The sequence below is a fragment of the Saimiri boliviensis genome, chromosome 7 (genome assembly GCF_048565385.1).
Source record: "Saimiri boliviensis isolate mSaiBol1 chromosome 7, mSaiBol1.pri, whole genome shotgun sequence".
Lineage (NCBI taxonomy): Eukaryota > Metazoa > Chordata > Mammalia > Primates > Cebidae > Saimiri > Saimiri boliviensis.
In genome coordinates, this window is record NC_133455.1 from 100,851,791 (window position 1) to 100,920,594 (window position 68,804).

A 68,804-nucleotide genomic window follows, 5' to 3' on the forward strand; every position below is an offset into this window, starting at 1 on the left:
ACTCAGATGCATGTTAAAACTTTTGTATATGAATCCTCCGTATCTCTTAACTTTTGTTTTATATTCTTTATCCTTATTCCCCTTGTGCTGTATTTTTGGAGAATTACATATTTAGGTCTCTCAGGTCAAGAATCTTTTCCTGAGTCGTCCATTCTGTTCTTCACCTACTATCTTGAGGGTTTCTCTTTTCATAGGGCAAATTTTTGTTTTTATAATCTATGGCTTTAAAAATTAATAAAATGTCATAAGATCTCTCTTTGAATATGTTACTTATTTTCTATATCTCGCCTTTTTTTTTTTTTAAGTTTCCTTGAGTGTAAAGTACTTCATTTATTGTATTTATTGTCTTGTTTTCATGGTCTTGCAAACCAAAAATTAAGATTTCTTCCCAGGGCAATCAAGGAAGAAGACTCTCACTCAATTATCAGCCCCCAAAGCTGAACTTCTATTTAATCCATTCCCTGCATTTTCTACATGAGAAAACAAATTATTCTCATGTGCCATGTCACTACCAAAAATAAGTATTAAAATGCAGTTCCACCATGTACGTTGTGCATTAGTGCTCTTCAATGTTTAATAATACACCAGCACTACACATACTTAATCGTATGAATGCGTGTCTGTGCAACTGTGCATAGAACATACCCCGCGCATGCTCAGTGCAAGGGCCTGGGCCAATTCCCAAAGCACCTCTTCAGGTGGTCAGTTTCCATCCTGGGGCCAAGTTCCAGGTTGTTTGTTTTTTTTAAAATAGCGTCTCACTCTGTCACCCGGGCTGTAGTGCAGTGGCGCGATTTTGTTTTGTTTTGTTTGTTTGTGTCTTTGTTTTTTGAGATGGAGACTCGCCGTGCAGCCCAGGCTGGAGTGCGGTGGCTCCATCTCCGCTCCGCCTCCCGCGTCCAAGCGAGTCTCCTGCCTCAGCCTCCGGAGCAGCTGGGATCACACGCGTGAGCCCCGGCGCGCGGCCCCCCACGTTCCAGTCTTGATGCTGCCAGTTGAGATGTGTGACCTTAAGCAAATCACTCAGTCTCTCGGAAGCTCGGTTTCCTCAGCCATGGGCACGCCCCTTCCTGGGCAGCGCGCGCTTTCGTTGCCTGGCAACGGGACGCGGTGCCGGGCGGAGCGTAGGTGCGTGCGTGCGTGCGTGCGTGCGTCAGTGCGTCCGTAGGTGCGTGCGTGCGTGCGTTGGATGGACGTGCACGGCCGAGGCAGTGTTAGCCATTGGGCCTTGTGAGTTCTTTCGGACTCTCGTGGGTCTCCAGGCGGTGCTGGGCTCCTCCTCCGCCTCGTCCTCCTCCTGGGTGGAGAGCCCGACGGCACCTGCGGGCCTGGGGGGAGACCCTTCCACAAGCCCGGGCAGGAAAACCAAGGCGGAGCGTCGCCAGATACAATGCAGCTCTGAATTTCGGATCAGCGCGCTCCCTCGCAGCACAGATGCAGCACCATGCAAAGCTACTCGTCGGTTATCTGAGATTCAGGGTTACCTGGGCGTGCCGTGTTTCTTTGCTGACTCTGGCACCCCGGCCCGGGCCGCCTCCCCGTCCACTCTGGCTAAGGGACCTCCTCCTTCCTCCTGTGGGAACGTTTTCAGGCTGGAGGCAGCTGTTTCGGTGCAAAGGGGCTTTCTTATGTTGAGCCGAGATGCCTATTGGTGTATATGGAAAGCCATACTTAAAACAGGAAAGATGCGTTATTCTCGTGGTTTATGGAAACAGGTGCTGAGTGAGATGACAAGCCTTGCCCGCGTCCTGTCGATACGTCCACAGTTCCCAGACAGAACCTCGACTTGGTCCAACCCTTAGGCCGAAGTTTTCCCGTTAGAAATAATGGTCCCGGCCGGGCGCGGTGGCTCAAGCCTGTAATCCCAGCACTTTGGGAGGTTGAGGCGGGTGGATCACGAGGTCAAGAGATCGAGACCATCCTGGTCAACATGGTGAAACCCCGTCTCTACTAAAAATACAAAAAACTAGCTGGGCATGGTGGCGCGTGCCTGTAATCCCAGCTACTTAGGAGGCTGAGGCAGGAGAATTGCCTGAACCCAGGAGGCGGAGGTTGCGGTGAGCCGAGATCGCGCCATTGCACTCCAGCCTGGGTAACAAGAGCGAAACTCCGTCTCAAAAAAAAAAAAAGAAAAAGAAAAAAAGAAATAATGATCCCGGCCGGGCGCGGTGGCTCAAGCCTGTAATCCCAGCACTTTGGGAGGCCGAGACGGGTGGATCACGAGGTCAAGAGATCGAGACCATCCTGGTCAACTGGTGAAACCCCGTCTGTACTAAAAATACAAAAACTAGCTGGGCATGGTGGCGCGTGCCTGTAATCCCAGCTACTCAGGAGGCTGAGGCAGGAGAATTGCCTGAACCCAGGAGGCGGAGGTTGCGGTGCGCCGAGATCGCGCCATTGCACTCCAGCCTGGGTAACAAGAGCGAAACTCCATCTCAAAAAAAAAAAAAAAAAAAAAAGAAAGGAAAAAAAAAGAAATAATGGTCCCTTCTCATGTTCATCTTTCTGGAGCAACAGCAGGAGTCTGTTCCCATCTTTTAGGTGATTTCAAGTGACGTTGAGATGTCTGGGCAGTATTTTTGTCTTTAGAGTATATCATAGTGAAGAAATGTAAGTGAAGATCCTGTGTTCCAAAGTCAGTTGAAATAATGCCTTCCTCTGTGTGGTTAAGACAGCAATGCCAACTCCATAGGGATTTAGGTTTATTTCTGCCATGACTGTATTTTCATATACGTGCATACACATTCCTTTCCCCACTCCTTTGTATTCTTTTCTCCAGTACAAAAGATGGCATACCGTGTGCAATTTCTGCACCTTGCTTTCTTCCCTTCGCCCTGTGTCCTAGAGTTCACACTTTACTTTAGAGAACTTCCTCATTCACTGGTATATCTATATAATAATCCATTGTGTTTCTCTGCTTCATCAGTCCTGAATTTGATGAACATTTAGATGGTGCTCCAGTCTGGCTATTTTAACTAATGGTGCAAATAACCATATGCATATACCGTTTCATATTTTTGCAAGCATATCTCTGTTTTTGTTTGACACAGAGTCTTGCTCTGTTGCCCAGGCTGGAGTGCAGTGGCATTTTGTGTCGTATCTTGAAAGTATTTTCTGACTTTTTTGTGTCTGGAAGTCTTCTCTAGTAAGATTAAATATTTTTTTCTGAATTGTTCCCTTAAATATGATTTCCAGGTTGCTCATCTTCTTTCCCAGGAATGCCTATAAGTCATAGGTTTGGTCACTTTACATAATCCCATATTGAACGTTTTTTAAAAATTATTATTTATTTTTATTTGACTGGGTTAATTTGAAAGAGCAGTCTTCAAGCTCTGAAATTCTTTCTTCTGCTTTACCTAATCTACATTGAGATACCATCTCACGCCAGTTCAAATGGCGATCATTAAAAAATCTAGAGACAACAGATACTGGAGAGGATGTGGAGAAATAGGAACGCTTTTACACTGTTGATGGGAGTGTAAATTAGTTCAACCATTGTGGAAGACAGTGTGGCGATTCCTTAAGGACCTAGAAATAGAAATCCCATTCGACCCAGCAATCCCGTTACTGGGCATATATCCAAAGGATTATAAATCGTTCTACTATAAGGACACATGCACACAAATGTTCATTGCAGCACTGCTTACAATAGCAAAGACCTGGAACCAACCCAAAGGCCCATTGATGATAGACTGGACAGGGAAAATGTGGTACATATACACCATGGAATATTATGCAGCCATCAAAAACGATGAGTTCGTGTCCTTTGTAGGGACATGGATGAACCTGGAAACCATCATTCTCAGCAAACTGACACAGAGCAGAAAATCAAACACCGCATGTTCTCACTCATAGGCGGGTGTTGAACAATGAGAACACGTGGAAACAGGGAGGGGAGCACTACACACTGGGGTCTGTTGGGGGGAAATAGGGGAGGAACAGTGTGGGGTGGGGAGGTGGGAAGAGATAGCATGGGGAGAAATACCAGATACAGGTGATGGGGAGGAAGGCAGCAAATCACACTGCCATGTGTGTACCCATGCAACTTATCTTGCATGTTCTTCAAATGTACCCCAAAACCTAAAATGCAATTAAAAAAAAGAAATAAAATAAAAATGAAAAAAGCTTTCAAACATGTTTTGAAAATCTTTTAAGTGAATTTTTCATTTTTAGAACTTCTGTTGTTTAGGTATCTATCTCTTCCTTCATCTCCTGAATTGCTTTCAAGGTTTCTTTGTGTTGGTTTTCAACTTTCCCTTGGATCTTATTGAGCTTCCTTGCAATCCTTACCTTGTATTCTTTATCTGTCATTTCTGAGTTTTCATCTTGGTTAAGGTCTATCGATCCCTAGGTAGTGTCACAACATTTGCATTTTTTATGTGCAAGAATTCTTACTCTGGTTTCTTCTCATTTGGAGAAGCTGACACGTGTTTTTGCATTTATTTTCATTTCAGTTTTTTTTTTTTAAGAAAACTATTGTTCCCCTTTCCCTGGGGGTGTGACTGTGGAGTATGTAGGGTGGGGTCTTTCGGCTTCGCTTCTGTAGATAGCCAGGTGCCCTTTTCTCTGCAGGTTTTCTATTGGACGGTGCAGTTTCACCTGCAGGCCAGTAGATGGTGCACATGGGTAGTAGCCAGCTGGGGCACACGCAGACGGTGTGTACTCGGCGTTTGTTCACTGTGAGGTGCTGTCTGTTGCCTATAGTGTTGGGCTGGAAAATGCAATGCCTGGTTCCCTGCGCTTCCTGTTTAGCAGGGATTGGGGAGACACAGCTGGACTCCCTGACTTGCCCATGAATACCCCAGTGATGAGCGGGCACCAGCCCTGAGAGGAGTGGCGAGAGGAGCTCCTTGTGAAGTGTGCTGAGGTCTCTGCAGGTGTTGGGTGAGAGAGCGAGCTGCACCAGCTCCATATCCTAGTTAGACAACAGTGTGCTCTGTTACCCTATCATGCCACAGTCCCAGGGCACATGACTCGCAGCTCGGATGTGCTTCGTTGTCCATCCGAAGGTCTCCGTGTAGCTGAGAGGCACAGAAAACACCTGTCCCATGGCTCTCCACAGGAGTGGTTTCAGGACAGAACCTCTCCACTCAGCCCAGTACAGACGCTTTATGGTCCAGCTATTCTCTGATGTGGTAATGCTGCTGCTTCATGTAGAGACGAGGAAGGGCTTTATCTTTTGGCACATGTGAAATAGATGTCAGTTGTGGTGGTGTTGGCAGCTTGAGTTGGCCTAAGCTCAGGTCCTGGTGGTAGTGGTCAGGTTCCGGGGGTGTTGGATAATTCCCCAATTCCCAGGCTTCTAGGTGGCCCACTAGATAACTTATATGAGTTCTGTTCTCAATGTCCCAGGGTTCAGGTGCTAGTTGTGATTGGGAGGGATATTCTAGGTCCCAGAGTCACTGGAATAACTTTCAGATGGGGCCAGGCAGAACATTCAGGCAATGAGAGCCTGAGTGCAAATCACAGTCCTATGGGAACTGGGCTCTCAGAAGTGCTGTGGCCTGCAGCTGAAATGGTCAGGCAGGAGCAGGGCAGCTTTGCTGTGAGCGTTTTGCTTTAGAAGGCAGGCCTCTCAGCTGGGGCAATGGAGACTGACGGTTGTGAGGCGTGTGGCCCACTCTCACCTTCCTCCCTTAGGAGTGGCACTAGATATAGCTGTTGGAAGTGAGTAAAGGTACCCAGCCACCCCCCCGACACCCAACTCCTTGGTCCTGGGGCAGCTGGGGAGCAGGGAGCAGTGGCTGTGACTGTTGTGGGAGCTGAAGGGCTTATCGGTGGCCTTCAGTGACTGTAGTCAGAGGAATGTCAAGTCACAGCTGTACTGCTCAGGTCAGAGTGGGACGGCTACACTGAGGAGATGGAGGAGCCCATTTGGTGGGGAGTGGCAGAGGCACGGAGTGTTGTGTGTAGTCTGTCTTCTCCTCTGTATCTGTCTTTGGGGTATGCAAAAATGCCTGGCCTTCCTCCTTGGTAGGGCAGCAGCAGCTGGCCTCGGGGTGCTCAGAAATCAAAAGCCTGTGAGATTGATTCTCCGTGGGCTCAAGTGGTGTCTCTGCACAGTTTCCAGGTGGCTCCCTGTGTTAGTCTGGAGGCCCAGGTGGTTGAGGGGGCTCTCCTGCGACCAGGATTGTAAAGGTCCACGGCAGAACTGTAGAAACCCGGGATTCTCTCACTCGCTTACCCCTTCCCCACATTAGGAAGCCTTCCCTGACTCTGTGCTGGTCCCAGCTCTGATGGCTGTCCAGCCTAGCTCTCAGCTGCTTTCCACGGTTACTGGTGAATGGCAATGTGCTCCCTTAAATGGTCTACTTGAAGTCTTAGTCTTTACTTGCTATTTTGATTCTATGCTGTGAGGCCCACTAGCTGCTTCTAGTCAGGAATCTTGAAGCATAACCTCCCCTTGGCAGTTTCTTACGAAGTTAAACATAAATTGACCACACAACCTAGAGATCCGGCTCTTACATATTGACCCAAGTGAAATGTTTACACAAAAACCTGTACATGATTTTTTATAACGGTTTCATATGTAACTACCCAATCTGCAAACAACTCAAATGCCTCTTCACTGGATAATGGAAACAAATTGCAGTACAGGTATTGATCGACTTACGACCCATGCAACTTACGACCATTTGACTTGACGACCACAATCGCTAGCCACGACTGCTCCACGTCTGGCAGCGCAAACGTTGCCCAGCTGGGCATACGACAGTGCGGACCAGCTTCCAGCAGCACTACCATCTCCGCGTGCACCATTTCAACTGTTATCCCAGACTCGGTACAGCAATTTGTGTTTTGTGTCTTGGATATTTTTCATCAAACCCCTCCCAAGATGTCTACCAAGAGGAAATTGTCTTTGTCTACACCCCAGCCTGCCAAGAAGCTTAATTATCTGACTTAAAGATTTTTATAACATCATTTCACAGTACTGTACATATAGCCTACTCAACTTACGACCAAATGTTATGACTAGTCTGTCAGAACCAATCGCGGTCGTAAGTCAAGCACTAGCTGTACATCGTAACATAAAATTTTACTCGGTAATAAAAAGGAACTATTACCTATTCATGCTATAGCATGGATGAGTCTCAAATGCATTATGCTAAGTGAACAAAGCAAAACACAAAAGTTTATGTATTGTGTGAATCTACTTACGTGGCATTCTGGAAAAGACAAAACTATCAGAACAGAAAGCAGAGGACCTGGCAGAGGAGGGTTTGATTACAGAGTGGGGAAAGGAGAATGTTTTGTTGTGAATTAACTTCGATATATTGATTATGGTGCAGGTTACATAACTGTATGTCGTTGTCAACAGTTGTAGAACTATACACTAAAAAGGGTGACTTTTATTGTATTATACTTTTATGCAAAGTACAAAAAAAAACCAATAAAATTTTCAGAAGAAAACATAGAACATCTTCATGATATTGGAGAAGTAGTTTTCTTGAATAGTACCTGAAAACTACAAGAAATAAGCACAAATTCTGATAATATTAAGAATTTATGAAAAAAAAAGAATTTCTGTTCATTAAAAAGCACAATTTACAAAGTTGGAAAGGTATCTCTCATAATGGGAGAGGATTTTGCAATTCAGATGTCTGCAAAGGGCTTATATCCAGAATAGATAAAGGATTCCTACAGGTAAACAGGAAAAAGATAACTTTTAAAAAATGGGCAAGGGATTTGAACAGGCATGCCACAAAAGGCGATTTTTCAGAGGGCCAGTGAGTATTTGAAAATTGCTCTGTTTCATTAACCATCAAATAAATGCAAATTAAACCCATAATATGATACAATCACATCCCCACCATATGGCTAGAATAAAAAATACCTGAAAATTCCAAGTGTTGGTGAGAACGTGGAGCAGATAGATCTCTCTGGCTTGTGGGAGTAGATAACTAAAATATCAAAGGACACGTACAAAATAGTCATAACAGCTGTATTCATAATAGCTCCAAACTGGAAAACACCACAAGTAAAGTGAGTGCATAACATGTGGTCTATTCACACAGTGGATACAGTAACAAGAATGAAAAAATACAACCACAGCCAACAATATTATACATGGATCTCACAAACAATATATAAAATAAAAAATCCAACAGAGAAGGTTATATCCTTTATAATTCTATTTATATGCATTTCTGTTAAAGCACATTGGAAACTTTGTTGTGAGATGTTTACCTACTGGTTATGTGATGGAGGATGGTAACTGAAAGAATGTACAAATGGAATTGGGGGTGTCAGTATGTTTTTTTCTTGACCTGGATGGCAGTTACATTAGTGAGTTCAATCTATGAAAGGTATAGGTCAGAACAGTGTGACTTACGTACTTTTTTCTGTGTATTTAGACTTCAAAGATATGTTCAGAGTCTACTAAAAATTATACCGAAGAAACTAGAAAAGTGATTTCAAAGAACCTAAAAAGTTAGGTGGATATGTCAGGAAGATTTCAGTATCTGAAGGAAACCTTCCTCCCCTCCAATTTTCATTGCAATGCATTTTCCCCTCTGAAGTTGAACAGCAGCTAAAATCACTAGTTCAGCAGGTCCTTGGCAGAACATGTAAGGCTTCAGGCTCTGTGTTGTCACAGAGATAGCTGATGCAAGCCTGTCAATTCTCTGTTCTCAGTGAGTTATTTTCAGAGAGCTCTGAGGCAAGGATGAAACAGTGAATTGTAGAGTAACTGAGGCTAGAGGGAGAACCCTTCTCGCTTGTCCCCCAGGTATCCACGTCTGAAGAGGAGTTTTGCAGTTTGTGTTTGTCAGAAGCAAATGCTGAAATACAGTGAGGGATTCAAAATATGTATTAGAAGTAATAGCTGTGAAAGGAAACACAGTGGGGCTGGTGAGCGTGCAGAATAGGATTGAGGAAGAATCTGAACTGCAGCTCAGGCACAACAGAGCCCCAGCCATCTTGGTAGGGAGAGCTAGAACAGGGGTTGACTGCTACAATGGGTTAATAATAAATTGTTGTGATTATGTGTTTTTGGTTCATAGAAAGGAAAATGAATCCCAGGAGCCACAGAAGTCATGATAGACGTATGGGGAAACAAAGTACTGTTCATACCATCAGATGTATGATTCAAGGCGTTGACTGTCTCATTCATTTTCTGCACTCAAAACTGTGTTTGATGCTCAGACTATCTCTGAACCAATGAAAACTTCAAATGAGCAGCAGGATGAAAAGCAAATGAGAAATTTAATCTGTTCTTCCAGTAGAATGCAATCATTATTATATATTGATTCATCCATCCTGAGTGGTCAGTCAGAAACAGGTTTTGAAATTGGCGAAAGGCTTTGGAAATGTTGGCCTTAGGATTACCCCAAAATGATACCAATGAGTCCACTAACCGGTCTCAAACAAGTACTTCTCACAGAGAAGTGGTGAAGACACCCCTTTGAGTACTCGCATCCAGGTACTCATGGGGGTTCTGTGACAGTTGGAGCTGTAACTTGGCTTAAGTGGGTTGCTCGGCACAGGTTGCTACATAATTTAAATAAAGAAGGAAATGACACTGAGAATGTGTGATGAGAGAAAACAGGATAGATAACTATTTAGAGGACCGAGTAAGCCATGGGAAGAAATTGGAGAATAAAATCAGGTAAAAAAAGACAGACCGATAAGAGAAAAATAGAAAAAGGGGTTAGTAAATGAGAGAATAAGAAATATTAAGAAATAGGCATGTTTCTCTTTGACACTCTCCTAAAATGTCTTTGGTGTGGCTCCTCTCACCTAAGATAATTGAGTACCCTCACGGAGAGAATTTACCATGACAGCAGCAGAGACCGTATGTATATACACGCTGAAAGGCAGTCATTATTTCCACCTGATGCTACTTTGCTTTTGTCTTCCTAGGTTCCAAGATGGCTAAGAGATGGGAAGATTTGGGTGTGGCATCTGTCAAAGATGAGCAGAGATCCCACCAACTTCTACATACGTAGAGCGAGCACCGTGGTTCAGCTTTGCGCTTCTTTATGCTTCGGTTGTGCGTGTAGGGCAGATCCCCTGGCTTGATATCAAGGAAGAATTCCAGTGCCATGGGAATCTCTCTGAGGTCTGTCTGGCAGAGTGCTATGAGAACCACTTCACGTGGCCTGTTCTAGGAGTGTGGTGCGTGCTTGGCTTTCTCTTTTCCGCCGTCTTTTTTGTGATGGAGTTTGCTCTCTCTCAGAATATGCATAAACAAACCGTAAGAAGCAATCTGTAGATGATGAAGGGTCTAATGACACTGGTAGTTATACAGCCATGCAAAGGTGGAAGAAGACTTGACTTTTGACTTACTCCAGCAGAAGTCCCTGTTGAAAAAGTACCTTGTCTACTTTCTGGGACACATGTCTGTACAGGTGATCTTCTTGGCCATCCTTCCTCACTATCACCGGCCACTGATCACAAATCCCATTTGGTGCAGTACTCATTTGTGTCCTGGGCTTTATTCATGTGTGTTCATGGGACACAGGAAAAGATAATGTTCATTATACTTCTGATTACAGTATCAGTGCTTATCATGACTCTCTGTTTTATATGCTTCATGTACACCCTGAGCACACTCATGGGAGGCATTCTGTCAGAGATAAAGGGACTTCATGAAATTCTGACAGTAGTCCTGATGCTCATCATTGACAAAATATGAAACAGATGCGGAGGAGGTCCATGGTGATCTTACACTGAAGCAATACATACTTTATTCTTATTACCTGTTCCTAGATGGTCTTATCTTAAAAATATAAAACTAGGAAGTGTAACAAGCCTACTTTCTGCTTATGTGAGTAATCAATTTATTTCCCGAAGAAAATAATTGGAATAAGGTTCAGAAATGAGGAATCAGAAGATATTCACCACTCCTTCTTTTAATATCCCACCACAGTGAAAATTTAAGGCCCATTATTTTCTATTTAATTGATTAGCATTTTAATGTTAAGTTTAAAAGAATTTTTATGCAGGATAAATACTTGAGGGAGGAGCAGAGTGGAAATGATAGGTAATTGAGCTTCTTTGGCATATGAGGTAGTACTTACAGTGCTCTTAACATAATATATTTCAGAGTTTTCTACTTAGGTAAATCTTAATGCAGATGTTTCTCAAAGAATGTCAATAACAAGTGTCTTGTATATGTTGATGAGGTAAATGAATAAGAAAAGGGAAATAGTATGTTCTCAGAGCTTCAAAAGACTGAGTTTTAGATAGGCATAAAAGAGGGAAAAAAAACAGAAAAAGTAAATACATTTCTCTACTCAAATACGTCTCTTTCACTGCGATACTTTATTTCTTTGTTACTGACTTCTAAATTTCAGCAAAATGAACTATGTAGAATTGATTTGAATTTGAGAAGCCAATTCTTGTGGAACAATTGAAGCTTCTTCATCGGCAAACATTTGATTGTAAATGCAGCCACAGCTGTACTTGGGAACAAGGGCAATGTCATACTTATCTTCAAAGGGCAAGAGTGGTGGTTTCCTATGACCCAGGACTACTAGTCACAAATAGTGGTTTAGAACATGAGATTGTATGATGGTGGTATGGGTAGATATATCTGTGGAGTCAGGCACTGACATACAGCACTCGAATGACAGCCTGAGATGCAGCGTATCTTGCTCTGAACTCCATCGAAGGTCAATAAGGTAAACTGACGAGACCAGCCTCTGGCAACCGGTGTGTCCCTTCACTCCAGCTCCTCCTGCCACACTGACTGGATCATGCTTTAGATGATCCCAGATCTTGGTAATTTGTGGCACTGCAGTATAAGACACAAGCAAAATTATCTCTGTGGTCTATTTTGGAAATATGTAGAACGTATCTTTTCAGTAGAAAAATACCTACTGTGCTATGAATTTGCCACTTGTGGGTAAATTCTTCTCGAGTCTTACGTCCGTCTGTCCAGTTTTCTCTATCACTCCTTCCCGCCACACGATCATACCTCATCTGGCTTTCAACAATAGGTGCCTAATGTCCACGTCCTCGTTCTCCACTATTGCCACTATTGCCTCCATAACCCCCTTATTTTAAGCAGTTCTTTCTACCGACCTCAAGTCATTAGACAAACCTTAACTCTTTGAACCAATTCCCAGTCAGAAAATCTTTTACCCTCTATGACCGTAAGCACCCCTACTTCAAGATATCCTGTCTCTTTAGCCTGAACCAAGGTACATCTTCTATGTATCAATTTTTTTATTTTTATTTTTTTTTTAATTTTTCTTTTCGCTCAGAAACACGGGCATGATCATGTATCAATTTATTATGTTTTTTTTTTTTTTTTTTTGAGATGGAGTTTCGCTCTTGTTACCCAGGCTGGAGTGCAATGGCGCGATCTCGGCTCACCGCAACCTCCGCCTCCCGGGTTCAGGCAATTCTCCTGCCTCAGCCTCCTGAGTAGCTGGGATTACAAGCATGTGCCACCATGCCCAGCTAATTTTTTGTATTTTTAGTAGAGACGGGGTTTCACCATGTTGACCAGGATGGTCTCGATCTCTCGACCTCGTGATCCACCCGCCTCGGCCTCCCAAAGTGCTGGGATTACAGGCTTGAGCCACCGCACCCGGCCCAATTTATTATGTTAACTACAATTCCTGTTTCCCTAAAATGTGTAAAACCAAACTGTTACCTGACTGCCTTGGGCCCACTTTCTCAGAACCTCTTGAGACCGTTTTCCAGACCATGGTCACTCATATTGGCACAGAATCAATCTCTTTAAATTTTACAGAGTCTGTTTTTTTAAATCAACATACCTGATCCTTACGTTTGATTCCATCTAGTTTCTAACTCTCCTCGCTTTTGTGCTCATTGTCTCACTGCCACCACTGCTTCATGCCTTGTATTTCAGATTCAGCTCCATTTCCTTAGCAATACCTGTGCTTTCTCTAGATTCTTGGTTCTCCTGCTTTGAGTTCTCTGCCTTACCCACCCTGTCTCTGGATTCTTTGAGTAGATATCCCTTTTAACTTGGTTTGACCCTTGGACTCACCACCATAAACAATATTTGCATCAGAATCTGATTTCAGGCACTGATCTTAGGTTTTACAACAGTGATGTTGTTCCCAGGAGCAACTTGGGGAGGCGCCCAGTCTCAAACAGACATTTCTTAATGTAGATCCACTACCTACGGTATCATGCTCTAACCACGTAACTGTTTTTTTGTTTTGTTTTGTTTTGTTTTTGAGACGGAGTTTCACTCTTGTTACCCAGGCTGGAGTGCAATGGCGCGATCTCGGCTCACCGCAACCTCCGCCTCCTGGGTTCAGGCAATTCTCCTGCCTCAGCCTCCCGAGTAGCTGGGATTACAGGCACGCGCCACCATGCCCAGCTGATTTTTTGTATTTTTAGTAGAGATGGGGTTTCACCATGTTGACCAGGATGGTCTTGATCTCTCAACCTCGTGATCCACCTGCCTCGGCCTCCCAAAGTGCTGGGATTACAGGCTTGAGCCACCGCGCCTGGCCATAACTGTTTTTAATCTTACAAATTCCATGAATTTTGTCTATGGTCTCTAATCAAATATCATGTTAAATTTAGATATAATTGGCCTTACAGTTTTCATGTTCATAGTGGATTAGATATACAGGTCCAAAGATGTTGAAGGGATAAAACCATAAAAACCAAGAAGTGACATCAACGAAAAGAAAGCCGATAATAGTGAGAAATCAAAATATACATCTATCTCAGTCTGGAATTAAATAGTCAAGGAAAAAACAATCATATAGATGTCAGTATCCATTGGACTTTATTTCTAAATTGTGTACAGAAAATATCTTTTATAACAATGCCAAGTGATTAAGAAATGTTCACTTATTTCCCGTATATTCAGATTAAGAAAGAATGAAAATGAGTATCACTGTTAGGAAGATGTTTGCCAAATATATTAAAAGTACCAACACAAACCAAAATTTTAAAACACCTTATAATGTTATTTAGAAAACTCACCTTAAGAAAAAAACATCAGTTTCTGAAAATGCGTACACGAGAAAGAGAAAAGCATCCCTTGACATCTAGGAGCTACCCTGACACTCAGAGGACCTGTTCATGGCTTTGTCCTGTGCAGCAGAAAAATTTCACAGAACATCAACTTCAGACAAGGAGCAAGATAAAAAAAAAAAAAAAAAGACTACTTCATCATCATGAACACACAATAGAAGCAGAAACGCATAAACATTTGTCAAACCACCGGAAAGACCACGTATCTTCCTATTCTGTCTACTATGGGTTACTGCTATTTCTTTACCAAATAAAGTTGCAGATTTCTTATAGTTTTTCTTCCCTCTGGAAAAGATTTGTTAAGATACTCAGTGTTAGAATTAGTCTTGTTTCCTGACAGCATCTGTATTAGTCAAGGCTCTCCAGAGAGAGTCAATAGAATACAGAGAGAGTCAATAGAATACAGAGAGATACAGAAAAGGAAACATTACGAGAATTGACTTACATAATTATGGAGGCTGAAAAGTCCCATCAGCTGCCATCAGCAAGCTGAAGAACGAGGAAAGCCAAGGGAGTGATTCTGCCTGAGTTTGAAGGCCTAAAAGCAAGGGGAGCTTACGCTGTATTCTCAGTCCGTGGCTAAAGGCCTGAGAACCCCAGGGCTGGGATCGGGGAGGACGCTGATATAAGTCCCCAAGTCCGAAGGCCCAAGAAACCACAGCTCCATGTCCAAGGGCAAGAGAAGCTGGATGCCCCAGCTCAAGGAGAAAGAGAAAGACTAAATTCCACCTTTTTCCACCTTTTTGTTCTACCTGGGCCCTCAGCAGGTTGCATGATGCTCACCCACGTTGGTGAGGGTAATCTTCTCTACTCAGTCTACTGATCAAAATGGTACTCTCCTCCACAAATACCCACACAGATACACCAGAAATAATGTTTACCAGCTATCTGGGCATGTAAGTCAGTCAAGTTGACACATAATATTAACCATCGCAGCATCCAATCCAGATCAAAACTCTGCTTGTTTAAACTCTCCAAAACTACCTGACACAGCCCAAGTCCTATGATGAATTATTTATAACACCCTCTGAATGAAGCACTGCAAGGTACTCTGTGGCATGCATTTCTCTCACTGCAAAAAGAAATAAACACAGCTTGTTTAACTACAGGTGTGTTCCTGGTGGTCTTTGAGGGAAGACATCGACAGAAAGCATAGCGCACTGGTTAAAGACTTTTTATTTGCATCCTGGCTTTGCCGATCAACAGCTGCATAAACTAAACTCTCAACCTCAGTTCCCTTATTTGTAAAACAAGGATAACAAAAATACATTTTTATAATGCTGGGTTGAGGATTAAATGAAATAACAAAAGATTATCTTTTAACTAAGTTTAGCTGTAGGAAACAGAATACCTAACCAAATTGGCTTTAAAACTAAATATTAAAAGGTGGTTAATATTTATCTCACATTACATCAGTTTTAGATGGCCTAAGAGTTTTGATGAGTGGCTCGTTGATGTCAAATGAATGCAAGTGCTTCACATCTTTCCACTGTAACATTGCCCTGTGTCCTGAGCACTGCTACACTCATAAGGTTACAGGATGCTGTGGTCTCTTTTAAGTGTCACGCCTGCAACACTTCTGTCTTAAAAAAACCAGAAAGTAAGGAGGAGAGCAGCCTTCTCTTACATCTCTCTGCTTTGGGCAGAGAGAAAACCCCTTTCCAGAATTCCTACCAACAGATTTTCCTTTTTTGTCTTTTTCCTGAGAGTCAACATTGTGCTAGCTCCAAGCTGGGATTCTAGAGCTACATTGTCTGAAATAGAATCCCAGCTCTACCACTGACTGACTATGTGATCAGGGCAAGTTACTTAAGCCTCACTATATGTTAATTTTCCACCTATAAAATGGGAATAATAGTGTCTACATTAAGAGTTGGTATGAAGATTGATTACATATATATGTGAGAGACAGAGCACTTAGAACAGTGCAAGACACATGTTAAGTGTATGTGAGTACTAATTCTTATGATGTGCTGTATCACATGGTCATTCATACTTACAAGGGAGGCTGTGAATGGAAGTATGTGGCCTTTTTAGGCTCTTTCTTTCTTTCCTTTCTTCTTTCTTTCTTTCCTTTTTCTTCCCTCCTTTCTCCTTCCTTCCTTCTTCCTTCCTCTTTTTCTTTCTCTTTCCTTCTTCCCTTCCTTTCTTCCTTCCTTTCCTCCCTCCTTCCCTCCCTCCCTCCCTCCCTTCCTCCTTCCTTCCTTCCTTCCATCCTTCCTTCTTTCCTTCCTCTCTTCCTTCCTTCTTTCATTCTTTCTTTCTTCTTTCTTGACAGAATCTTGCTCTGTCACCCAGGCTGGAGGGCAATAGCATGGTCTCAGCTCACTGCAACCTCTGCCTCTTGGGTTCAAGCGATTCTCTTGACTCTGTCTCCTGGGTAGCTGGGATTACAGGTGCCTGCCACCACAGCCAGCTAATTTTTGTACATATATATTTTTTAATAGAGATGGAAGTTCACTGACTTGGCCAGGGTGGTCTCAAACTCTTGATCTCATGATCCACCCACCTCGACCTCCCAAAGTGCTGGGATTAGAGGCGTGAGCCACTGTGCCCAGCCTAGCCTCTTTCTTAGAAGGGTAGGCTGTGCTAAGAAAGAAGAAACAGAAATGAAAAGGTTCTTGCAAAGGCCAACTGGGTATGTCACTACCTGAAGAGTGCTTAGCACAGAGTAAGTTCTAATAAATAACTTTCATTATTTGTAATAATAGTCTTTCCCCATCAAGTGGCACAACACTCTGAAACAAGTGAGCATTTAACAAATAGATCTCCAAATCCAGCAACATTTATGTACTCCTTCTTTGTGTGGCCAGCCATATTCCTGCACTGCCCTGCAGATTCTATGGACTCAAGAGGCTATGACTCAATGGCAGGAGATGATGACACACATGAACGTGTTTCTGCAGGGACTTAGTGCCATTTGTGGAGACGTGCTGTAAGCCTTACTACTCGGCGCAGGGCGAGGCATGGGCCATACTTATTCTGCCTCTATGGTGGCTGCCACATTGCTGTAGCAAAATATCCAAAAATACCCACTGAGGAAAGAAACAGGGCAGCTTTCTCTGTCAGTCATCAGTTGATCTGTTTCCTCAGTTTAATTTCTGATTTTATTTATCTTACTATTTAGTTTGCTTGTTTGACAAATTCCTGATCTATGATTCAGACTCTAGTACCTCAGACCATTGTCTTGAGCTTCAGGCTCTGATTAGTTCATTTCATAGAACTATTTTGTTGGTTAAAAAAAAATGGCACACTGAGGTGGAAACCACACTTGACCATCTAGAGTTATGGATTCTAGCTATATCTGGACCACAAATGAAATGTGTGATTAGGTTAAATCGGTTATTCTTTTTTTTGTTTTTTTTTTTTGTTTTTTGTTTTTTGTTTTTTTGTTTTGAGATGGGGTTTCACCCTTGTTGCCCAAGTTGGAGTGCAATGGCACAATCTTGGCTTACTGCAAACTCCGCCTCCCAGCTTCAAGCATTTCTCCTGCCTCAACTCCTAAATAGCTGGGATTGCAGGCTCCCGCCACCATGCCTGGCTAATTTTTGTATTTTTAGTAGAGATGGAGTTTCACCAGGTTGGCCAGGATGGTCTTAAACTCCTGACCTCAGGTGGCCCACCCACCTCGGCTTCCCAAACTGCTGAGATTAGAGCTGTGAGCCCCCATACCCAGTCAAATCAGTTATTCTTTATTTGTTAGATAAGTTCAAATCTGATGAACAAAAGTTTTCTTATTTGTCTGTAATTGTAATCTTTGGAGTATATTGCACTCAGTTTTCTAAGGGTCTAAAAAGTCCAGAAACTCAACAAAACTGTAAGTGTCTTGATTATTTATCAGGTAATTTATATTAAAACATCTTGTCCTATACTTTTTAAGTAGTGAAAAACATAAATTAGGAGTATCTGGGCAATATTAACAATTAAAACCAAATCCTTGGATTTCTGAGCAATTATAAGTAATGCAAAATCTACTTAACTTCATGTTTATTGAACAAAACATTTTGGAAGGTTCCCTCAGCATTAGGGTCATTAGGCTCATCTTCAGTAATCAATGACAACTTAAATATAGGACATTCAAATTCTTGCATTTCTGGGATAGACACCCACAGAATCAAAAATTTCTGCATTGAGTTGCCTCAACCCACCTGTCAGAGTAAATTTCACCCTACCATAAGTCCACTTCTCTTGGTCGTAAGGACTTCTCTAAAATATAATAGCTGAAGATATAAAAGGAAGTCTGTTAATTTCTAACAAAATCATATCTCATATGAGGTCATGGAGGTAAAGTTAGGTTGGTAGGAAGGTCAGATGTTACATAGCAACAAGAAACATATCTCTTAAGGTGAGCTAACTGCGGTGTTCCACCAGAGGCGGCGCTAGAGGGTGCCTGGCCAACAATGGACACAGTATGATCGAGGGTCTTGGTTGAAGCATCAGAGGTGGACCAGGAGAACAGTGACAGGGAGCAGATGCTACTCTAACAAACTTTAGCAACTTTCTGATTGTGCTGAGCAACAGGTCTCCTAACATCCCATTGAGACCAGATGCCGAAGTTGGCATCTCCTAAAGGCATTATTGTTTTTATTACTATGATAAAAAGTTTGAGTTCATTCATTAACATTGTTAGTACTTTTCTCTCCTTTCACTCTCAAACAGAAATTACAGGCCTTGAGAAGTTAATGGCCTCTGGCTGTGCACCTGCCTCCAATTAGTACAGAGGCAATAGGTGAAAAATATGTTTGGAAGCATTCAAACCTCCAGGGGCTGGTTAATGCCCTCATTAAACCTGAGACTTTAGAAAAGTTCTGAGCCACAGAGTTGTATCTTTTTGGATTGTCAACAAGACCAACACTTCTGGCAGTTCAGATTATTGCCTGGCCCAAGAGGCTGAGTAAATTAGAAAAGTTAAAAAGAAGTAAGAAAGTAACTCTGACAAGTTCCTGCAAACAAAGTAGCCTTTCAGGCTCACTGATGTAACAAACCAAGTTCTATGAAGAGCAGCAAAATTAAAAAATCAAATTGCAGATTTTCTAGGATATTTTAAACGTCTTCACAATAAGCTTTTTAAAAAAGATAACTTTAGAGTCATAAAAGAGTTGCAAAAATAGCACAGACTTCCCTTATGCCCGTATACAGTTTTTCCTTATGCTAATATTGCACATAAAAATGAAATAACCAAACTAAGGAATTATTCTTTGTGCAATACTACAAAGTAAATATCTAACTTTTTTTGAATGTCACCAGTTTTCCCATTGTTTCTCAGCTTCAGGATCCAATCCAGGATTGCACTTTGGATTTAGATGTCCTATCTCCTTTGTCTCTTCCATCCTATGACAGTTCTTTAGTTGTTTCTTGCCTTTGTGACGCTGGCTCTTTTGAAAGGTGTTCATCAGTTGTTTTACAGAATGCCCTTCAATAGGCGTTTGTCTGAGGTTTTCTCATCAATAGATTGAGCTCAAGGGCTATTGGGAAGGATGCCACAGAAATTGTGTGCTCTTCTCACTGTACCCTATCAGATGTTCTTGACGTGGATATATATGTACTTTATTTTAATCTTGATCCCTTTACTAAGGTCATGAAAAACTGAAGAATGAGAGGATTAATGAGAAAAACAAATCGTTGGCACAGTGTGGATGCAGAAAGTCTGACTCCGAAATTCATGAACCTTCCAAAATTTACCATGTTGTCCCTCTTCATCTGGAACTCTAGTGACACACAAAGATGTACTGCTTTTTCCATTTGTACTTCCTCTGCTAAGATCTCTAAGTGAAGGCAAGGGAGTAAACTGTTGCCTATTATTTGTTTCTAGGTTCTCTCAAAGCTCTAGAAAATATGTGAGCATAATTCAAGTATAAATGTTGGGAACTTAAAATTTGTGGTCTGCTGGTGTGTTAAATATTAAATATCAATGTCATGTGCTTTCTTCTGAGACAGACGTAAGTTTTCTGAAGATCTTGGACAAATATAATTTTGAGTATTGGGCAACAACAAAAAAAATGCTGTGAATGTGGGTGTTAATATCTCAGTATCGAGATATCTGGACATTGACAGACTGAGAAACAGAATTTTCTAGAAGAAATTTTCAACAAATATTTCAACAGAAAGTTCAAAAATTTCCGAAGAAAGTCACTCATAATCTTGAGATAATAACTCTGTTAGGCTCTAATATTGAAAAAATGAGAATAAATTTTCCTTGTTCTATCTCACTCCCCTTTCTCTCCACATCAATTCTCTACTTGAGATAACGATGTCCTTAGAAATGTGTCACATCTAATAGAAAAACATTCTAGTCATTGTGTAAAAATATTATTTAAAAAAATCTAAATATCTGGTATTTGGGGGTGGGAGGGTTGAACTATTTTATATTATTATTATTAAAGAATCCACTTCTCTGCTTGTCATGATGCCCAGGCTGGGTTGACAGGAATGAGTTCTGGAGATTCCTGCATCCACTCTAAATTTTCTGGTTACAATCCCTATCTTCTCTCTCTCTACCTCAGCTGAAAGCTCAGGCTCATGAGGCCTCATTCCCTGCCCTCCTATTCCTAGAAAATGGCAAAACTACGTAGGAGGCTTTCTTAGAGGAGAAAATGACTTTGACTTGCAGAAGACGAACCCACCACTTTGCATCATGAGGCAGATAACCACCCCAAAACACAGAGATCTTGAGGACTGTGCAGGCCTCAGTGAAAAGCTAACTGTTTCATATGATAAACGTCAAATTGCTTTCAATTAATTAGTATCTGTTTTTATATTTACCCATACCTAGAATCGATTTCTTGTATTTGAATAAGCTAATATAGGAATCTATTTCACACTAAGCTCCAAATTGCTCTCAGCTTTTTCTTTCATTTGGACGGAGCTATTAACAAGTCATGTAGTTACACTATTCTTTATGGAGGAAAAGAGTGAATAATCCCTTTTCAAAATATCCTGATAGAGAGAACTTGAAACTACAGCAATATCAGAGAGGATATTTCCAGTTCATTCTTTTAAGCTACAAATATTTTATTATAGTATCAGGATAATCGTGAGCACTGAAGCCTGACTTCCTGTATTCAGATCCTGGCTTCCCCAAATACTATTTGCGTGACCCTAACTAAATTATTTATTTTGTCTATGCTGCAGTTTCCTTATCTGTCAAATGGGAATAACAGCAGTAACTACCCGGAGTGTTGTAACGAATATTAAATGAGGAAATACACGTAAAACACCTAGAATGGTTACACACTGAGTGGCCACGCATCCCAATTTGCTTGAAACAGTCTTGATTATTTCTATCATTCTGGCATAACTATTAATAGAGACTTCTTTTCACTCTCAAAAGTGTCCCAGTTAGAAATATAAATTACGCCGGGCGCGGTGGCTCAAGCCTGTAATCCCAGCACTTTGGGAGGCTGAGGCGGGTGGATCACGAGGTCAAGAGATCGAGATCATCCTGGTCAACATGGTGAAACCCCGTCTCTACTAAAAATACAAAAAATTAGCTGGGCATGGTGGCGCGTGCCTGTAATCCCAGCTACTCAGGAGGCTGAGGCAGGAGAATTGCCTGAACCCAGGAGGCGGAGGTTGCGGTGAGCCGAGATTGCGCCATTGCACTCCAGTCTGGGTAACAAGAGCGAGACTCTGTCTCCAAAAAAAAAAAAATATATATATATATATATAAATTGCATAGTCATCCTAGTTACAAAGCACATAGTAAACGCTCTGCAACCACTAGTTATTATGGTAACTTTGTTCTAGGCACTGGAAATAGAGCAGAGTAAGCAACAAGAACAAAACAATACTCCTGCCTTCATGGGGTTTCCATTTTAGTTGGAACAGGCAATCAATAATCAAAATCAGTTGGTATAAGATGTGCTAGATGGTGATAAATACTGCAGAGTGCAATAGCAACTAAATTCCTGGAAACTGCCTTAAAGCCTGTTGTCTTGAATGTGTCAGTAGAATCATTAAACTTGTCTGAATAGAGAGATATAATATGGCTCACAATTAAACAAAAGTGCCATTCTCAGGACCTGACTGCTAGATTGGGTGAGAGGAAGAGCCAAGAAAGTTGTGAACAGAACCAGTGTGAAGTCATTGCAGTAAATATTCCTTCCAGATGACAGACCTCCCACAATGTGTAATCTGACCCGCACCCCCCACAATGACTCCAGTTCTGTGGTAGACTGTTGGTTGTATTCCAAAATCCATTTTTCCTTCTTCCTAACAGTTGGCCACCCAGATAGAGACCCTATTTATGATTGATTGCTTTACAATACCTTAGCAAAGAAACAAATATAACCTTTTCCTAAAAGCAAAGTGCTTGTCCTTTTTTCTTCTGTCTAACCCTCCTGTGGGCTGGACGTGGCAATGACTGTGCTTTGACCAGTAAGACAAGATCAACACATTAAGATGGCCTTTCTCAGCATGGCTCCCAGATAATTCCCTTAAGAAAATTATGTGAGTGACTATTTTCTCAATTCTCCCAAGGACAGTACATAGTTACTACTTCTTTATCTGCATGGAAAATAAGTTAATATATTACATCACATAAAATGGATGCATTGGACACTAACCAGGGCTTGATTCTGTCCCAGAATAGATTCAGAAGAGACGGCAAAACTACAAAATGGAGGGAACCTGAATCCTTGAATTACCTTGTGGAGTAAAGCTACCCAGCCAGTCTAGACCTCCAGACATATCATTAGTCTTAAGGAAAAATAAAATTTTTATCTTAATTAGTCCTCTGTATTGACGTATATTTTTGTTATAACAGTATTTATTTTCCCTTCTATATATCCCTTTTTATTTCTTTTAAGGAGAATACACCTTATCGCACTGAAGTATATTGGGCTAGGGTAGATTGATCATTAGCTCATAAGTGGTTTGAATATTTAGGTATTTTTACTCTGAATGATTGATTTTGAATGATGACTGAGTATGGACTCTGAATCTAACTTGTTCTCTAATAAATCACAGCAAGATGAAGAAAGTAAATGATTTGTTTATCTTACCCATCTTCTTTAGCAACACCTCCACATTTGTCCCCAGTAATAGGTCTTGGTAGCATAACTGGCTGTGATGTAATAGAAAATGACCGCATGCATGAAGAAGGATAATAAAGATGGAGAAAATCTACAGAGTGCATAAAAGGGTAAGATGGAAGGTATAAGGAAGTGGTGATTATCAGAACAGAAAAGAGAGAAATAGTAACAAGGGAGAAAGGGGAGGAAAGCAGACCCAATCTCAGGAAACACTGTGAAAAAAGTAGTGAGAAATGAGAAACTTCCAGCATAGTAACTGTATTCAACGGGTGCGTCTGTGCTGTGGCAACACATAACTTCAAAGTCTCAGTGGCTTAAAACCATAGAAAATGTATTTCTTGCTCACACTACATATCCAACATAGATTCCGGGTAGGAGGTGGTATAAAGCTCTGCTGCATAAAGTCATCCAAGGACTTGGGTTAATGGATGTTCTATTATCCATCGATGCCAACATCTCAACAGGAGGCTTCAGATTTTGCTGCAGTCAGGTAAGTAAGTACTAGAGGGCATCGTGCCAAAAATGAAATTATCTTTTTGGGGGGTAAATACCTAGGAATAAAAAGAATAGGTCATATATATATATGATTTTAGGTGTATATTTAACTTTTTAAGAGACCACCAAATGGTTTTGCAAAGCGGTTGTACCATTTTACATTCCCAGCAACAGCATGTGAGAGTTCAGTTGCTCTACATCCTTTCCAACACTTGGAATGGCCAAACTTTTAAATTATGCATTCTAACAGATATATGGTGAGATCTCACTCACTTATTTCCATTTGCATTTCCCTGGCAAAGAATGATGTAGAACTTCTTTTCATGTGCTTATTTGTCATCGGTAATCTTTCTTGAAGTGTCTAGTTCTTTTTCTCATTTAAAAATGTCATTGTTTATGTTCTTCTTATTGAGTTCTAAGAGTTCTATATATTCTAGGTACAAGTTCTTTATCGTACATATAATTTGCAAATATTTTCTTCCTACGCGAGGCTTATCTTTTTATTTTCTTTTCTCGATAGTGCCATTGGAAGAGCAAATACTAACAGAAATACTTCCTTTGAGGCTGCTGAAATGTTAAAAATGTGAGCAATTTTGGAGTCCTTATATAATTATGCTAAGCTTTTTCATAACTCTATGCTCCACCCTCCCCACCCAGGTGATGACTGATGCTGTGATAAAAGTGCTTTTACTGCTTGGACACCTTATTTGATTTATTGCTGGAAAGACCCCGTGATGTGGGGGAAGCTTTCAGGCATCTCCTTGCTCAGCTCCTGAGAATGAGCTTAGTGATAGGGAGCTTTAAATTATTAAGAAGAAAGGGAAAAATAAAAGTAAACAGAGTGGAAAAATCAGGGGACAGTTATATTGAGGGAAGTGTTTAGATGGTTGATTTAAAATGATATAAAATTTTAGCACTGAGATCTTTGTTTCTTATACTAGTTTCCAAAAAGGTACCAGAGATCTTTGACAAAATGGATGATTCTAGAACTGGAACAAGGCATATATGAGAAGAGCCTGGAGCATCTTATAGTGCCAGAAAGTTAGAGAATGGTCAAACGCAATGATGGGCATATGTCAAAGGGACACAGAAGCCAGTTGAAAGAGCTCCTTGGATTACAACCCAATCGCAAAACAAATATCCATGAGTATTTACCGATGTCAGTAAATGAGTGAAAATCCTCAGTAAAGTACTGTCCAATGAATCCAGCAGCATATCAAAAATCTTATTCACCATGATCAAGTCAGCTTCATCCCTTGGATACAAGGCTGATTCAACATACGCATTTCAATAAATGTAATCCATCATATAAACAGAACCTATGATAAAAACCACATGACTATCTCAATGGATGCAGAAAGACCTTCAATAAAATTCAATACCCCTTTATGCTAAAAACTCTCAGTAAGCTAGGTATTGATGGAACATATATCAAAATAATAAGAGCTATTTATGACAAACCCACAACCAATATCAGAGAGGAATGGCAAAAGCTGGAAGCCTTCTCTTTGAAAACTGGCACAAGACAAGGATGCCCTCTCTCTCCACTCCTATTCAACATAGTATTGGAAAATCTGACCAGGACGATCAGGAAAAAGAAAGAAATAAAAGGTATTCAGATAGGAAGAGAGGAAGTCAAATTGTCTCTGCTTGCAGATGACATGATTGTCTATTTAGAAGACCCCATTGTCTCAGCCCCAAATCTCTGTAAGCTGATAAGCAACCTCAGCAGTCTCAGGATACAAAGTCAATGTGCACAAATCACAAGTATTCCTGTATGCTAATAATAGACAAATAGAGAGCCAAATCATGAGTAAACTCCCATTCACAATTGCTACAAAGAGAATAAAATACCTAGAAATACAACTTATAAGGGGGAGGTGAAGGACCTCTTCAAGAAGAACTACAAACCACTGCTCAAGGCAATCAGAGAGGACACAAACAAATGGAAAAGCATTCCATGTTCATGGATAGGAATAATCAATATTGTAAAAATGGCCATACTGCCCAAAGTAATTTATAGATTTAATGCTATCCCTATCAAGCTACCACTGACTTTCTTCAGAGAATTAGAAAACACCACTTTCAATTTCATATTAAATAAAAAAAGAGCCCGCATACCCAAGACAATCCTAAGCAAAAAGAACAAAGCTGGAGGCATCACGCTACCTGACTTCAAAGTATACTACAAGGCCACAGTAACCATAGCGACATGGTACTGGTACCAAAACAGATATATAGAGCAATGGAATAGAACAGAGACCTCAGGAATAATGCCACACATCTACAGCCATCTGATCTTTGACAAATCTGACAAAAACAAGCAACGGAGAAAGCATTCTCTATTTAATAAATGTTGTTGGGAAAACTGGCTAGTTATGTACAGAAAACTGAAACTGGACCCCTTCCTTACACTTTATACAAAAATTAACCCAAGATGGATTAAAGACTTTATTTTATTTATTTATTTTTTTTGAGACGGAGTTTCACTCTTGTTACCCAGGCTGGAGTGCAATGGCGTGATCTCGGCTCACCGCAACCTCCGCCTCCTGGGTTCAAGCAATTCTCCTGCCTCAGCCTCCTGAATAGCTGGGATTACAGGCACGTGCCACCATGCCCAGCTAATTTTTTTTTTTTTTTTTTTTTTTGTATTTTTAGTAGAGACGGGGTTTCACCATGTTGACCAGGATGGTCTCGATCTCTTGACCTCGTGATCCACCCGCCTCGGCCTCCCAAAGTGCTGGGATTACAGGCTTGAGCCACCGCGCCCGGCCGATAAAAGACTTTAATATAAGACCTAAAACCGTTAAAACCCTGGAAGAAAACCTAGGCAATACCATTCAGGACATAAGCATGAACAAAGACTTCATGACTAAAACACCAAAAGCATTGGCAGCATAAGCCGAGTTGACAAATGAGATCTAATTAAACTTGAGAGCTTCTGCACAGCCAAAGAAACTATCATCAGAGTAAAAAGGCAACCTACAAAATGGGAGACAATTTTTGCAATCTATCCACCTGACAAAGGGCTAATATCCAGAATCTAAAAAAAGGTAAATAAATTTACAAGAACAAAACAACTACCAAAAAGTGGGCAAAGGATATGAAAAGACACTTCTCCAAAGAAGACATTTATGTGGCCAACAAACATTAAAAAAAAAAAAAAAAAAAAAAAAAAGCTCATCATCACTGGTCATTAGAAAAATGCAAATCAAAAGCACAGTGAGATACCATCTCATGCCAGTTAGAATGGCGATCATTATAAAGTCAGGAGACAACAGATGCTGATGAGGCAGTGGAGAAATAGGAACGCTTCTACACTGTTGGTGGGAGTGTAAATTAGTTCAACCATTGTGGAAGACAGTGTGGTGATTCCTCAAGAATCTAGGACCAGAAGTACCATTTGACCCAGCAATCCCACTACTGGGTATATACCCAAAGGATTATAAATCATTTTCCTATAAAGACATGTACATGTATGTTTATTGCACCACTGTTCACAATAGCAAAAACTTGGAACCAACCCAAATGCCCATCAATGATAGACTAGAAAAAGGAAATGTGACATATATATACCATGGAATACTATTCAGACATAAAAAAGGATGCGTTTGTATCCTTTGCAGGGACATGGATGAAGCTGGAAATGGTAATTTTCAGCAAACTAACACAGGAACAGAAAACCAAACCCTGCATGTTCTCATTCATAAGTGGGTGTTGAACAACAAGAACACATGGACACAGGGAGGGGGACATCACACACGGGAGCCTGTTGGGAGTTGGGGGTTAGGGGAGGGATAGCATTAGGAGAAATACCTAATATATATTGGATGCAGCAAACCACCGGGGCACATGTATACCTATGTAACAAACATGCACGTTCTGCACATGTATCCCAGAACTTAGCATAATTTTAAAAAAGTTATTTCTGATATTTTTCAAATGGCATGAAAGGGAGGAGATAGACGGGGGAAGTTCTAAAGTGTTAATGGATCACTGTGAGAGATTAGGTCTTGTTCAGTTTGTCCTAACCTGAATTTTCAAATCTGAAGATCACACACACACACACACACACACACACACACTATCTCTTTAGAATCAGTGCTGATTAAAACAGTATAAAGTAAAGGAGAGGATTATGAGGAAGGTGAGTGACATGTGGTCCAATGTCTCTTGGCATAATTCCCAGCAGAAGACACAAGGCCATATGCATTAGTATGAGTAAAATGGTGAGGGATGATGAAGAAATATTATTGGGATTGCTGGACATTGGTGTTTAATCTACTGTCACACTTAAACCTGCCAATGAAAAGTAAAAGGGAAATATACTTAAATACAGAAAATTTGCAGGTGAAAGTGTGGCTGGAAGTAGATAAAATCATCCCTTGGTATCAGCAGGTGATTGGTTCCAGGACCCTGCTTTGAATACCAAAACATGTGGATTCTCAAGTCCCTCATATTAAATGAATTCTCAAGTTCCTCATATTAGTACAGTATTTATGAGTGAAAGTAATGTATGATTTTGTCTCAGTCCAACCAGAATATATTTTTTAAATGAGCATGATATCTGAATGGAGGACTCTTTCCTTACCCGATCCATTGGAAAAGGCTGTGCCAATCTTCTCTACATCCTGTTTTAATTGTTAAATTAAATGCTAAATGGGAACCCTTAGAATTGCTTAAGCATATTCAAATGGTTATTTTAAAACAATATAGGATTGGGGGGTTCAGTTTTAATTAAGAATGGGGGAATAATTTCACCTTTAATTAAGAATATGTTGGGGGAAGAATTTCAGCTTTAATTAAGAATCAGATACAGTCATGATAATGCCCACAGATTCCTTGTTTAATAATCTAGTATGGCCTAGAAGAAAACCTGATGGATCCTCGAGCTTAATTGTATATTATAGAGGACTGAATAAAGTGATCCTACCAGTAGCATCAGCTGTGCCCAAAAGAGTATCACAATTCAAGCTCTGCAAGAATCTAAAAGAGAGTAATATTCTGTTATCTATTTGCCCCAAACCTTATTTTCTATGTCAGGGAGAAAAGCAAAGCTAATATACATTCATGTGGGATGAATTCTAGTATATATTTACTATGTTCCCGTAGGGTTATTAAAATTTTTCTTTTTATCATGATGCTTGGGAAGAAGATACTTAGATTTGTTCAACTGGAAACTAACATTATTAATTTGAAGACCTAGCAGAGACTGAGTTACTGTATAATGCTTGTTAATCATATGAGGCTGATTAACCCAACTGAAGAACAGGGTCCAGAGCAAATGGTAAAATTCTTAGACATCACCTGAACAGCGGAGTTTAGAGGCATCCTTCAGATAACCAAAAATAAGTCATTGTCTCTGCCAGCCCCAAAGTGAAAGCAAGAGATGCAAAGATAGTTGGCTTGTCAAGATGGTGGAGAAATGACATACCCCTGTTAATAAAGTTATCGAGAAAAATGCTGAATTTGACTGAATTTTTGAGGAAGATAATACATTTGTGGTTTTTGTTTGTTTTTGTTTTATGTTTTTGGAAATTAAGAAGCCCCTGTAAAGCCCTTTGGGGCCTCAAGAGTCCCAAACGCAAGCGATTTGGGAAGTTTCTGCAACACACAAGCAAGCCATGCTGACTGGAGCCGCTGGCAAAAGCCTGTTACTGCCACTTCGTTGCTGCCTGTGGGATTTTCGTAATAAAAAGCTACCTGGCTGTAGCACCATTTAAAAGGAAATTGCTAGCTTGTTACCGGGTTTTAGTTGAAATTGCTTCTCTTACTGAAGGACATAAAATTGTTTTAAAACTCATAGCATCCTGTTTATATCATATCATTCCAGCAAGGAATGAAATGTACAGAATTTCCTCCTTGAATGGAAAGGAGAGATTCAAGAATGCGTGAGGGGGTTACCCGATACTGGCTAAACCTATAGTGGAATGGGCCCCTCTCCCTGGTCAGTGCAGCAGCAGCAGCTTACAGATGGCAGTTTAAGGGAGAAGGGCTGGCCCTCAGCCTGGGAAGCAGCAGCCCTGAAATCAGTTAGTGATTGCATGTTAGATGAAACGACCAAACAGAAATCTGCTCCAAGGCTAACACTGAGTGACGTTTCTCATGGCTTCAAAGAAAAACAGATACTAACAATACTGGTATGGCATGGACATTTACTGTTTTTACTGATTCTTCTTTAGTTGCCTGAAACATTGACAGGCAATGTAGCTTAGAAAAGGGACTTAGATGAAAAGTCCGTGGATGATATTTCAAAAACAAAACCAAAGAATCTAGTGTGGTGCACTATTATGGAAAACTTTGTGTATTTGAAAGGGAAAAATGAAAGTGGGACTTGTTGATGGCCATCGAAAGAACTCCCTTACAAATTCTCAAGAACACTGGAATCAAAAAACACATGTCCTTGCTCACTCTTTGGAAGAGGTTTCCTAGGTATACAAAATGAGTTGCCAAAAAGGCACTCAAGCAATTAATGAAACAACGGGCAGAAAAAGTATGTATGTCGTTATTGCCTTCAAAAGCTCCAAATGCTACTAACAGTTGTTCTGCTTGTCAACGGGAATATCAAAAGCTAAAAATGGCCATGGGCCATAAATGAGGATTTGAGAATCCCATAGAAAGCAAAGGGATTGCATTGGCCCGTTACTCACAGCTCTGGATGAATAATGATGGGTATTGACTGGGCAGTCAAGAGAGAAACTCATACTGAATTTGGGATTGTATGTCCGGTAACTGGAGGAAATACCTCTAACGTTAAACTTTGATAGTTTCTGTTGCTATGCCTTCAATTCACTAATCTTTCCTTCTGCAGTGTTCAATATAATCTGCTGATAACCTTATCAGTGTATTGTTCATCTCACACATTGTATTTTTCATCCCTAAAAATTTAGTGTCTTTTATATTTTTTGTATACCTTATTTACATGTTTTTATTTCATCTTTTTGGACATATGTAATCGAGAATTTTTGTTTTAGTGTCTTTGTCTATTAATTCTATAATCTGTATCATTTCTGGGTCCACTCCCATTGATCAATTTTTCTCCTAATTATGGATTGTATGTACCTGCTTCTTTGCATGCCTCGTAAATTTTTATTGGATGAAAGACATTCTAAATTTTGTATTCTTAAATGTTGATTTTTTTTTTTTTGGTATTTTTAAAAATAATTCTGACCTTTGTTCCTGGATTCAGTTAAGTTACTTGGAAACAGCTTGATCTTTTTAAGGCTCTTTTAAAGCTTTGTCAGGTGAGAACACAGCAGCCCTTATTCTAGAGCTAATTTGTCCCCACTATCCAGGGAGGGCATTTCTGAGTACTTTACCCAATGTCCTGTGAACAATGAGGTTTCTTCATTCTAGCTATGGGAAACATGACCCATTCCTTGCCCTGTGTGATCTCCGAGAACCATTCTGCAAGCTCTGACGGATGCCGGTGAATTTCACCCTCTCCACAGGTAGTTTTTTCACACACACGTGCTGATCAGTACTCAGCCGAGGATTTGAGGTCAATCTTCTGTGGCTCTTCAGAGCTCTCCATTTGTGCAGTATCTCTCTGCTGCCTGCTCTGTGAACTCTGTCTGCTTTGTACTCTTGAATGCTTAGTTCTGTCTCATCCCTTTAGAGTGACTGCGGGACCCTGTTTCAATTCTTTCTTTCCATGCTACCACCTGGAACCTTCATCCAGGTAGTAAACAGCGGTGATCACAGGACCCATCTAATCTGTTTCTCTTCTTTCAGGGACCGCTGTCCTGTGCCGTCTAATGTCTAATGTCCAAAAACTGTTGTTTTTATTTATTTTGTCTGATTTTTCATTTGTGTAAGGTCTGAGGATAAATCTGATCCCATTAGTCCATCATAACCAGATCTGAAAATCTTGTCCCTAATTTTCATCACTAAAATACACTCAAAAACTTTTTTCTTTATCCATAATTAATAAAGGTATGTAATCATTCATTGGATTAATATGTTTTGTTCTATAGCATATCCATTTAACCCATGCTGTCCAAGGTATTTCTTCATCTATTTCTCTTGCTAATACTTGTGAGACCAAAATATGTATCTTATTAACATTTCTCAGCTGGACCTTGATAGCTAAAGATACCTTGTTAAGGAGGTGTCTTATTTACTATATTCATATTTATTTACTATATTTGTAAAAATAAGACCGTCAAGATTTAGAAAAAACAAAAGGAAATGATAAAAGACCACTCAGGTAAATAATAAATATTTTATATTTTATTCAGTCTCTAAAAGGAGGCTCATTTTGTAACATACAAAAGTGGACTAGCTCATAAAATAGATTTAAAATGAACAACAAAAAAAGAAAAAATAGATTTAAAATAAACTATTTAAAAAATTTTATCTTTACACCAAGGCCAAAGTTAAATCTTTTTATTTTTTATTTTTATTTTTTTATTTTTTTAAGGGCTCTTGAGGTGATTTTATTTTATTTTACTTTATTTATTTTATTGCATTTTAGGTTTTGGGGTACATGTGAAGAACGTGCAAGATTGTTGCCTAGGTACACACGTGGCAGTGTGATTTGCTGCCTTCCTCCCCTTCACCTATATCTGGCATTTAGTTAAATCTTTTTAAATTTATGTATATATAGTTAGTACTTAGTACATATAAAAATTCAAGAGCATTGGTAATAAAAGAAAGCATCAGTTACCAAGTAAAATAGCAAAAAGTACAAATAGGTAATTATTTAAAGAGGAAAGAAAAATAGAAATAAAGAGAATATTAGATAATCTTACTAAGAATGAAAAACACAAAAATTAGAAGAGCATCAAATAATCAGTTTTTTGCAAGCTTGACTCCCTATGAAAAGAAAAAGAAAACAAGAGAATCCGTTTTTACCTTGAACTTTGAATGATAAATCCTAAGTGATAAATGTCAGTTCTGTGAAATGTATTCATGTATACAGCTTGTAAGGGTGAACAGTTAAATACTTATAAAACAACATTATAATTCTTATTAAAACTGTAAAAATGTTTCTGCCTTTTGAATCTGCCTTTTGAATCAACTGCATCCGAAGAATCATGCTAAATAAACAATTTTGAGGGCAGGCATGTCGGCTCATTTCTATAATCTCAGTGCTTTGGGAGGCCAAGGCGAGAGGATCACTTGAGGCTAGGAGTTCGCCACCAGCCTAGGCAGCATGGTGAGATTCCATCTCTACAGGAAATTCTAAATTAGGTGGCCGTAGTGGCACTCCTGCAGTTTTAGTTACTCATGAGGCTGAGGCGGGAAGATCGCTTGAGCCCAGAAGTTGGAGGCTGCAATGAGCCATAATTGTGCCATTGCACTCCAGCTCGAGCGACAGAATGAAACCCTGTCTCAAAAAAATATATGTATATATATATTTAACACATAAAACATGTAAATATATAAATATATATAATTTAAAGGACAATACATCTATATTCATGAAGTTATTCAGGTTAACATTTTTTAAACTGTGATAAAAGCATAAATGTATAATCTTTGTGTGTATATTCATATTCACACACCAAAAAATAGAGAATATATATATATACTCTGCTTTTGGCTCTTTAAATTAATCTGACTCAGCCAACGTGCTACATGCTTACTTCCTAATGTATATGATGAGCATTCCCCAAGGCAGTTTAAGGCAGTTACCTTGTACTTGATTTTGCTCTAACACTGTCATTGTCTGAATGTGAGGGACTGGGTCCAGTCTCTCTCTGGTCCTGTAGCTGGTCTCATGCTGTCCCATTTTCTTGCCTACCTCATCCTTACACCACTCTAAAAGTGCCTAGTTCAATCTGCACATCTTCCACAAAGCCTTCCTGGGGTGATTTAGCCTGCCTGTATTTTTCACCTCTAGCAATTTTTGATAGCATGAAAACTTATTTTCACTAGAATATGTTTGCTGGTTTAGATGTTTATGTTTAAGACTCTTTTCAAACTGATATATCTAAATTAATTAACATAGTTCTCATACTGTCTTTTTTTTTTTTTTTTCTGAGACGGAGTTTGGCTCTTGTTACCCAGGTTGGAGTGCAATGGCGCGATCTCGGCTCACCGCAACCTCCACCTCCTGGGTTCAGGCAATTCTCCTGTCTCAGCCTCCTGAATAGCTGGGATTACAGGCACGCACCACCATGCCCAGCTAACTTTTTGTATTTTTAGTAGAGACGGGGTTTCACCTTGTTGACCAGGATGGTCTTGATCTCTTGACCTTGTGATCCACCTGCCTCGGCCTCCCAAAGTGCTGGGATTACAGGCTTGAGCCACCGCGCCTGGCATATATGCTATTTTCATATGCCTGTCTCCTCACTGGTTCTGTTTACTTCAAGGTCACTGAGGATCTTACCTTAGATTGTCCTAAGCTATGTGTAATAGCTCTTTTTCTATCAAAAGCCTTATTTATGCTTTATTGTGGACCAAGTTCCTATCTTACTTCTTGTAGGAAATGTTACTATGGCAATCTTATTCTTTGTGCTCATAACCATACGTACCACTTCTCTGGAACCTTGTAGTGTAGTATAAACAGAGAGAGCATTTCTGAAAAAAAGCAGAAAATCTGTATTGAAATTCTACTTCTATCATGCACAAGCTCTCATATCTAGAGCAGGTCTTATCTTTTCTACCTTGGTTATATGTTAACTGTTGAGCTACCCTCAATATTCTTTTTGTATTTCTCACATAGTAATCACCAGCATCCTTGTTGATCTGATAAGAACCCAGGGAATAAAGGAAACTAACATTGATTACATACCTATTGCCAGGCTCTTTCTGGTATGTGCTGTTAAAAGCATCATTTCATACCAAGCTCTCTTTAGTATCTAAGAAGGAAGGAAGGAAGTTCCAGTTCAGCGCTTACTGATTCCTGCTCCAGTAACACTTCTCTGGCATCTGGGTTTCTGTGTCAACCCCTCAGCTGCCAGTTGAATAGATGGCCATCCCATTTGGTAATAGGATTATTTCTATTAATGGCAAGTGGAATCATTTATTTAGAAAGGGATATTTAATACAATTATACAATGTTTGGCTTGGAAGGAATTTAGAATAACATATTTGAAGATTAATTTTCCATATGGAAAACCGCAACTCCCCAATAGATGAAGTCACTTACCCCATATTTCACTAGAGACAGCTGAGAGGAAGAAAAGAAATAAGATTACCTGAGATGAATCTGGGTAATTCCAACGAGGTCTGTGATTTTAGTCAAATAATTTAATTTCTCTAAGCTTCAATTTCTTAATCTGTAAAATAAGACTGGTATACTTTCCTAAGGAGAAACATAAACTCACATATTAGGTAACTTACATCTGTCACCTGCACATCTGACTATTGACAAGGCTTACAAAATCATTTAGGTTTCATGACTTTATTTGTTGTTGCTTTCGACTCAATTTATGAAAAAGGTAACTGCATTTTTTACTTTATTTGTATCTTTTCTCATATTTTAAAATTCATTTCCTTTTCTTTCTCCAAGCCTGCTTCTTCACTAAGTTCATGCTCACCTCACAGTCTCAAGATGCTAAAAAGATACTTCTTTTTTACATTGACATTTTGGGCTTTCATGAGGAGAACATTGAAAAATACAGGAAAAATCGATGTGCATGTCTTTTAGATAAATATTCTGTTGCTTTTTTCTAAAGAAAAACCTACGACCTGGTAAAGCTCCGTTTCAGTTCTCCCAGTTTAATAAATCATTTTTCTGCACCCAGAATTACAGTGGTTTGTGGACAGAAACATAATTAGAAGTCTCAGTAACAGTAATATCTCATAAAAAGGAAGCAATAAATGATTATACATTACACATGATTCATAGTCATCTAATCTCAGTCCTTTTTTTTTTTTTTGAGACGGAGTTTCGCGCTTGTTACCCAGGCTGGAGTGCAATGGCATGATCTCGGCTCACTGCAACCTCCACCTCCTGGGTTCAGGCAATTCTCTTACCTCAGCCTCCTGAGTAGCTGGGATTACAGGCACGCGCCACCATGCCCAGCTAATTTTTTGTATTTTAGTAAAGACGGGGTTTCACCATGTTGACCAGGATGGTCTCGATCTCTTGACCTTGTGATCCACCCACCTTGGCCTCCCAAAGTGCTGGGATTACAGGCGTGAGCCACTGCGCCCGGCCAATCTCGGTCTTTAATTCATAGGAATGTCTTTTTAGAAGCAGAAATGTGTACAGGTTTACAGAAAATCAGTTTCCGAGAGTTGGTTCATATCCAGTTCAGAGCACATGGGGAGAGAAAAACACCCTGTGCAAGGTGAGCAAACTTCAACCAGAGGATTATGAGTTAGTCTGTGCCATAGCCGGTTTCACTAGAGAAACCCTTATGTCCTATCAACCTGTTGGTGTGGGTGACATTTCAGCAATTTTTTGTTTTGGCCTTTTGAGATCCTATACTAAATGGGACATGTGTAACTTTGGGTGTCTGTAACAGTGAAGGACACCTCCGCTTAGTCAGTGGATGTAGGCCAGGAAGGAACAGAATGGGCAACCCGTAAGCTCTTATTTAAAGGCTCTTAGTCGTGATGTTGGGGACTGGAGCATGGAGTGTTGCCCCAAAAGGCAGGGCCTGCACATCCATGAGGCGTTAGAAAGGCATAGAACAGAAACAAAGTGTCTATCCAAGTTTCTAACAAACAGGGACCAGGGACAAAGTAATATTTACTGCTAAAGCACACTTCAGCAATTTCATAATTGTACCTAGGAATAGGCCTCCTCTGAGAATTTATAGCACTACTGAAAACAGATGCCACAGTCCGCTCCCTATGGGGTCTGCGACTTCCACTGTTATTGATGAGAACTTTTAATTACTTCATTAACTTTACTCTCCTGTTTTTCCTCCCTTCAACTTCAGACAAAAATTACAGTCTTTAAGAAGTTACAGTCCTGAGGCTCTGCACCTGCCCTCAATTAGAATGGAGACAGTAGACGACAAATATGTCAGAGCCCTAGAGGGTGGCAGTTGCCTCTGGCAAGCAGGAGGCCCAGGGAGAGTTGCGAGTAGGAATTCCAGCCTCTTCTCCCAAGCGCAAGTCTTGTCTGGGCAATACCTGAAGTTTCAAATTGCTGCCTGAAAGTTGATGCTGAATAAAGTCAAAAGGTCATAAAGTAAAAGTTAAAGGCTAAAAAACTTTGACTCACCAAGCCAAAGCCATAAACTCATTTTGTAAACTCAGTTTTTAAAAAATGGTCAATCCAGCCGGGCACGGTGGCTCAAGCCTGTAATCCCAGCACTTTGGGAGGCCGAGGCGGGTGGATCACGAGGTCAAGAGATCGAGACTATCCTGGTAAACATGGTGAAACCCTGTCTCTACTAAAAATACAAAAAATCCCAGCTACTCAGGAGACTGAGGCAGGAGAATTGCTTGAACCCAGGAAGCGGAGGTTGCGGTGAACTGAGATCACGCCATTGCACTCCAGCCTGGGTAACAAGAGCGAAACTCCGTCTCAAAAAAAAAAAAAAAAAAAAAAAAAGGTCAATCCAGTTGAAGACAAAAACACAAACTCTGCAAATACTTTTTAGACTAAATTATTCATCTTTACTTACTGGTCAATTTATTTAAAACAGAAAAACATTTTCAGATACTATTTCAGTTGAACCATTCTGGAAGCACAAACGGATAAAAACACCAATTCTCTTTCTCTCTGAAAAAGGACAAAACTATTAAATGAGACAGTCCATTTTTTCCCAGTCCTTCAACATGTAAGTGCCAGCAGACATTCATGCATTCTCAAAGTCCAAAGGGCTATCAGCTCACTGTGGAAAAAAATAACTCTCATGAAGAAAGTGTGTTTGGGAAAGGAACAATGGTGATCATTTCCATTATAAAAGAAGTCAGGGCATCACAAAGTAACTAGGCATCTCAAAAAATAAATAAGAGGGACTGAAAGGAGGAAAAAGGGAAAAGTTTACCTACTTTACAATTTGTCGAGAGTCTTTGAAACAATTTTTGGACAAAGGAGGGATGAATCCTATTATGGGGGTTTGAAAATATTGTTCTTAGACCCAGTGAAATTAAATTGTATTTTAAAATTTTAGAATGTGACAAGATTCTGGGAAAAAAAAAATTCTGCTATAAAGGAGGTTTTGTTTTGTTTTGTTTTTGTTTTTGTTTTTGATACGGAGTTTCGCTTTTGTTACCCAGGCTGGAGTGCAATGGCGCGATCTCAGCTCACCACAACCTCCGCCTCCTGGGTTCAGGCAATTCTGCGTCAGCCTCCTGAGTAGCTGGGATTACAGGCACGCGCCACCATGCCCAGCTAATTTTTTGTATTTTTAGTAGAGACGGGGTTTCACCATGTTGACCGGGATGGTCTCGATCTCTTGACCTCGTGATCCACCCGCCTCGGCCTCCCAAAGTGCTGGGATTACAGGCGTGAGCCACCGCGCCCGGCGCTTGTTCAAATCTTTTGCCAGTCATTTTTAGCTAGGTTGTGGAAGTTACTGATATATTCTGAATATGAGTTAGTTCTTTGTTGAATATATGTTTTGCATAATCTTCTTCTACTCTGTTTTTCACACTTTGAGTTGTGTATTTTGATTAATAGAAGTTATAAATTTTAATGAAGTCCAATGAATTAAAATTATTTTTTGTGTAGGTGATTTTGTGTATTAAAAAAAAATACATCTTTTTTTGTACTTCAAGTCTACCAAGGTATGATCTAATTTTTTCATCTAAAGCTTTATTGTTTTACTTTTTCCATTTTAAGTATATTATACATCTGAATTTGATTTTTGTATAGTTGTAGGGTAGGCATAAGAATTCATTTTTAAATATGGTTATCTAAATGAGCATATATTGGAAAGTTTATCTTTTTCTCTCTGTATGGCAGTATCACTTTTCTCATAAATATGAGTCTTTTTCTGGATTCCATAATCATCTATTGCTTTACTTATCTATATTTATGTTAAAACTACGCTGTCTAAAATATTGTCATTTTATAATAGATCTTAATATCTAATATTATAAATTTCCCACTTTACTCTTATCCATAAAGATTACCTTGTCTATTTTTCACCATTTTGCATTTACATATATATGTTGAAATAACATTGCCAAATATGTACGCACACACACACTCACACACACGATTTTACAGAAACTTTCACTGAAAATATTTTGCATTTACAGATCAATTTGTAGAAAACTGGTATCTTTAATATACTGAGTATTTTGGTCAGTAAGCATGTATTTTTCTCTATTTCAGTCTTCTTAAATCTGTTTCAAAAATAAATTGTTTTGTGCGTGGAAGTCTTGCAAATACTTCTTATATTTTTTCTACGTATTTTATCTTTTTAATGCGAATGTAAATGATGTCATTAATTAAATGTTATTTCCTACTTATTTGTTGCCAGCCTGTAGAAATATGCTTGATTTTTTAATAGTTCTATAGAGATACAAGTTATAGACCATATAATTTACCAATTTAAAGTACAGAATCCAATGGTTTTTTCTAAAGGGTTGGGTTGTGTAATCAGAGCAGCAATCCAATTTTAGAACATTTTGTCCCCCTCAAAAGAAACCATGTATCCATTATCAGTCAATTCATAATCTTCCTCTATCCATCTACCTCCTTCCCCTACCTAAGCCCTCAAAAGCTACTAGTCTATTTTCTGGCTGTATGAATTTGTTTATTCTGAATATTTCACACATATGGGATCATATGTGAGCTTTTCTTTTTTCATTTAGCATACCGTTTTCAAGGGTCATCCACATTGTAGCATGTACAGTACTTCATTGCTTTTTATTGTCAAGTAATATTCCATAGTATAGATATACCTCATTTTATTTATCTGTTGATCAGATGTACATTTGGGTTGTTTCAACGTTTTGTTAGTACAAATAACACATGCACGCATGATTTTTTGTGTGGATATATGTTTTTATTCTTCTTGGATACGCTTGTAGGACTTGAATTGCTGGATAATATGTTAATTCTATTTTAAATATTTTAAAGAATTGCCAAACTGTTTTCCAAAGCAACTGCACCATTTACATTCCCACCAGCAACGTGTTTGGGTTCCAATTTCTCCACACCTTCAGTAGTATTTGCTAGTATCTGTCTTTTTTATTATAGCCGATAAATGGGCGTGAAGTGGTTTTCAATTGTTTTGATTTGCTTTTCCTTATAACGAATGATGCTGGGCATCACTTCGTGTGCATGTTATCTATTTGTATTTTTTTTTTCTTAGTTGAAATGTCAGCTCAAGTCTAATTTTTAATTGGGTTATCACCTTTTATTATTGAACTGAATGAGTTCTCATATATTCTGGGTACAAATCCCTCATCACATGTGTTTTGCAAATGTTTTCTCCCATTCTGTGGGCTGACTTTTCACTTTTTCATTGCATTGTAATCAGTTTTCATTTTGAAATAGTACAACTATTTTTGTTGTTGTTGTTACTTGGTTGGACTTTTGCTTTTGTGTCTAAGAAAACAGTAACACAAGTCATGAGTATTTAATTTCTGTGTTTTCTTAATTTTTTTAATTGACAAGTAAAAACTATATGGTATACAGCAGCATATTCTGAAATATGTATACATTTGGAATGGATAAATTGAGCTAAACCATATGCATTATATCATGTATTTATCATTTCTATGGCAAGAACACTTATCTACTGATTTGGCAATTTTCAGGTATTCAGTATATTATTAACTAGCCACTACAATGGCTAGTTAATAATGTGCATCTCTTGAACTTACTCCTTTTTTTCTAACTGACATTTTGTGAACTTTGACCAGTTTCTCCTCAATGTCCTCACCTCCCAGCTTCTGATAACCACTATTCTAATCACTGTTTCTATATGTTAGATGTTTTCAGATTCCACATATAAGTGAGATCACAGAGTCTTTTTGTGCCTGATTTATTTCACTTCGCATAATGTCCTTCAGTTTCATTAATGTCACAAATGACAAGATTTCCTTATTTTGTTTAAGGCTAAATAGTGTTCCAGTGTGTCTATATACCATATTTTTTAATCCATTCATCCACTGATGGGCACTTAGGTTGATTCCAGAACCAGAAGTGTAGATATCCAAAGAGAGAATCTGATATGATTTTACATCCTTCGGAATATATATCTAGTAGAGGGATTGCTGGATCCTGTGGCGGTTTTGATTTGAGGAACATCCTTACCATTTTTTATAATGGCCGTACCGATTTGCATTCCCACCAACGGAGTACAGGCGTTCTCTTTTTCCACATCCTACCAATAGTTTTATTCTGTATTAACCAGTCTAACAGGTGTAAGATAGTATCTCATTATGGTTTTAATTTGCCTTTCTATATTGATTAGTTATATTGAGCTCTTTTTTTTTTTTTTTTAATAAACCTGTTGGCCGTTTGTATGTCTTTTGAGAAATGTCCTTTCAGGTCCCTTGCCCACTTTTTATTCACCTTTTTTTTTTTTTTTTTTTTTTTTAACCTTTGGATTGTTTGAGTTCCTAATATATTTTGAACATTAATCCCTCAACAGATGTATGATTTGCAAATGTTTTCTCCCATTTCATAGGTTGCCTTTTTATTCTGTTGATTGTTTTCTTCACTGTGCTAAGCTTTTGAGTTTAATGTAGCCCTCTTATTTATTTTTTATTTTCTTGCATGTGCTTTAGAGGTGATATTAAAAAACCTTTATTCAGACAAATGTCATGGAGCTTTTTCTGTTTTCTTTTCTTTTAGTATTTTTACCTTTTCAGATCTTCGGTTAAGGTCTTTAATCTTTTTTGAGTTGAGTTTTATACATGGTGCAGGTGAAGGTCTAATTTCATTCTTCTGCAAAGGATGTCCAGATTTTTCAGCACCGTTTATTGAAGAAACTGTCTTTTCCCCATAGTGTGTTTTTTGCATCCTTGTGGAAACTCAATTGACTGTAAATGTGTGGATTTATTTTATATATATATATATATATATATATATATATATATATATATATTTTTTTTTTTTTTTTTTTTTTAGACAGAGTTTCACTCTTGTTACCCAGGCTGGAGTGCAATGGCGCGATCTTGGCTCACCGCAACCTCCGCCTCCTGGGTTCAGGCAATTCTCCTGCCTCAGCCTCCTGAGTAGCTGGGATTACAGGCACGCGCCACCATGTCCAGCTAATTTTTTGTATTTTTAGTAGAGACGGGGTTTCACCATGTTGACCAGGATGGTCTCGATCTCTTGACCTCGTGATCCACCCGCCTCGGCCTCCCAAAGTGCTGGGATTACAGGCTTGAGCCACCGTGCCCGGCGGATTTTTTTTAATTTAAATTTTATTTTTTATTATTCTTTAAGTTGGGATACATGTGCAGAATGGGCAGGTTTGCTGCATAGGTATACATGTGTCATGGTGGTTTGCTGGACCCACCAACCTGTCATCTACATTAGGTATTTCTCCTAATGCTATCCATCCCCTCACTCCCCACCCAGCAATGGGCCTCTGTGTGTGATGTTACTCTCCCTGTGTCCATGTGTTCTCATTGTTCAACTCCCACTTATGAATGAGAACATGTGGTGTTTGGTTTTCTGTTCCTGTGTTAGTTTGGAGAGCAAAAAAAAAAAAAAAAAGAAAAGAAAAAGAAAAAGCAGGGGTTGCAACTCCAGTCTCTAATAAAACAGACTTTAAACCAACAAAGATCAGAAGATACAAAGGAGGGCATTCCATAATGGTAAAGGGATTAATGCAACGAGAGGAGCTAACTATCCAAATATATATGTGCCCAATACAGGAGCACCCAGATTCACAAAGCAAGTTCTTACAGACCTACAAAGAGACTTAGACTCTCACACAATAATAGTGGGACACCCCACTGTCAATATTGGACAAATCAATGAGACAAAAAAATTAACGAGGATATGTAGGACTTGAACTCAGCTCTGGACCAAGCAGACCTAATAGACGTCTTCAGAACTCTCCACCCCAAACTAACAGAATATACATTCTTCTCAGCACCACATTGCGCTTACTCTAAAATTATAATTAGAAGTAAAATACCCCTCAGCACATGCAAAAGAATGAATATTATAACAAAAAGTTTCTCATACCACAGTGCAGTCAAATTAGAACTCAGGATTAAGAAACTCACTCAAAACCACACAACCACATGGAAACTGATCAACCTGCTCCTCAATGACTTCTGGGTAAATAATAAAATGAAGATGGAAATAAAGATGTTCTTTGAAACCAATGAGAACAAAGACACAATGTACTAAAATCTCTGGGATATATTTAAAGCAGTGTCTAGAGGTAAATTTATAGCACTAAATTCCCACAAAAGAAAGCAGGAAAGATCTAAAATCAACACCCTAACATCACAAGTAAAAGAACTAGAGAGAAGCAAGAGCAAACAAATTCAAAAGTGAGCAGAAGACAAGAAATAACTAAGATCAAAGCAGAACTAAAGGAGATAGAGACACAAAAAAACCTTAAAAAAAAATCTATTAGTACAGGAGCTGGTTTTTTTTAAAAGATCACAAAATACATAGATCACTAGCCAGATAAATAAAGAAGAAAAGAGAGAAGAATCAAATAGATGCAATAAAAAATGATAAAGGGGATATCATCACCTATCCCACAGAAATAAAAACTACCATCAGAAGCTGGGCGCGGTGGCTCACACCTGTAATCCCAGCACTTTGGGAGGCTGAGGAGGGTGGATCACAAGGTCAAGAGATCGAGACCATCCTGGTCAACATGGTGAAACCCCGTCTCTACCAAAAATACAAAAAATTAGCTGGGCATGGTGGTGCATGCCTGTAATCCCAGCTACTCAGGAGGCTGAGGCAGGAGAATTGCCTGAACCCAGGAGGCGAAGGTTGCAGTAAGCCGAGATTGCGCCATTGCACTCCAGCCTGGGTAACAAGAGCGAAACACCGTCTCAAAAAAAAAAAAAAAAAAAAAAAAAACCTACCATCAGAGAATATTATAAACACCTCTACACAAGTAAATTAGAAAATCTGGAAAAAATGTGCAAATCCTCAATAAAATACTGGCAAACCAAATCCAGCAGCTCATGAAGAAGCTTGTCCACTATGATCAAGTTGGCTTCAACCCTGAGATGCAAGGCTAGTTCAACATATGCAAATCAATAAATGTAATCTATCACATAAACAGAACCAATGACATAAACCACATAATTATCTCAATGGATGCAGAAAAGATCATCCACAAAATTCATCTGCCCTTCATACTAAAAACTCTCAACAAACTAGGTATGATGGAACGTATCTCAAAATAATCAGAGCTGGCCGGGCGCGGTGGCTCAAGCCTGTAATCCCAGCACTTTGGGAGGCCGAGGCGGGTGGATTACAAGGTCAAGAGATCGAGACCATCCTGGTCAACATAGTGAAACCCCGTCTCTACTAAAAATACAAAAAATTAGCTGGGCATGGTGGCGCGTGCCTGTAATCCCAGTTACTCCGGAGGCTGAGTCAGGAGAATTGCCTGAGCCCAGGAGGTGGAGGCTGCGATGAGCCGAGATCGCGCCATTGCACTCCAGCCTGGGTAACAAGAGCGAAACTCCGCCTCAAAAAAAATAAATAAATAAAAAATAATCAGAGCTATTTATAACAAACCCACAGCCAATATCATACTGAATGGGCAAAAACTGAAAGCATTCCCTTTGAAAACTGTCACAAGACAAGGATGCCCTCCCTCACCACTCCTGTACAACATTGTAATGGAAGTTCCGGCCAGGGCAATCAGGCAAGAAAAAGAAAAGAGGAAATCAAATTGTCTTTGCTTACAGATGACATGATTGTATATTTAGAAGACCCTACTGTCTCAGCCCAATATCTCCTTAAACTGATAAGCAACTTCAGCAAAGTCTCAGGATACAAAATCAATGTGTAAAAATCACAAGCATTCCTATACACCAGTAACAGACAGAGAGCCAAATCATGAGTGAACTCCCCCCATTCACAATTGCTACAAAGAGAACAAAATACCTAGGAATAATACTTACGAGGGATGTGAAGGACCTCTTCAAGGAAAACTACAAGCCACTGCTCAAGGAAATAAGAGAGGACATAAACAAATGGGAAAACATTCCACACTCGTGATTAGGAAAAATCAATATTAGGAAAATGACCCTACTGCCTAAAGTAATTTAAAGATTCAATGCTATTCCCATTAAGCTACCATTGATTTTCCTCACCAAAATGGAAAAAAGATAATTTAAATTTCATATGGAACCAAAAAAGAGCCCAAATAGCCAAGACAATCCTAAGCAAAAAATAAAAAAAAAACAAAAAACAAAAAACAAAAACCTTGAGGCATCATGCTATCTGACTTTGAACTATACTACAAGGCTACAGTAACCAAAATGGCATGGTACTGGTACCAAAACAGATATAGACCAATGGAACAGAACAGAGGCCTCAGAAACAATGCCACACATCTATTACATATGATCTTTGACAAACCTGACAAAAACAAGCAATGGGGAAAGGATTCCCTATTTAATAAATGGTGCTGGGAAAACTGGCTAGCCATATGCAGAAAGCTGAAACTGGATCCCTTCCTTACACGTTATATAAAAATTAACTCAAAATGGATTAAAGACTTAAACATAAGATGTAAAACCATAAAAACCCTAGAAGAAAACCTAGGCAATATCATTAAGGACATGAGCATGGGCAGAGACGTCATGACTAAAACACCAAAACCAATTGCAACAAAAGCCAAAATTGACAAATGGGATCTAATTAAACTAAAGAGCTTCTGCACAGCAAATGAACTATCATCAGAGTGAACAGGCAACCTACAGAATGGGAGAATATTTTTGCAATCTATCCGACAATGGGCTAATATCCCGAATCTACAAAGAACTTAAACAAATTTGCAAGAAAAAAACCCCATCCAACAGTGGGTAAAGGATATGAACAGACACTTCTCAAAAGAAGACATTTGTGCTGCCAACAAACATGAAAAAAAGCTCATCATCAGTGGTCACTAGAGAAATGCAAATCAAAACCACATTGAAATACCATCTCATGCCAGTTAGAATGGTGATCATTAAAATGTTAGGAGACAACAGATGCTGGAGAGGATGTGGAGAAATAGGAACATGTCTACACTGTTAGTGGGAGTGTAAATTAGTTCAACCATTGGATTAATGGTTGAAGGCAGCATGGCAATTCCTCAAGAATCTAGAACGAGAAATACCATTTGACTTAGCAATCCCATTACTGGGTATATACCCAAAGAATTATAAATCATTCTATTATAAAGACACATGCACACATATGTTTACTGTGGCATTGTTCACAGCAGCAAAGAGTTGCAACCAAGCCAAATGCCCATCAATGATAGACTGGATAAAGAAAATGTGGCACATATACACCATATACACCATGCAATACTATGTAGCCATGAAGAAGGATGAGTTCGTGTCTTTGCAGGGACATGGACGAAACTGGAGACCATCATTCTCGGCAAAGCAACAGAAGAACAGAAAACCAAACACCACATGTTCTCACCCATCAGTGGGAGTTGAGCAATGGAAACACATGGACACAGGAGAGGAACATCATACACCGGGGCCTGTTGGAGGCTAGGGGGCGGGAGAGGGATAGCATTAGGAAAAATACCTAATGTAGATGACGGGTTGATGGATGCAGCAAACCACCATGGTTCACGTATACCTACGTAACAAACCTGCGTGTTCCGCACACATACCCCAGAACTTAAAGTATAATAATTTTTTAAAAAGATATTATCTTTCTATCTCAACACACTTAAAATACAAATACAGTAGTGTTCCCCATAATATTTTTGTCAAAGATGAACTCTATATATGATAGTGTTCCATAAAATCATAATGAAACCAAAAATTCCTATTGTCTAGTGATATCATAGCCACCATAACATCATCACAACACATTATTTGTGTGCTTGTGGTGATGGCTGGTGTAAAAAAAACCTACTGGGCTGCCAGTCCTATAAAAGTATAGTCCGTATAATCATGCACAGTACATAATACTTGGTAATGATAATAAATGACTGTTACTGGTTTATGTATTTTTTATCTTATACTTTTTTTTTTTTTATCATTGTAGAGTGTATTCCTTCTACTTCTATAAAAAGTAGTTACCTGTAGACCAGCCTCAGTCAAGTCATTCAGGAGTTTTCCAGGAGAAGGCATTGTTATCATCATAGGTGGTAACAGCTCCATGCATGTTATTGCCCTGAAGACCTCCAGTGGGACAAAACATGGAGGTGGAAGACAGTGAAATTGATCACCCTGACCCCACATGGGCCTAGGCTGACATGTGTGTTTGTGTCTTTGTTTCTGAGAAAAATTTTACAATTAAAAATAAATGAATTTTTTTTTAAATAGAAAAACTTCTAGAACAAAGATACAAAGAAAGAAAATAGTTTTGGACAACTGTACAATGTGTTTGTGTTTTAAATGTTGTTACAGAAAACTCAAAACGCTTTTCTTTTCGTTTGAGCTGGAGTGCAATGGCACAGTCTCGGCTCACTGCAACCTCCGCCTCCCCAGTTCAAGCAATTCCCCTGCCTCAGCCTTCAGAATAGCTGGGACTACAGGCACACACCACAACGCCCAGCTAATTTTTGTATTTTTAGTAGACAGGGTTTCACCATGTTGTCCAGGATGGTCTCGATCTCCTGACCTTGTGATCCACCCACCTTGGCCTCCTCAAGTGCTGGGATTACGGGCATCAGCCACCATGCCCAAAAAGATTTTTGAAAATTTAAGAGTTTATAAAGTTAAAAAGCTAGAGTAAGCTAATGTTAATTTATTATTGAAGAAACAATAATTCTGTGAGCTCAGTGTAGTCTCAACAGCCAGTGTTTATGAAGTGTGCAGTAGTGCACAGTAGTGTCCTAGGTCTTCACATTCACTCACCACTAATTCACTGACTCACCCACAGCAGCTTCCAATCCTGCAAGCTCCATCCGTGGTCAGTGCCCTATACAGGAGTGCCATTTTTATCGCTTATACCATATTTTCACTGTACTTTTCTTTATTTAGATGCGTTTAGAGACACAAATCCTTACCACTGTGTTACAACTGCCTATAGTAGTCAGTACAGTAACATGCTGTACAGACGGGCGGCCCAGGAGCAACAGGCTATCCCATATAGCCCAGGTTTGTAGTAGCTCTACCTTCTAGGTTTGTTTAAGTGCGTTTTATGATGTTTGCACAAACTACTTCAACCATTGTGGAAGACAGTGTGGCGCTTTCTCAAGGACCTACAAATAGAAATTCCATTTGACCCAGCAATCCCATTACTGGGTATATACCCAAAGGATTATAAATCGTTCTACTATAAGGACACATGCACACATATGTTCATAGTGGCACTGTTTACAGTAGCAAAGACCTGGAACCAACTCAAATGCCCATCAAAGATAGACTGGACAAGGAAAATGTGGCACATATATACCATGCAATAATAGGCAGCTATAAAAAATGATGAGTTTGTGTCCTTTGTAGGGACATGGGTGAATCTGGAAACCATCATTCTCAGCAAACTGACACAAGAACAGAAAATCAAAGACCGCATGTTCTCATTCATAGGTGGGTGTTGAACAATGAGAACACATGGACACAGGGAGGGAAGCATCACATACCAGGATCTGCTGGGGGTGCCAAGGGAGGGACAGCGGGGGTGTGGGGAGGTCAGGGAGGGATAACGTGGGGAGAAACGCCAGATACAGGTGATGGGGGGATGGAGGCAGCGAACCACATTGCCATGTGTGTACCTATGCAACAATCCTGCATGATCTGCACGTGTACCCCAGAACCTAAAGTACAACTTAAAAAATATATAATAATTCTAGTCTTTGTAAAATAAATCTGTTAGATGTAATCTTTTTAAGTGAAATTAATTATTTACTTATTTAATTTTGATTCAGGCATACAGTTTTCAATAGAAATTCTATTTGAGAATTTTTCACATCTAACAAAGATGAATTAATGGCAGACTATCAGCATTTTCACCTCGAATTTTTAAAAGACAGAGAAATTCAAAAATCCTATTTAACAAAATATGTGATGTTACATTGGACACAAAGAGAATTTTTAAATTGAAGAGTATGAATAAGAAAGGGCTACAGAAAAGTGAAGTACACATCAGGAAATAAGTTGCTTCTCTCTATTTCTTCACTATTAGACTTAGGTTTTTATTTTGTAGGAAAAAAATGCAGCATAGTTGTCATGGAAACAATTTACCAGCTGCACTGCTGAGTAATTTTTTTTCCTATACTATAATGTCATTGTGTTACACTTACCTAATAAGGCTTTTAATATTAAATTGTAAAGATAATTTCCTGGGCCGGGTGCGGTGGCTCATGCCTGTAATCCCAGCACTTTGGGAGGCCGAGGCGGGTGGATCACGAGGTCTAGAGATCGAGACCATCCTAGTCAACATGGTGAAACCCCGTCTCTACTAAAAATACAAAAAATTAGCTGGACATGGTGGTGTGTGCCTGTAATCCCAGCTACTCAGGAGGCTGAGGCAGGAGAATTGCCTGAGCCCAGGAGGCGGAGGTTGCGGTGAGCCGAGATCGCGCCATTGCACTCCAGCCTGGGTAACAAGAGTGAAACTCCGTCGCAAAAAAAAAAAAAGAAAGAAAATTTCCTTCAGATAAAATTTTGTATTCATTTTTACATCTTAGAATTTATTCTGATTGTTCATGCCAAATACTGATTTTAATACTCAGCATAAATCTATATGACAAAAATTTTGCACCTGAAAAAATATATAAATATAGTCATTGCCTCATTTATAAGGAGCAGGGAGAACTAGAAATCATTTAAATGTCCTTTAGAAGCATCTGGTTTATAAGTTATTAAAAAATCTAAACAATATATTTAGGATCAACTTCCAAATACGTGGATTAATATGAAGGTAATTTTCAAAGCATAAATGTGTGCATAGAATGCTTCTATTCACATAAAAATGAATAAACAATGTATAATACATATTTCAGTTATGTAAGCCTGGAAAATATCTCAAGGTAGATACAAGAAATCATTAAGCATGCTTGACTTTAGAAGAATGTGCTAAGGATAGTTGGGAGGGCTTTTACTTGCAACATGCTTGTCATATTGTTAATCATAAAACATATTGCTTTTATAATTTGGGGAAATCAATAAAGGATATGAATATATACATTTTGGCTAGAAAAATATTAATTTATTAATTTCTATTTAATTGTATATTGATAAAAATTCACATATAATTGTTTAGTAACACTGATGGTTGCCAGTTGATTGTAATGAATAAAGATGGACTGTGGTCATTATGTTCATGACTTTATAATTCATATAGCTCATCCACTAGATACTCTTTTTTTTTTTTTTTGATATGGAGTTTCACTCTTGTTACCCAGGCTGGAGTGCAATGGCGCGATCTCGGCTCACCGAAACCTCCACCTCCCGGGTTCAGGCAATTCTCCTGCCTCAGCCTAGCTGGGGTTACAGGCACGCACCACCATGCCCAGCTAATTTTTGCATTTTTAGTAGAGACAGATTTTCACCATGTTGACCAGGATGGTCTCAATCTGTTGACCTCGTGATCCACCCGCCTCTGCCTCCCAAAGTGCTGGGATTACAGGCTTGAGCGCCCGGCTACTTTCTCTTTTTTACTGATCAAAAGCCATTTGCTGAGAATACACATATTAAATATGGGTATATTCTATAATATACACATATATAATTTTAAGATATTTTTAAAATGGCATTACTATAAAACAGAGAATGTAGAGAAAATTGACCAGTACATTGAAATAATAAAAAGCCCCTTTGAGAACAAGAATATTTTCTCACTCATGGAAAATCTGTGAGTCACTGTGTGTGGGGATTACCAAGACATGTACATTATACTTATGCCTCCTGACTCATGAACTTAAATCAACTAAGACCAGTGTGATCTTATTTTTAAGTATCTTTAAGGAAGGAGAAGGCACATATTTAACTAGTCTTCCAGAAAAGCATGAAATTTTTTTTTTTTTTTTTTTTTTTTTAGATGGAGTTTCTCTCTGTCACCCAGGCTAGAGTGCTGTGGTGCAATCTCAGCTCACTGCAACCTCCGCCCCCAGGTTCAAGCGATTCTCCTGCCTCAGCCTCCCAAGTAGCTGGGATTACAGATGCAAACCACCACACCTGGCTGATTTTTGTATTTTTAGTAGAGGTGAGGTTTTACCATGTTGGCCAGGCTGGTCTCGAACTCCTGGCCTCAAGTGATCTGCCTGCCTCAGCCTCCCAAAGTGCTGGAATTACAGACGTCAGCCACCGCTTCCGGCCTGGAGAAGCATGAAATTCAAATGCCTAATTGAAAACATTTCTCCTAGTGTAGGCTGCGATATAGAACTAAAATCCCCAAATAATTCAGAACAAGAGAATTAAAGTACCGGCTGGGTCTCTGAGGCTTCAGAAGTTGCCTTACGTTGTGAAAAACTAAGCTGAGTTTCAAAGTGGTCTTATCACATGAGGCTGTCCTGCTGAGGTGAATCCTGGCGGTCAACCTAGTAGTAGCAGCCTAGTAGCCAGCATGAGAGAAGAGGGACATAAATCCACATTAGAGTGTTTAAGAGCTGCAAATGAAGGAGAAAGAAAAACCATAAGAGATGAAAAGGAATTCAGGCTGCCATGTCCTAAATACATACCTTATGTGCCCAGCGTTGTGCTGTGTCGTGTAAGTCATCTTTTTAGTTACCAAATGTGTGGATGGTACAGATTCCAAGTGAAATTGGGAGTGCTGAGAGGTGAGCTCCATGCTGTCAAGGAAAAACTGGAGGATGAGTTATGCCTACAACAAACTAGAGACTTTTGGTCCAGCAAAGCAAAACAACATTAAAAAAAAAAACAAAAAACCTCTCCTATTTCCCCATGGTCAGTCTATTTGTGTTGATGATACTTACCATTTCATAATTTCCTCATTTTGTTGTTTCCCGTAGCGAAGAGAACTGACGTGTTGTTCAATAAACTGTCTTGTCCTTCTTATGCAAGAAAGGAAATTCTGATTGACTGCATAGCCACAGAAAAAGCTAATATTCTATGTCCATCAGAGTTGAACTTCCTAAAAGACCAAGTGTTCGTCTTTCACGATTCATTCTCCCCGAATCTTACCAAGAAAACAGCCCTGAAGAGAGAGAAAGAGAGGGAGGGAGAGAGGGAGAGAAAGAAAAAAACCAAAGAGAGAGAATGAATTCATCCAAATCGTCTGAATCACAACGCACAGGTAAAACTTGCAGCTGTTCATTTTCTTCCATAGATCTCTTTTTGGAACACGTGATGAATACGGTGAAAGACAGGACAATAGAAAATTATTCAGTGAAGTTTTGTTTTTTGCTTTTTGCTTTAAAAAAAAAAAAAAAAAAGGAGACAGAGAGAAGAAGAGAGAGAGATTGGAAGACTTTCTTATCCCGGAAAGCCTGCTGGACTCTAGTTAAGGGAGAGCTACCGCTGATTCCACCCTTTCTGCAGTGGGTTGTATCCCACCGGCAAGTCACTCCACTTCTCTGGAACTCATTTTCTTTGTCTGTAAAATGTGTATTGGGAGGAAGAGAGGCACTGCTAGAAGACTGTTAACATTTTACTGTTAATATTTACAAAGAGCTTGGAAAATGAGACATAGAAAAAAAAAAAAGACTGTGAGCAAAGAAAAAAGGAGTAAAGAAAAAGAAAGAAGGGGACCTTAGAAAATTTCAAAAAATTTAACTGAGAGACTTAGAAAGGAAAAATTGTGTATCTGAGTTCATGAGTTGGAGTCTTAAAATTGGTCGTGAATGACTACAGGGATTCTAAATGTGTGCTTTACAACACGGGCAGCAGTAGCCCCTGGTGGTTCCGTACAAGCTCTACTGAATTGCTAACTCTGGGGTTGAGGGGCAGCGATCTGTGTTTCCATAAGCCCTCCAAGTGATTCCGAAGCATGCTGACATTTGGGAATTATTCAACACAGACAATGGAAGTAGAAGGAAATAAGTAAGGATGCGTAAGAATCTCCTCTCTTTTGTACCTGTCTTAGGGAAAATTGACCATGTTTGCGCCTTTCCTTTTACAGATGGAGGACGCTTCTCTTCCCAAATGTTCTTGTGGACTGCTGCTGGGAGCTCCATCCTACTCCTCAGTGCGTGTTTCATCACCAGATGTGTTGGTGGGTTCTGAAGGTCAAATTCAATCTAATTCTTCCTGGTGCATATTAGGAGTAAACTTCCTTGCTGCCTGTAGATTCTCTTCTCCCTCAAAATGTCTTTCTATTTCACTTTTTTTTTTTTTTTCTGTTAATCTCTAGGTTATTTGTCAAACCAGAAACCTCAACAAGCAGGGAACTGTTTCTGAATTTTAATCATCTGTGACTTAATTTTCATGATAGACATTTTTCACTTCTGTGGCAGTCTTGAGTCCTCCTCTTTCAGCCACTATCATTAGTGTAAACTTCTCCAGGAGACCCTGCCTTAGAGCTTGAACTACTGGTCGGGACCAGAAAGATGACCAATTACTCTTTGGAAGGAAGGGTAGAGTGAGGCATATGAGGGAGTGCAAATGTATCTATTTTCTGAGTTACAAGAAAAAGCAGATTGTAAGAAATTAACATGATAATTACTGGCACCTTTGTCATAAATACAAAACTGAGGGAATTGATTTTTTTAACCAAAATAAAACTAGCAGACATTACACCCTTTCCTTTCTAGTGACACATCACACCTTTCAAATCTGTGATGAGAAAAAGTTTCAGCTACCTGAGAACTTCACAGAACTCTCCTGCTACAACAATGGATCAGGTATAATAGTATATATTGTATACTGGATAATGCATAATAGATCAGGTATAATAAATAGTCCCAAAGGTGAACATCAAAATTTATGTAGCAACATTTTCTAGCGTCTAGATTGACTTTGGGATAGGTGAAATATAGTTGGATTACATCTTATTTTTCAAAAGCCTAATGTAAAATCCTAGAACTTTGGAGCTATAATTAGCATTGGGGCAGGAAGTCTTGGGGATATTATAGTAAACTTTTAGAATATATCTGAGGTATATGTCTAAACAGTAAATCTGGAAGTGGACAGAGTTATTCCCAGGAGTGTACTTTTTTTTCATTCACCTACTTCCAAAATGAGATGCAGGAGAAAAAAATATATGGAGTAGAGAACTTATAAATATCTCACAAACATACTCTCTATGCTCTTATATGTCATCTTGTTCCAAGTCTTAGCAAAATGCTACGTGACACTAAGAAAGTGACTTCTTTCTCTGAGCTATAATTTTCTCACCATTAAATTGAGAGAAGTTAGACAAATTAGTTATAATAGACTTCAAAGGCAAAAGTTCCATAATTCTAAGAAATCTAACTTATCTGTATATCACAGTTTGGAGATTTGATTGATGATATATTGAGATGACTGTTTGGGGGTCACCCAAATAAAATACATAAATTTCTCTGATATTAGTAGTCTAAGAACAGATAATAAGGTTCAATAGCAAAGCAATAGCATAACTATATATAGTTTTTCATATATAGTTGCATTTCCTGGCACTGACATCAGAGAATGAAGATTATGTTCAAAAAACAAAAAAAAAAAAATCTGTTTGTGTTTATTGACATTAGGATTATCTAAAGTCTTAGATACTAAGATATGGGATATGAACAAGTGATTCCAAGACTTCTGGCTTAAATGAGGACTCCACGGGGCCAGATGGAGCTTTGGGTTTTCTTATTTGGTTCAACTGGGACACTCACTGAAACATCTCTCATCCTAGGTTCAGTCAAGAATTGCTGTCCATTGAACTGGGAACATTTTCAGTCTAGCTGCTACTTCTTTTCTACTGACACGAGTTCCTGGGCATCAAGTTTAAGGAACTGCTCAGCCATGGGGGCTCACCTGGTGGTTATCAACTCAGAGGCGGAGCAGGTAGCTGGAGTCCTCTGACGCCAATGTAGCATTCCTCAAATGGTCCAAATCTTTATACATATGCACGGTGTTTGACTCCCAATGACTATTGTTAATGAATGTACTAAAATACATGCTGTTCCTACTATTTGCGTAAAGTCATTACCTACCTTAATTTATTTTCATTTCTAGAAGAACCTAAGAAAAAGGGAATTCCTATATGGATTTCCCTTAGTTAGGCAAGGGGAAAAAAGAGGGTTGGAAGTTAATTTCAGACTATTCATTATGTCTATGAACACATTATATAAAAAAGGAAGGCAAATAGTGTTCATTTTCTTTAAGCTGTGATTAATAATGTTTTGCACTAGATATATTCAATAAATTTGGCCACCAATAACGGTAGATAAACTTTGAAATAATTATTCAGAATCTCCTTATCTGTTGGAGGTTATTTTTTGTCAGTTTAATTTTATGTTGTGTATATTTTACCACAAAAAAAATTAGTAGAGAATCCTCAAAATCTTACGGTTTCATTTATCTGTCATTTCTTATCCAGATTCTTTTTTTTTTTTTTTTTTTTTTTTTTTGAGATGGAATTTCACTTCATCACCCAGGCTAAAGTGCAGTGGCACGATCTTGGCTCATTGCAACCTCCACCTCCCAGGTTCAAGCGATTCCTGTGCCACAGCCTCCCAAGTAGCTAGGACTACAGGCACATGTCACCAAACCTGGCTAATTTTTCTGTACTTTTAGTAGAGACAGGGTTTCACCATGGTGGTCAGGCTGGTCTCGAACTCCTAACCTCAGATGATGCACCCGCCTCAGCCTCCCCAAAGTGCTAGGATCTCATCCAGATTCTTATCATTTTTTTTTTTTTTTTTTTTTTTTTTGAGACGGAGTTTCACTCTTGTTACCCAGGCTGGAGTGCAATGGCACGATCTCGGCTCACCGCAACCTCCGCCTCCTGGGTTCAGGCAATTCTCCTGCCTCAGCCTCCCGAGTAGCTGGGGTTACAGGCACATGCCACCATGCCCAGCTAATTTTTTTGTGTGTTTTTAGTAGAGACGGGGTTTCACCATGTGGACCAGGATGGTCTCGATCTCTTGACCTCGTGATCCACCCGCCTCGGTCTCCCAAAGTGCTGGGATTACAGGCTTGAGCCACCGCGCCCGGCCAATTCTTACCTCTTTTAATAACAATTACCAGCAACATTTATTCAAAATGGAAATAACTGATCTCCTCTTATTTTCTATCTTCCACAGGAATTCCTTTACTACCAGAAACCGAAAATGAGAGAGTTTTTTATTGGACTGTCAGACCAGGTGGTCGAGGGTCAGTGGCAGTGGGTGGATAACACACCTTTCACAGAGTCTCTGAGGTAACCACCCTCCGGTTGAGAGGAGTTCTTGAAACCACCTTCTGTTACCTGCGATGGATCAGGTCCGTCCTCGGTAGCATTCAATGCAGGAAACAGAGGAGCCGATGTAGAAAAGACGAAGGAGAAGTACAAGCACCCACTTCTCGCCTTTCCTGGGGTTGTCTCAAGAATAATGGGGAAATAATCAATGAAAATGAGAAGGGGGTTAGAACTGAAGAATCATTCACTGAGAACACAAAAGAGACAAGGGGAAGACTTAAGAGTCTTATTCCCCAAATCTGAAGGAAATGAGGGGAAAAAATAGTAAGCTGAGAAAGACAGCAGATTCTTAAGCGGTGAAAATGAGAATCCCTTGATAATGTCTCTTTTCTCCTTAATAATAGCCTTACATCATTAGAGCATAGCATTTTTTATTGTGCATATGCTTTTTGGTTAGATTGATTAATTGATTATAAAATATTTTGCTATATATGTTGATTTTCATGATTTGTTAGGGAGTAAGTTTTTGATCTTTTTTCTTTTCTTCAACTTTTATTAAGTTGTAGGAGAAAGGTGCAGGGTGTACAGGTTTGTTACAAAGGTGAACGTGTGCCATGGTGGTTTGCTGCCCTGATCATCCCATGACCCAGATGTTAAGCCCAGCATGCATTAGGTATTCTTTCTGATAGAGCATAGCATTTTTAAGTTTTCAAAGTTTATTTCTCATTTATTATTTCATTTCACCTAAATCACACTTTCCTGGAATGCCTCAGTATTATTAATCTTTAACCTTTATTTAGCATTTGAGGAAACGAAAACTCAGAAGAGTTAAGTGACTTAAGGAATGAACAGTTCTAAGAGCACAGCACAGATGCTCTGACACTTTAGAAATGCTGCTTCATGGCCGGGCGCGGTGGCTCACGCCTGTAATCCCAGCACGTTGGGAGGCCGAGGCGGGTGGATCACGAGGTCAAGAGATCGAGACCATCCTGGTCCACATGGTGAAACCCCGTCTCTACTAAAAACACACACAAAAAAATCAGCTGGGCATGGTGGCACGTGCCTGTAATCCCAGCTACTCAGGAGGCTGAGGCAGGAGAATTGCCTGAACCCAGGAGGCGGAGGTTGCGGTGAGCCGAGATCGCGCCATTGCACTCCAGCCTGGGTAACAAGAGCGAAACTCCGTCTCAAAAAAAAAAAAAAAAAGAAAGAAAGAAAAGAAAAGAAAAAAAGAAATGCTGCTTCACTGCTGCACCTTAACACCACTGCAGGATGCCCCTACGTTAATACACACTCTGTGCAAAATAGAGAGCCAAGCCGATAGGAGATATGAGTGTGAAGAAAACAAATCTATGAGAATATCCATCTTCCTCGTAACTTCTCATTCTATAGCTAAGGAACAGGACAGAATAGAAAGTCAGAAAGATCCCGTTCAGCTTGAGTACTCACAAACTGTAACTTAGACAAATGGTTTCGCCTTCCCGAGGTTCCTTTTCTTCTTCAATAAAATGGGCATTATAATACCTGCCTGGCAAAATTGTTGTGATGGAATTTGCCCAGTATAGTAGGTTGCTCTACCTCTTTTTGCTGGGATTTAAAATCTCTTATGTCATTCTTTTTCAGCTTCTGGGATGCAGGGGAACCCAATAACATAGCTACCCTGGAGGACTGTGTGACCATAAGGGACTCTTCAAACCCAAGGCGAAATTGGAATGATGTAACCTGTTTCTTCAGTTATTTTCGGATTTGCGAAATGCCGGAAATAAATATTTTGAACAAAAGAAAATCTCTTTAAGAACAAAAGGCACAACGTAAATGTGTAAAGAAGGAAGAGCAAGAACATTTCCACATCCACCGCCCCGCACGAGAGACCTGTGTGTTGAACTTCAGAGGACTTCACAAGTATTTGTTACTCTGATATAAATAAAAATAAGTAGTTTTAATGTTATAATTCATGTTCCCGGCAGAAGTACATTTCTTCTCTACATTAGTCACAGGTCCTCTTCCCAGAATTTACAAAGCCATTCACTACCTTTTGGTACATTTGCCTCATTTTTGAGTATTTATATGAAAGTACAGGGACACGGAGCCAAGACAGAGTCCAGCGAAGAAGAGGCTTTTGGAAGGCATCTTTGAACAATCGCCTGAATCCAGGCTCTGCATCAGGTCTGCTTTCTAGCTGCTGACAAGTCTGTCTTCTCTTCTTATTTCATACCATTCTTATCTCCTGCCTAAGCATCTATCCTCTCTGTGCTCCCCTATATAATGAGTAAGAAGCTTCAAGTCATGGAACTTATTCCTGCTCAGAATACTGTTGTGGCCTTCCTGCTACAGGCCTCTGCTGTACCTCTTTAGGGAAGGGCATGCTGACCACCTGCTCCAAACAGGCTGGACCCAGGTCCACCCATCCCTGGGATTTCCTTTGCTCTGCCTTATTTTCAATGGACAGAATGGATCTCACCAGAATTGGCATCTATTGCTCAGCTTGGACCAGAGTGCAATAGCCAAATTCTTCATAGAGATCATTCATCTCCACGCTTTCCTGTCTCAAGCCCATTCATTACTTTTTAACTTTTATTTCAGGTTTCAGGAGTACATGTGAAGGTTTTTTATATAGGTAAACTTGTATCATGGAGGTTTGTTGTAGAGATTATTTCATCACCCCAGAATTAAGCCCAGTACGCGATATTTTTTTTTCTGCTCCTCTCCCTCCGCCTACCTTCCGCCCTCAAGTAGACCCCGTGTCTGTTATTCCTTTCTTTGTGTTTATAAGTGCTCGTCATTTAGCCCCCACTTATAAATGAAGACATGCAGTATTTGGTTTTACATTCCTGTTTGATAAGGATGATCATCTCCAGTTCCAAAAGACACACTCTCCTCCTTTTTTATGGCTGCATAGTATTTAATGGTGTCAACACATTTTCTCTATCCAATCTATTATCGACTCGCATTTAGGTTGATTCCATGTCTTTGCTATTGTGAATAGTGCTGCAATGAACATTCATGTGCATGTGTCTTCATGGTAGAATGATTTATATTCCTCTAAGCATATATCCAGTAATAGCCGATTCATTTATTGTGTAAAATTCTACCAATACTCATGACGTTATTCAAGAGTGCATCAATAATATGGCAGCTTTCATAACTATGTTTTTTGTACAAAGTGCCAGGAGGAGATCCTCAAAATTCAATCATTGGGAGTCACGTGTAATCACTGAATGAGAAAATTCAGCTGGATAAGTGAATATAACACATCGGCTTTCTTTACAAAACTATTTTTCTTAAGCATTGTGACAAACTGGTTTTGAAATCAACACACCTTTAAGCCAAACATCATTTAACCTAAAAGTAACTTTAAACATACTTTCAACTTTCTGATTCCCTTTTTAAAATCATGAACATCAATAAGATGTTGAAAGACTTTTTTTTCTTATTGTTGTTCTTCGGTGTTTTCTTAAAGGTGTTTTCTTTAAGTTTTATTTCTAGATTTAAAGTCATATGGAAATATTATTCTATATTATTTCTCCATGTATATTTAGAATTTAAGTTTATAGTCAAATTTATAAAATTTGATTTGTCTTTACAGTTTGTCAAGAAAAGAAAGACTTGCTAAGGGTATAGTGGTTAAAGATTATCGGAACGTAAGTTATCTATTAGGAAAGTTATTTTTTGTGAAGTAGATCATCCAATTGAAATTGTTTTAAAATATGATATTTTATAGGTGTAGTTACACAAACACTTTACCACCTTACACACCAGAAAACCCAAAAGTTTTCAAAGAATAAAAGATTAATTAATGATACATATTCTTTTCTTAAAATATACTTTAAGTTCTGGGGTACATGTGCAGAGCATGCAGGTTTGTTACATAGGTATATGCATGTGCCCTGGTGGTTTGCTGCACCCATCAACCCGTCATCTACATGAGGTGTTTCTCCTGATGCTAACCTGCCGTTTCCTCCTACCACCTGACAGGCCCTGTCGTGTGATGTGTCCCTCCCTGTGTCCATGTGTTCTGATTGTTAACTCCCGCTTACAAGTGAGAACATGCAGTGTTCGGCTTTCTGTTTTCGTGTTATTTTGCTAAGAATGATGGTTTCCAGCTTCATTCATGTCCCTGCAAATGACATGAACTCATCCGCTTTTATGGCTGCATAGTATTCCATGGTGTATATGTGCCACATTTTCTTTATCCGGTCTATCATTGATGGGCTTTTGGGTTGGTTGCAAGTCTTTGCTATTGTAAACAGTGCCACAATAAACAGACGTGTGCATGTGTCTTTATAGTTGGATGATTTACAGTCCTTTAAGTATACACCCAGTAATGAGATTGCTGGGTCAAATGGAATTTCTGGTTCTAGATCCTTGAGGAATCACCATACTGTCTTCCACAGTGGTTGAACAATAATACATATTTTTAAGAGCATATTACTTAAATGAACCAGTTTTAAGATTTCTACTACTATTTGGGTCCCTAATTTTTTTAAAGAAAAATTACTCTACTATTTTTTTGTAAAAATGATACATGTTCATTACCAAAAATTCCTACAGAGCACAATTATAGAAAGATGAAAATTTTTAAGGTTCCAATTCCAAGTTGCCGTAATAATTATCATGAACGTCACTCCAGAAAGCTTTTTGTGACTTTAATGGGGTGCAGGAAATGCTACCTCAAATTATGACATCTTGGGAGTTGAGAAAACAGCAAAGCAGGAAGTCCACTCTCATCTTCCCCTTGCCCTTCTTACCAGAAGCAGGTCATAGCGTCTAGGAAGGTCATCTCTGACCGTCTCCCTCCTTTCTCCTCTGAACACTCCTGTGACAGGTGTCCTGCTCCATGTCCAAAAGTAACGAATGTCACACAGGGAAGCCAAGAAGAACCTGAAGAAACAGGACTTGCTAAGTTTCCTCAAGTTATTATCATTAGATCATATTGCTTTTTGTCTAACCATGTTTTTTTAAATAACTATCCACTTCTTGAGACTTAGCACAAAATTTATATAGATTTCTCTGTTTTTTGAGTATTCATTTCTGAAGGCTCCCATGTTATGTAAAACTTATATTAAATACATCAGGCCAGGCACAGTGGCTCACACCTGTAATCCCAGCACTTTGGGAGGCCGAGGTGGATGGATCGATCACAAGGTCAGGAGTTTGAGACCAGCCTGGCCAACATGGTGAAACCCCGTCTCCACTCAAGATACAAAAAATTAGCTGGGCATGGTTTCACGCACCTGTAATCCCAGATACTCGGGAGGCTGAGGCAGCAGAATCACTTGAATCCAGGAGGTGGAGATTGTGCCACTGCACATCAGCCTGGGTGAGAGGGCAGGACTCCATCTCAATAAATAAATAAATAACTACCTCTGTATGGTTTTCTCTTGTTAATCTGTTTTTTGGTATAGGGGCCTCAGCCATGCACCTTGAAATTGGTGAGAAAAAGATACTACTTTTTCTCCCCTACAACTTCAAGGGAGTTAGATGAAAAGATGGAAAAACAAAGAGCAAAAAACCACAAATACACACACACACACACACACACACACACACACACTCACAGGCGTGTACGCATTGACATACTTTTAGAAAGGAATCATACAACAGATAATACTTTAAATTTTTAAATTTTATTTTGGTTTCAATCGACAATTGTACATATTTGTGGGATACAGTGTGATGTTTCAATACATGTGTATGCTGTGTAATGATCAAATCAGGGCAATTAGCACATCTATCACCTCAAACATTAAAAAAATTCAAGTGAAAATAAAGAAATACTGAGTTCAAGAATTTTGTAGTCTTTAGAGATTATCACAGAAAGTTGTTTCCCAGAAGGTCCCACTGAAGTAAAAAACAAAACAAACAAAAAATTATAAATGATCAACAATTAAGTCAAATGTTTTTGCTCTTCTTTTCTCAATCCTCTTTTCTGCCTTTCCCTTTCCTATGGTGACTCCTAAAATCATTGTCAGGTGGGAGGAGCAGAACAAGCTAGTCTTTATATACACATATAAAGTGTATATGCGGGAGAGAGAGAGGGCTGCATGACTACCCCTCAAGGAGTTAGATCCCAGACGGTGTAAACGAGAGATTGTGGGGGAAGGAGGAGGGAGTAAGAGCCCCAGTGGGTTCAGCCAGGCATCCTGTGGGGGTTGAACTGCACCACAGTCTCAAAACCTGAGCTAGAGTGAGGAAGACACCCACACGTGGGGGTGGTTGAGCACAGATGTCTGAGCCCAAGCAAAAGAATTGCCTCGGAGGACCAGAGGGCACTGGGCAGGGTGAGATGGATGTCCACACAGGTCGCTCAGCACAGGATGGGGAAGTAGAGCCTCAGCCGGTCAGCATACGTGTCTTGCAACCAACTTTAAAATTTTGCACAGTTGACTCTTGGGTATCTTAGAGTTTCATTGCCATTGTAAGTGTAATATTTATTTCTATATTTTACAGAGTATTATATTATTGTTGATTCTCGTATAATGATAATTTACCCAGACTTTCACTTTCCTAATTTTTTTAAACATTTTGTGTGTACATTCCCTTTTATTTTCTGTGTAGATAATTACACCGTCTAAAAAACTGAGCTATCCAGCATAGTAGCCACCAGCCACAGCAGCCTATTAAGCACTATACTAATTGAGATATTCTGGAAGTGTAAAATACACACTAGTTTTTGACAACTTAATTTGAAAAAGGAATGTAAAATATGTCACTAAGAATTTTATATGGATTACATGTTACAATGATAATATTCTAGATATATTTATTTAAGTAAAATAAGTGATTAGAATTAGATTCACTGGTTTGGGCTCTCTCTTTCTCTCGATATAGTTATTGGAAAATGTAAACATATGTAGCTCACATTTTTGCCTTCCACTATATTGCCTTTGGAGAGTTCTGGTCTAGAAATAATGATAGTTGTAGGTTTTTAAAATTCCCTTCCAGTTCATTTGGTCATATTGAGCTGGCTAAGAATGCCAATGTATTGTTGCATAAAGTGGCTATAGTTTTGTTCTTAAAGAAAATGCTTCCAATGGCTTACCATTAAATATAATAGTTTCTACGGGTTTTGGGTAGACACCCTGCAAAAAGTTACTTTCATTTCTTATTTGTTAAATGTTTTAACACTAAGTGGTTTATTGATTTTACTAGATGATGCTTAAGCATCTCTTTTTAAATGTTGATAAGATTAATTGCATTAATAGATTTGCACACTATATACATATATGCATATTGTTTGAAGAACCAAATTCTTCTAGAGGATTGTAATTAAAAATAGCTGTTTCCTACCCACTTCTGATTCCCACGCCTGAGCGGCAATCGTATTCAACTCTTTAGATGTTTCTCTTCTATTGAGTTCCATGTTTCCATTTCTATCAAAGAGTTTGTACTATAATTCCTTTCTTCAGTTTTAGATAATTTCTATGAACACCACACTAATGAAAACAAGAACAGTGTTCTTTCTCTCTTTTCCATCCCCCTGCTATCACTATATGACCTTTTATTTTAAAATCAATATTCAACATTTATGTTAGTATGAATGTATACATATTATTCATATCTGGACCATATACTGTATTATTATTACACATTCTTAAATACATTTTGCTTTTTATGGAGTTAATATTGACATCTTTTATGTTTTTAGAGAAAGGATCTCACTCTATCACCCAGGCTGGGGTACAGTGGCACAATCATGGCTTCGTTGGAGCCTTGACCTCCCGGGCTCAAGCAATCCTCCCATCTCAGCCTCCCAAGTAGTTAGGACTACAGATGCACACTACCATCCAGAGTTATTTTTTATAAATTTATTTTTTGTAGAGACAGGGTCTCACTATGTCGCCCAGGCTGGTCTCAAACTCCTAGCCTCAAATAATCCTCCCACCTTGGCCTCCCAAAGTGCTGGGATTATAGGCTTGAGCAACCACACTGGGCCCATTTTTAAAAAATATATATTTATCTAGTTTTCTACATACTCACAATTCATCTTTTAACTCTCCAGAAATGTGTATCACCTCTCAATTCATTCAAATACCTATCCCATAATTTTGTAGGAAAAAAAATCTTTCTTGGAAAATGTCCTTCCTTTCCCAGTCTGAACCGAGATTCTCTGGTGGTTTGCTTCACACCCATTATTTTGTTAAGTTTTATTTAAAAATATTTTCTAATTTTTTCTTTTTTTTTTAATGATACTTTAAGTTCTGGGGTACATGTGCAGATCTTGCAGGATTGTTACATAGGTATACACCTGCCATGGTGGTTTGCTGCCTCCATCTTCCCTTCACCTACATTAGATATTTCTCCTAATGCTATCCCTCCCCACCCCCTGCTATCGTTCCCCTAGTCCCCCACCCCTCAACAGACCCCAATGTGTGATGCTCCCCTCCTCATGTCCATGTGTTCTCATTGTTCAACATCCACTTATGAGTGACAACATGCAGCGTTTGGTTTTCTGTTCTTGTGTCAGTTTGCTGATAATGATAGTTTCCAGATTCATCCATGTCCCTGCAAAGGACATGAACTCGTCCTTTTTTATGGCTGCATAGTATTCCACGGTGTATATGTGTCATATTTTCTTTATCCAGTCTATCCTTGAAGGGCATTTGGGTTGGTTCCAAGTCTTTGCTATTGTAAACAGTGCCGCACTGAACATATGTGTGCATTGTCTTTATAATAGAACTATTTATAATCCTTTGGGTATATACTTAGTAAAAGGATTGCTGGGTCAAATGATATTTTTATTTCTAGATCCTTGAGGAATTGCCACACTGTCTTCCACAATGGTGGAACTAATTTACACTCCCACCAACAGTGTAAAAGTGTTCCTATTTCTCCACATCCTCTCCAGCATCTGTTATCTCCAGATTTCTTAATGATCGCCATTGTAACTGGTGTGAGATGGTATCTCAATGTGGTTTTGATTTGCATTTCTCTAATGACCAGTGATGATGAGCATTTTTTCATATGTTTGTTGGCCTCATGTATGTCTTCTTTTGAAAAGTGCCTGTTCATATCCTTTGCCCACTTTTGGATGGGTTGGTTTGTTTGTTTCTTGTAAATCTGTTTTAGTTCTTTGTAGATTCTTGGTATTAGCCCTTTGTCAGATGGGTATATTGCAAAAAATTGTTCCCATTCTGTTGGTTGCCGGTTCACTCTATGATTATTTCTTTTGCTGTACAATTAGAATTTGAGATCTAAGTTTAATTAGATCTATTTTGGCTTTTGTTGCCATTGCTTTGGCATTTTAGTCATGAAGTCCTTGCTCATGCCAATGTCCTGAATGGTTTTGCCTAGGTTTTCTTCTAGTGTTTTTATGGTATTAGGTCTTATGTTTACATCTTTAATCCATCTAGAGTTAATTTTTGTATAAGGTGTAAGGAATGGGTCCAGTTTCAGCTTTCTGCACATAGTTAGCCAGTTTTCCCAACACCATTTATTAAACAGGGAATCCTTTCCCTATTGCTTGTTTTTGTCAGGTTTGTCAAAGATCAGATGGGTATAGGTGGGGGGTATTCTTTCTGAGGTCTTTGTTCTGTTCCACTGATTTATATCTCTATTTTGGTACCAGTACCATGCTGTTTTGATTACTGTAGCCTTATAGTATAGTTTGAAGTCAAGTACATGATACCTCCAGCTCTGTTCTTTTTGCTTAGGATTGTCTTAGCTATGCGGGCTCTTTTTCAGTTCCATATGAAGTTTAAGGTGTTTTCTTCCAGTTCTCTGAAGAAGGTCAATGGTAGCTTGATGGGGATAGCATTGAATCTATAAATTCCTTTGGGCAGTATGGCCATTTTCACAATGTTTATTCTTCCTCACCATGAGCATGGAATGTTTTCCATCTGTTTGTGTCCTCTCTTATTTCCTTGAGCAGTGGTTTGTAATTCTCCTTGAAGAGGTCCTCCACATCCTTTATTAGTTGTATTCCTAGGTATTTTATTTTATTTTATTGTACTTTAGGTTCTGGGGTACATGTGAAGATCATGCAGGATTGTTGCATAGGTACATATATGGCAAGGTGGTTTGCTGCCTCCATCCCCCCACCACATATACCTGGCATGTCTCCCCCACATTATCCCTCCCCACCCTATCCCCCACTGTCCTTCCCCTAGCCCCCACAACATACCCCAATATGTGATGCTCCCCTCCCTGTGTCCATGTGTTCTAATTATTCAATACCCATCTACGAGTGAGAACATGCAGTGTTTGATTTTCTGTTCTTGTGTCAGTTTGCTGAGAATGATGGTTTCAGATTTATCCATGTCCTTACAAAGGGCATGAACTCATCGGTTTTTATGGCTGTGTAGCATTCCATGGTGTATATGTGCCACATTTGTTTGTCCATTCTATCATTGATGGGCATTTGGGTTAGTTCCAGGTCTTTGGTCTTTGCTATTGTAAACAGTGCCATGATGAACATATGTGTGCATGTGTCTTTATAATAGAATGATTTATAGTCCTTCGGGTATATACCCATTAATGGGATTGCTGGGTCAAATGGAATTTCTATTTCTAGATCCTTGAGGAATCGTCACACTGTCTTACAAAATGGTTGAACTAATTTGCACTCCCACCAATAGTGTAAAAGTGTTCCTATTTTTCCACATCCTTTCCAGCATCTGTTGTCTCCAGATTTTTTTTAATGATCACCATTCTAACTGGCGTGAGTGATATCTCAATGTGGTGTTGATTTGCATTTCTCTAATGACCAGTGATGATGAGCATTTTTTCATATGTTTGTTGGCCTCATATATGCCTTCTTTTGAACGGTGTCTGTTCATATCCTTTGCCCACTTTTGGATGGGTTTGGTTTTTTTTTCTTGTAAATCTGTTTTAGTTCTTTTTAGATTCTGGATATTAGCCCTTTGTCAGATGGGTAGATTGCAAAATTTTTTTCCCATTCTGTTGGTTGCCAGTTCACTCTAATGATTGTTTCTTTTGCTGTACAGAAGCTCTGCAGTTTAATTAGATCCCATTTGTCTATTTTGGCTTTTGCTGCCAATGCTTTTGATGTTTTAGTCATGAAGTCCTTGCCTATGCCTATGTCCTGAATGGTTTTGCCTAGGTTTTCTTCTAGGGTTTTTATGGTGTTAGGTCTTATGTTTAAATCCTTAATCCATCTGGATTTAATTTTAGTGTAAGGTGTCAGGAAGAGTTCAGTTTCTGCTTTCTGCACATTGCTAGCCAATTTTCCCAACACCATTTATTAAACAGAAATCCTTTCCCCATTGCTTGTTTTTGTCAGTTTTGTCAATGATCAGATGGTTGTAGATCTGTGGTGTTGCTTCTGAGGCTTCTGTTCTGTTTCATTGTTCTATGCCTCTGCTTTGGTAACAGTACCATGCTGTTTTGATTACTGTAGCCTTGTAGTATAGTTTGAAGTCAGGCAGCATGAGTTCCGCAGCTCTGTTTTTTTTGCTTAGGATTGTCTTAGCTATGCTGGCTCTCTTTTGGTTCCATATGAAGTTTAAGGTGGTTTTTTCCAGTTCTGTGAAGGTCATTGGTAGCTTGATGGGGATAGCATTGAATCTATAAATTACTTTGGGCAGTTTAGCCATTTTCACAATATTGCTTCTTCCTAATCATGAGCATGGAATGTGTTCCCATCTGTTTGTGTCCTCTCTTATTTCCTTGAGAAGTGATTTGTAGTTCTCCTTGAAGAGGTCCTTTACATCCTTTGTTAGTTGTGTTCCAAGGTATTTTATTCTCTTTGCAGCAATTGTTAATGGGAGTTCACTCAAGATTTGGCTCTCTGTTTGTCTGTTATTGGTGTATAGGAATGCTTGTGATTTTTGCAGATTGATTTTGTATCCTGAGACTTTGCTAAAGTTGCTTATCATTTTCAGGAGATTTGGGGCTGAGATGATGGGGTCTACTAAATATACAATCATGTCGTCTGGAAATAGAGACAATTTGATGTCCAGTTTTTCTAATTGAATTCTCTTTATATCCTTTTCTTGCCCTATTGCTCTGGCTAGAACTTGCAATACTATGTTCAATAGAAATGGTGAGATTGGGCACCCTCGTCTAGTGCCCAAAGTTCTCAAAGGGAATGCTTCCAGTGTTTGCCCATTCAGTATGATATTGGCTGTGGGTTTGTCATAAATAATTTTTAGATACTTCTATTGATACCTAGTTTATTGAGAGTTTTTAGCATAAAGTGCTGTTGAATTTTGTCAAAGGCTTTCTCTGCGTCTATTGAATTATCATGTGGTTTTTGTCTTTTGTTCTGCTTATGTGATGGATTAAATTTATAGATTTGTGCATGTTGAACCAGCCTTGCATCCCCAGGATGAAGACTACTTGAATGTGATGGATAATCCTTTTGATGTACTGTTGCTTTTGGTTTGCCAGTATTTTATTGAAGATTTTTGCATCCATGTTCATCATGGATATCAGCCTGAAATTTTGTCTTTTAGTTGTGTCTCTGCCATGTTTTGGTATCAGGATGATGTTGGTGTCATAAAATGAGTTAGAGAGGATTCTCTTTTTTGAATTATTTGGAATAGTTTTAGAAGGAATGGTACCAGCTTCTCGTAGTACATTTCATAGAATTCGGCTTCACATGGCTGTGAACCCATCTGTACCTGGCCTTTTTTTGGTTGGTAGACTGTTAATTGCTGCCTCAACTTCAGACGTTGTTATTAGTCTATTCAGGGATTCAACTTCTTGCTGGTTTAGTCTTGGGAGGGTGTAAGTGTCCAGGAATTAATCCATTTCTTCTTGATTTATTAGTTTACATGCATAGAGTTGTTTATACTAATCTCTGATGGTAGTTTGTATTTCTGTGGAATTGGTGGTGATATCCCCTTTATCGTTTTTTATTGCATCGAATTGATTCTTCTCTCTTTTCTTTTTTATTAGTCTGACTAGTGGGCTCTCTATTTTGTTGATCTTTTTGAAATACCAACTCCTGGATTTATTGATTTTTTGAAGGGTTTTTTGTGTCTCTATCTCCTTCAGTTTTGCTCTGATCTTAGTTATTTCTTGTTTTCTGCTAGCTTTTTAATTTGTTTGCTCATTCTCCTCTAGTTCTTTTAATTGTGACGATTTGGTATCAATTTTAGAAATTTCCTTGCATTTCATGTAGACTTCTGGTGCTATAA

General features: G+C 39.2%; 1 protein-coding gene and 1 long non-coding RNA gene across 3 annotated transcripts; one reads left to right on the forward strand and one right to left on the reverse strand.

Moving 5' to 3' along the window:
• Positions 1-21,619: 21,619 nt before the first annotated feature.
• Positions 21,620-36,904, reverse strand: LOC141585174 (uncharacterized). The gene is made up of 3 exons (XR_012518553.1): positions 33,980-36,904; positions 24,654-24,817; positions 21,620-23,554 (listed from the first exon to the last, which is right to left on the reverse strand). It is a non-coding gene; the product is annotated as an uncharacterized LOC141585174 (long non-coding RNA).
• Positions 36,905-51,465: 14,561 nt separating this feature from the next.
• CLEC4E (C-type lectin domain family 4 member E) lies at positions 51,466-57,652 on the forward strand. Of its 2 annotated transcripts, none has more exons than XM_003926685.3 (6): positions 51,466-51,687; positions 52,513-52,605; positions 53,144-53,233; positions 54,214-54,365; positions 55,607-55,722; positions 57,325-57,652. In XM_003926685.3, the coding sequence occupies exons 1-6, from the start codon at positions 51,504-51,506 to the stop codon at positions 57,494-57,496; spliced, it is 807 nt and encodes a 268-aa protein (XP_003926734.2). In that variant the 5' UTR covers positions 51,466-51,503; the 3' UTR covers positions 57,497-57,652. The 2 variants fall into 2 exon arrangements, with proteins under 2 accessions (XP_003926734.2, XP_074259219.1); XM_074403118.1 differs by having other exon boundaries at positions 52,513-52,578.
• The last annotated feature ends 11,152 nt before the right edge of the window (positions 57,653-68,804 follow it).

Coding starts and splice junctions, on each gene's coding strand:
- CLEC4E (XM_003926685.3), top strand. CDS start 51,504: ATGTCCATCAGAGTTGAACTTCCTAAAAGACCAAGTGTTCGTCTTTCA. Junction 51,688..52,512: donor GTCTGAATCACAACGCACAG/GTAAAACTTGCA, acceptor TTCCTTTTACAG/ATGGAGGACGCTTCTCTTCC. Junction 55,723..57,324: donor CCTTTCACAGAGTCTCTGAG/GTAACCACCCTC, acceptor ATTCTTTTTCAG/CTTCTGGGATGCAGGGGAAC.